Source organism: Hyla sarda, chromosome 5 (assembly GCF_029499605.1).
Source record: "Hyla sarda isolate aHylSar1 chromosome 5, aHylSar1.hap1, whole genome shotgun sequence".
Lineage (NCBI taxonomy): Eukaryota > Metazoa > Chordata > Amphibia > Anura > Hylidae > Hyla > Hyla sarda.
In genome coordinates this window covers 346,012,239-346,084,327 of record NC_079193.1, presented here as the reverse complement: position 1 = coordinate 346,084,327, position 72,089 = coordinate 346,012,239, and the positions used below count along the sequence as shown (strand labels likewise).

General features: G+C 43.0%; 1 protein-coding gene across 8 annotated transcripts; it reads left to right on the top strand.

Annotated features, from left to right (window-relative positions):
* The first annotated feature begins 13,077 nt into the window (after nt 1-13,077).
* On the top strand, nt 13,078-64,872 carry SYBU (syntabulin). Of its 8 annotated transcripts, none has more exons than XM_056522612.1 (10): nt 13,078-13,260; nt 13,595-13,645; nt 21,798-21,978; nt 31,197-31,394; nt 48,406-48,511; nt 53,440-53,493; nt 55,890-55,970; nt 57,510-57,710; nt 60,890-61,039; nt 62,453-64,872. In XM_056522612.1, exons 2-10 carry the CDS (start codon nt 13,622-13,624, stop codon nt 63,537-63,539), a joined length of 2,082 nt encoding a protein of 693 aa, XP_056378587.1. In that variant the 5' UTR covers nt 13,078-13,260; nt 13,595-13,621; the 3' UTR covers nt 63,540-64,872. The 8 variants fall into 8 exon arrangements, with proteins under 8 accessions (XP_056378587.1, XP_056378585.1, XP_056378592.1 ...); XM_056522610.1 differs by having other exon boundaries at nt 13,587-13,645; XM_056522611.1 differs by lacking the exon at nt 13,078-13,260 and adding an exon at nt 13,480-13,501 and having other exon boundaries at nt 13,587-13,645.
* Nucleotides 64,873-72,089: the final 7,217 nt, after the last annotated feature.

Here is a 72,089-nt window from a genome sequence, read left to right as displayed (position 1 = left end):
AATAATTAAGTACTGTTGCCTGTCTTCACCCCTTCTGGAAGGTAAAACACGTTCTAAAGCTCCAAATTTTAGTTTTTTGGGGTCCCCATTGTGGATCTCATTAACATGATTCATCAGTCTTGTAGCTCCTATGCCAGTAGAAATGGATCTAAAAGGTTCTCTAATGCGATGAAAAAGTGGTCTTATCGTTTTACTGATATAAAAAAATCCACAATTACAATAAAGGGCATAGACTACAAAATCTGATCGACATGTTAGATATTGGTCAATCAGGATCCTTTCTCCTCCAAGATGTAATACTTTGTTGTTGCAATTAAAAGTACAGAATGAACATGTTCCACATGAAAAGTTCCCAATATGTCTTTGTTCAGACAACCAATCCTTTTTTCGTTCCTGTTTCTTGTTTGCTAACATTCTAAGATGATCCTGTAAGGTTTTATTCTTTTTGTAAGTGACAATTGGTTTGTCTTTTGTAAAATCGGCTAGATCGGGGTCCTGCTGGAGCATATACCAATTCTGATGTAGCGCTTTTTTAACAAGGTCATTCATTGGTGTGTTCCTAAATGCAAAAATAAATCCATCCTGTTTTTGTTTTTTCGGTTTATTTTTCAAGAGGTTTGTCTAGGTACTAAAGCTGCTCTTTCCTTTGCTTGTTCCAGAATTTTAGGGGGGTAACCTCGTTGAACAAAACGGTCACATAACCCTTGTTAATATAAATATTTTCATCATTGTTAATCCTTTTTAATCTAATTATTTGGCTATAGGGAATGCTGTTTTTAGTGTGAACGGTGTGATGAAGAATAATGAAGATAAGCATTTTTAGATATTTCTTTCCTGTACTCGGAAGTAATGATGTTATTGTCAATAATTTCGATTTTAACATCTAAAAATTCCAGACTGGTGTCACCAAAGTGGCATGTGAATAACATGTTCACATTATTTGCGCGATTTAGGTATTGTATAAAATCATCAAACTGTTGCTTAGATCCATTCCATACCACAAATATGTCGTCAACAAATCTCCATGTAGTTTTAATAAACTTTTAGAACATGATGCATGCAAGTCTATTTTAGACGGAAATGCATTGGAAAATGCATTGGTGCTGAATTTATCAAAAGTGACTTTTCAGCGACATGTCGCATTGGCTAAAAGGACGCCGAAATGTCAGGCCATGCTGGAGCAGGTTTAAATACAGTCTAAAGCATATATCACAAAGTCTGTGAGCAGAATTTATCAAGAGCCTTGCGCCTTTTGATAAATTAGGCACACAATAGACCGGCCTAAAACCCTCTATGGTTTGGTCTATATTGATGCGGGACATAGACAGCTTTGATAAATATCCCCCAATGACTTTGATGGCCAACCTCTTGAAGGCAGGGAAAGCCATATCGGGTTTCTGAGCTGCCAGCATCCTGAGTTGGGCCTTATCCCACTTATTCTGGGCCCCATCTATGAACCTGTCCATCAACACCCTGTTACCCTGATCGGGCGTGATACCATCTAGCTTTTGTACCGCTTCTAATGCGTTCTTCAGGGCTACAGCATAGGCACGAAGAGTCTCACCTGGTTTCTGACGTCACTCATACAGTCTCAGACGTACCTCAGAGGGGGAGTGAGACTCGAACACTTGATAGAGCCCCTCAAAGGGTTTCTCCACTGTAGCCTTGTCGGCCGGTGGCCATGTGCGTACCTCCTCTAATGCAGGTCCAGTAAGTAACTGCATCTGTAGATGAGGGGAGAAAGCATAAAAAGCGAAGAGGCTGGATATCTTCTCCTTGAAGTCCCTCAGTGTAAACGGATCACCGCTATAATGTGGGAGAACAGGATTCCCCAGAAAGACAGGTGCGGCAGCAGGTGTCCTGGAGGTCAGTGCAGCAGCTGGAGATGAATGGGGTTGGACCTGTCCTGCCGGCTGTGCTGGTTCTGCTGAAGAAACCACCGGAGCACCACCATCTTGCAGACTGGGGGGTGCAGGTGGCGCTGGAGCAGGTACTGGAGCAGGACCTGCAGGTGGAGCAGGTCCTGGAAGCGGTATCGCTATTGCTGGATCCGACATTTTGGCGAACGGAATTGTCCCTTTAAATGAAGCTTGGGAACGTCGGTCCTTTTAAGAGACGTAGCTGTTCTTTAATCTGGAACTTGAGTGCGTACATCTCGAACTTGAGAGCGTTGATCTGGAAATTGAGTGCGTAGATCTTGAACTTGAGAGCGCTGGTCTGGAAATTGAGTGCGTTGAGCTGGAACTTGAGCGTGACGATCGGGAGTTGAGTAGAATTCAGCCAAGATCTTAATTTAGCGACCTGGCACTTCAGGGTTTCACACCATGCTGGCTCTTTAAAGCTTTTGGTCTTCTGCCACGCTCTGGATTTCCTTGTTGTACTAGCTATGCTTTTCCAAAGGTCTTCTGTCCGAGGCCCCACCAAGATGGCTGTAGGCACACACCCGTATCCTGTTCGTAGGACGCCAAAAAGCTATGTGATAGCCTGGGGGAGTAGGGTATGGGGAGTGTAGCTGTGCGGTGATTAAAGGGTGCTTGTTAACCCTTGCTATTCGTGACCCCAGGGTGTGGGCTTCTCAGTAATGCTTGTCCTATTGCCACCCTTCCCAAGAGCGATAGGGAGGAAGATAATAATAGAATGTCCACAACCGGAGAGTTTTCTGAAACAGGTATAACTTTTACTGAAGATTTTCTGCAAGCTTCATAAACGGAACAGTCTCTATGCGTACAACTGCTTTCTTTGGAGATTGACAAAGGTTGGGACTTTAGCAATTTAGAGTCTTTAAGGTATTATGCGCTGTTCAAGTTGCAAGTTGCGCAGATCCGCCCTGCTAGTCCGGCATCCACGAGAACAGCAACCCAAGAGAGCGATAATTGGCTACAGCTCCCTTATGTGGGCAGGGGCTGGACAAGTGCTAATTGGTCCATACTTGTGTCAATCACCATTACAAAGGATTGTGGGCAACATGTGACCCAAGGACCTCCAAAGGTCCCCAAACATACCATAGAGGATATTAACATGGTCACATGACCGAAGGTCCTGCGACGCTAAACAAGGTAAGTACTATACATTATATTAAATATACATTATTATCAAATATATACAGGTATTAACATTAGAGAATTAGAGTAGAGGAGAGGCGACTAGGGGCTGTCCCACCTGGGGGGCCCTACCTGAGCGCAGTTACTCTGACTTTGGGGACCTCTACACTAGGTACAGTATGCAATACGGTACCGGGACACCACAGTGGAGCTGCTGGCTGAGCTGGTTGAGCGAGTGTTTCGGATGCTGGCTGTCTAATTTTCTTGTGGTGGGAAGACTGGTGCCCCCATCAAGAGGCTGCTTATTTTGCCAATAGGCAGAGCCGGCCCTGAGCACAGGGCCCTGGGGTCTGTAATATGGGAGCCTGGGGACCCTGGAGGTCTGTAATATTGAAGCATAGGCCCTGGAGGTCTGTAATATGGAAGCACAGGGACCCTGAGGGTCTGTAATATGGAACACAGGGACCCTGGGGTATGTAATATAGAAGCACATGGACCCTTGGGTCTGTAATATGGAAGCACAGGGACCCTTGGGTCTGTAATATAGAAGCACAGGGACCCTGAGGGTCTGTAATATGGAAGCACAGGGACCCTTGGGTCTGTAATATAGAAGCACAGGGACCCTGGGGTCTGTAATATGGAATCGCAGGGACCCTGGGGTCTGTAATATAGAGGCAGCACTATGTCTTATTTGCGGAGGTGTTTATTGGTGTTGTGCTCATAGGGAAACACCATACAGTGAGCAGATTTCATCAGGCATTTATAGGTACCCACACGTAAGGGGTTAACAGCACATTTAATGCCTCTTTCTCTCTCTTTTTTTCCCTCTAAATCCATAACATACTGAAAGAATAAATGGACCGTAGAAGGAAATGAGACTACGATGTGTTCTCAGCATCTGCAGCGTCCTACGTGTACAAAAAAAGGGTAGAATTCAGCAACCAATTGAAAGAGGGCGATATCTCTGCTGGTTGCTATGGATTACATCATCCTTCTATACTGCCGAAATCTGCTGCTGAGAAACATAATTGTAACTTCCCAGCATGCTCTGCTGTAATCACATAATAAAACCAGTAAAGTCTTATCAAGATGTCTGATGGGCTCTAAGTCCATGTGCACACCGCAGAATTTCTGAGCTTAATCCACTTAAAAAATTCTGCTTGAAAATTCTATGCAACAGAGTCCTATTGTTTTCAATGGGATTCTGCTGCACCGTGCATATGGCGCAATTTCTGTGGGGAAACATCTGCTGCGGAAATTCCAATTCGTGACAATTCTTTCTGAGGAATCCGCACGGAAATACATTGCCTATTGTCTATGGAGACGACGCATTGCCAAGCAGTCCTAATTTTTCATGTGGCTTCTTTGCTGGTAGTTGTAGTTTTGCAACAGCTGGAGGCACCCTTGTTGGGAAACACTGTCTAAGGCCATGTTCACACACTGTAAGAATTATTTTTTCTTTTTTAAAGCCATATTTTATTTATGGCCTGCTTTTCAGACGTATACAGAAAATAATGGCCAATTTTTTTGCTCTCATTATTTTATGGCTGGAAAACCATCTGTACATAAAATACTGTGTTTTTTACAGTGTGTGATCATGGCCTTATAGTGCAAATTACCGATAGCAGTGTTTTCAAACAGTGTGTCTCCAGCTGTTGTAAAACTACATCTCTCAGCATGCCAAAGGCGGTTCGGGCATGCTGTGAATCATAGTTTTGTGACAGCTGGAGGCACACTAATTGGCAAACACTGACTTAAAGGTGTACTCCGCCCCTAGACATTTTATCCCCTATCCAAAGGATAGGGGATAAGATGTCAGATCGTTGCGGTCCCGCTGCTGGCGACCCCCGGGATTGCCGCTGCGGCACTGCGCTATCATTACTGCACAGAGCGAGTTCCCTCTGTGCGTAATGACGGGCGATACAGGGGAAGGAGCAGCGTGACGTCATGGCCCCGCCCCTCGTGACATCACGGCCCGTCCCCTTAATGCAAGTCTATGGCAGGGGGCGTGACGACCACCACGCCCCCTCCCATAGACTTGTATTAAAAGGGGCGGACCGTGACATCATGAGGGGCGGAGCCATGACTTAACAATGCTCCGGCCCCTGTATTGCCCGTCATTACGTGCAGAGCGAACTCGCTCTGTGCAGTAATGACAGCGGGGTGCCGCAGCGGCGATCCCAGCGGTGGCCAACAGCGGGACCGCGGCGATCTGACATCTTATCCCCTGTCCATATGCTCTGGACAGTTCCTGACATGGACAGAGGTGTCAGAAGAAAGCACTGTGGTCAGACAGAAAGGAAATAAAAAAAGAAAATAACTTCCTGTGGAGTATTCAGCAGCTGATAAGTACTGGAAGGATTAAGATTATTAAATAGAAGTAATTTACAAATCTGTTTAACTTTCTGGTACCAGGTGATTTTTCCAGCGGAGTACCCCTTTAAAGGCTCCTGGCTAATATTACCCACTTATACCTACTATAAATACTTATAGGGTGGACCCAAGTTATGGGGGAAAGTACCCATAGGGAATAAAGGGGGAAAACACGCAAAAGGGGCGCTAACCTAATGGGAAAAAGAAACCACCCACAACGAATAGCCTAGCATAACATGCCAGCACTAAGACCGCATAGGAAATCTCATAGACGGCAATGCATTTCGTGCAGAGTCCACTGAAAGAATGGATAGGTTCATTCATTCTGCAGACACAGAAAATGAAATTTCCATACCAGAAACACCTGGCGCGGAAATTCTGCTGTGTGCACAGCGCAGCAGAATCCCATTAAATTCAATGAGACTTCACTGCAGCGGAATTTCTCCGCAAAATTCCAGTGCGGATTGCCGCACAAAAATTCTGACATGTGAACATGGCCTAATACTTCTTCCTGCTGGATTCACTTCTGGCTTTAGCATTAAAAAAAATTCTGCGACTGAAAATCAAAGCCATTTGGCTGAAAAGGAAAATTTCAGAATAATAAGACAATTGCAGAAATTTCGGCAACAAATCTGCCCGGTGTAAATTGTGATGATTTATGCCTCGAAGAATGTTCAAAATATTGCATGGTTTGCAGATGGGCTGAATTTATCATTTGCTGGCAAATACTTGTGTGCAAATCTTTTGCCCAAACACACTCCAGTGCCCGACTGGCGTGTCAATGTGTGTGAGCTTTTCAGCATATTTTTATTTTATTTTTTGCAAAAAAAAAAAAGGGCTTCCTGTCATTTGCACGAATTAATGAAGAGATAGGGGCCGCAAAATAAGTTTTGCACAGAAACTGTGAAAACATGCTCGTGCAACAAGTTTCGCATTGCGTATAAGCATGCTGAGAAGCCTTGAGAAAGGCTCTATTGGTGAGCCGAAATGTCACGTGTATTACAGATGTGTGAATAAACACCTACTTTTTCACTTTACCCTTGGAGTGTCTCTTCTGCCTACTTTTTGGATACTTCGTTTTCAGGATAGGAGGTCGAGATAGGAGGTCGAGATCCCTACCAGGGTTACCTGAGGTTACCAAGGTGGGCGAGGACCATTGTGCCATGGTTTACACTATTTACATCAGTTTTATAAAAGGGGGATGTCCACGTATATTGTCTGCTTTACATTATATTTTTGAAGGGGTGAAAGTCCAGTTTACATCAAAAATTTCACAACAGCTTTTTGAGTTAGTGTAGAAATCACAGAAATTGTTGTAGTTTTATTGTTTTTGTTTTCTTCTCATTTTAGATACATGAATGCGGAGGACTACGTTAGATTCGGTGGACTGCGACAATGACCAGTGTTTTTTTAAATGTCAATAAAAGGGTTAACGAGGGCTGTGGGGGAGTGTTTTTTTTTTTTTAAATAAAACATTTTTTCAATGTGTTGTGTTTTTCATAATTGAATTTTCAGGCTTAGTAGTGGAAGCCATCTTGTAGACAGAATCTATAACTAAGCTGGGGCTTAGCGTTAGCTAAATCAGCTAGTGCTAACCCCCAATTATTTCTCCCTGGTACCCGCCGCCAAAGGGGTGCCGGGAACAGCCGGTACCAACAGGCCTGGAGCGTCAAAATAGCTGGGGAGGGCCAGTAACAATAGTCCTGGCCAACCCTGGTAACGTCAGGCTGTTGCTGCTTGGTTGGTATCTGACTCATAATGAAAAAATGGGGAAACCATACACGTTTTTTTAATTTTTTTAATATTTTTTTTTAAACACATAGGGTTCCCCCTATTTTCAGTATCAGCCAGATACCAACCAAGCAGAAACAGCCTGACGTTACTAGGGTGGGCGAGGACTATTGCTACTGGCCCTCCCCAGCCTAAATAACACCAGCCTGTTACCGCCTAGGCCCAGGAGCGCCATATTTGAAACTCCGGGCCTGTTGGTACCGGCTCTTACAGGAACCCTAGGGGCAGTGGGTACCGGGGTAATAATTGGGGGGTTAGCACTAGCTGTTTTTGAGGCTAAGGCTAAGCCCCAGCTTAGTTATGGATTCTGTCTATTAGACAGCTTCCACTACTAAGCCTAATAATTCAATTATAAAAAAAAGCACTCCCCCACAACCCTCATTAACCCTTTTATTAAAATAAAATAAAAACGCTGGTCATCGTTGCAATCCACTGAATTTGACGTAGTCCTCTGCATTCACGTATCTGAAATGAGAAGAAAAGAAAAAAAAAAAGGTTAGTACATTTTTGGCGCTCTCCCTTGCAGAGAGCGTACATAATGCTGTGTGTTCCTAAACAGGGAGCCTCCAATTGTTTCTAAACTACAACTCATATCATGGGGGGCTGTAGTTAAACAACAGCTGGAGTCTCCCTGTTTGGGAACACACTGGCAGAAAGGCTCTGATCCCATTATGCAAAACGCATAATGAGAACATAGTCAGGTCTGGACTCTGTAGCTTTACCCCCTAATTACGTTATCACTAGGGGGCGGAGGTGTAAAGGTTGCAGGAGTAAGCCCCCCTTTCGATCTGCCCATCATCCCCTGGACTATAACTCCCATCATGGTGTAGTAGTCCAAGGGCAGAGGGACAGATCGAAAGGGGGTCTCACTCCTGAGACCCCCCTGCGACCTTTACTGCTCAGCCTCCTAATGATGACGTCATCAGGGGGCGGTGCTACACAGTCCAGGCCTGACTATGTTCTCATTATGCGTTTTGTATAATGGGTCACAGCAGGTCATTCTCCAGAGACCCGCTGTGATCCGCATTTATTAACTTTGCAAGCCGGCGGCACATGCGGCTCCACTGCGCTGCCCGACGGCTCCAGGCCACTGTATATAACTTTTATCAGCACCTGTGCCACATTTATCCCCCCCCTCTGATCCCCTGTGTGCCTCCTTTGCCCTGTGATTCCACCTGCTCATAAATTCCCCCCCAATGCATCACCCCCCCCCGCTCATCATTTCCCCCTGCTCATAATCCCCCTGCACATTATTTCCCCCCTTGCTCATAATCCCCCCTGGTCATCATTACCCCCCTGCTCTTCATTACCCCCCTCTGCCTCATAATCCCCCCTGCTCATCTTTCCCCGCTTGCTCATTGTCCCCCCCTTGCTCATTGTTTCCCCCTTGCTCATTGTTTCCCCCCCTTGCTCATTGTACCCCCCCTTGCTTATTGCCCCCCCCCTTCTCCCCCTACCTTTTCTATTTTTCAGATTTCCTTACCTGGCCGCTCTCCGGCAGGTTCAGGTAATGCGGCAGGTCTTGGTCTTCAGGCAGGCAGGTCTTGCAGCTGCCATGCAGGTCTGTACGGCAGCTGCAGTAAATGAGGAGTAACGTCCCTGACGCTGTTCAGAGGAGCTGGCAGGAGACGTCACTCGTCATAGTATCCACACAGCCCACAAGACCCGCCACATTACCTGAGCCTGCCGAAGCGTGGCCAGGTATGGAAATATAAAAAGAATAAAATCAGGAGGAGAAGTGTCTGGGCCTTCAAGAGCCACCGCTAGTCACTGTTTTAAAATGACCGTGGCCGGGCTGCTGATCTTTAACAAGCAGCCGGCGCTGCGGCCACTTTAAATCAGTGACCAGAACATTTATCAGCAATTCATAATCCCCACCGCCGGGAGACAGGAGCTCTGATTGGTGAATAGCTATGCACCAATCAGAGCTCCCGTCTTACGGCGGAGGTGATTATGAATTATGAGAGATGTATATAGGAGCCGGGAGTCGGCAGGCAGCGCAGTGTAATCGCATGTGCCGCCGGCTTTTACAGTTAATAAATGCAGATCTCAGCGGGTCTCTGGAGAATGACCCAGTGCGATCTGCACCTCAGCCCCTTGACTACAACTCCCATCATGGGCAGAGTCTGTCCATGATGGGAGTAGTAGTCCTAACTGTCCCAAAATAGTTAATATAATTCTCAGATGCTTTAGAACTCTTTGGTACGTGCCCTCCGAGGGGGTGCATATTTGCGCAAGAAAAGTGCATTTGCGCATGTTTTTGCATTAAAAAAAAAAACACGCAGTTAATAAATTGGATTCTACAGTAGAAAGTGCTCTATGGTAAACTTAAAGGGGTTCTCCACCATAATGTGATTTTAGTACGTACCTGGCAGGCAATAATGGACATGCTTAGGAAGGATCTGTGCTTGTCTTGGGGCTAAATGGCTATATTGTGACATTACCGTAACACTGTGGCTAACTTTTTTGTGAACTAGTATTTCCTGTTTGACTTTTCTTTTTTTGACTACAAATCCCCTAATTCCATTTTCCTCCCTCCCACACATCAGCCACCCCACCCATTGAAACATAATTGAGCTGCATCCATTCAAAAGACCTGTGGTTTTTAATCAGGGTGCCTACAGCTGTTGCATTAGTTGCAGATTGATCTCCCTCCCACCAAGCAATCGCTCCACCCATTGAAGCAGACAGGCTTCCTGTCATCAGCTGACTAGGCTTCCTGTCATCAGCTGATTGCAACCTGGTAAAAATCTGAGACAAAAGTCATTTTGCATGCTGTTAAAACTAAATATTGGAGTGAAAATCACTGAAGAATTCCATCAGAATTCCATGAGAAGATCATCACACACAGGTACAGACACTATATTATGAACTACACTAACTTTACAGCCCCTGTAGCATAGTCAAATAAAATTAAAAATCCTGGAATACCCCTTTAACCGTAGACATGGCTATGAAGAATTATATCAGATTTTGCGCCAAAAAAAAGACGCAAAAAAACTCTTGTGCAAATAAAAAAAAAAAAAAATAAGCTATATATACAATGATAAATTCCCCCCAATGTGTGTGTGTGTTTATGTGTGTGTGCATGTGTGTGTGTGTATGTATGTATGTATGTATGTATGTATGTATGTTCCAGCATCATGTCCAAACGGCTTAAGATATTAACATGAAACTTGGCCCACATGTTACTTATATGTCAACAACAAACATAGGATTGGTAATTTAACCCTTACTCACCCCCATTTGCCAGGGTCGGGGTTTTTGTTTAAAGTCCCCTACAAGTCTATGGGAAATATATGTTTCTGCATAACTTCCAAACAACTGGAGATATTTAGTTAATACTTGGTCACATGTTACTTATATGTCCACTTAAAATATAGGATAGTTAATTTAACCCTTAACTGCCCCCATTTGTGAGGGTTGGCGTTTTTGTTTAACGTCCCATGCAAATTAATGGTAAATGTATATTCCCATATAATTTCCGTACAGCTGGAGATATTTCAATACCTAGTATGAAGATGGGATATGAGGACGGGATAGGAGGTCGGGAAAGGAGGCCGGGACAGGAGGTCGGGACAGGAGGTCGGGATAGGATGTTGAGATAAAAGGTCAAGATAGGAGGTTGAGATATGAGGAAGGGATATGAGGACGGGATAGGAGGTCGGGATAGGAGGTCGAGATAGGACGTCGGGATAGGAGGTTAAGATAGGAAGTCGATATAAAAGGTCAAGATAGGAGGTCGAGATATGAGGAAGGGATATGAGGACGGGATAGGAGGTCGAGATAGGAGGACGGGATAGGAGGACGGGATAGGAGGACGGGATAGGAGGTCGGGATAGGAGGTCGAGATAGGAGGTCAAGATAGAAGGACGGGATAGGAGGTCAAGATAGGAGGACGGGATAGGAGGTCGGGATAGGAGGTCGAGATAAAAGGACGGGATAGGAGGTCGGGATAGGATTTCGGGATAGGAGGTCGAGATAGGAGGTCGAGATAGGAGGTCGAGATAGGAGGACGGGATAGGAGGACAGGATAGGAGGTCGGGATAGGAGGTCGAGATAGGAGGATGGGACAGGAGGATGGGATAGGAGGTCGGGATAGGAGGATGGGATATAAGGTTGGGATATGACAGCAATATATGAGGACAGGATATGAAGTCAAAAGCTTCCTCCTTTGTTTATTTTCCTCCCCAACAAGGATTAGGAAGGAAAAACAGGGCAACGCCAGGTACTCAGCTAGTACAATGGTAAATTTCCCCCTTTAACCGTAGACATGGCTATGAAGAATTATATCAGATTTTGTGCAAAAAAAAAGACGCAAAAAAACTCTTGTGCAAATAAAAAATAAAAAAAAAGCTATATATACAATGATAAATTCCCCCCAATGTGTGTGTGTATGTGTGTATATGTGTGTGTGTGTATGTTCCAGCATCACGTCTAAACGGCTGAAGATATTAACATGAAACTTGGCACACATGTTACTTATATGTCAACAACAAACATAGGAGAGGTAATTTAACCCTTAACTACCCCCATTTGTGAGGGTCGGGGTTTTTGTTTAAAGTCCCATGCAAATCAATGGGAAATGTATGTTCCCACATTACTTCCGTACGGCTGGAGATATTTCAATAATACCTGGTCACATGTTACTTATATGTCAAATAAAAATAGTTAAATTAACCCTTACCTACACCCTTAAATAAAAGATGGGTTTTTGTTTCAAGTTCCATGCAAGTATATGGGACTTCCAGTACCTTACTCCACAAGCTCCGCTCTGCATCTTCTGGTGAATATGTGAATCCGACTTGCAAGCCACACCCCATCTCACAAAGACATGCACACAGTTTAAGCTCCACCCCTTTTATTATCTACCTTTTTGTGCATCGGTCTGGCTTGCAAATCACGCCCAGTCCCACAAAGCCACGTCCCCTTCTATTTTCAGCTTACAGTATCTTCATCACAAATCAGTCCCACATGAGGACAGGATATGAGGAGAGGACATAAGGACAGGATATGAGGTCGGGATATGACAATGGGATATAAGGATGTTATATGAGGTCAGGATGTAAAGACGAGATGTGAGTATGGGATATGAGGTCGGGATAGAAAGTCAGGATAGGAGGTCGATATATGAGGTCGGGTTATGAGGACAGGATATGAGGTCAAGATAGGAGGATGCGATAGGAGGTCAGGATATGAGGACGGGATATGAGGTCAAGATAGGAGGTCGGGATATGAGGCCGGGATAGGAGGACAGGATATGAGGTCGAGATATGAGGACGGGATAGGAGGTCAGGATATGAGGTCGAGATATGATGATGGGATATGAGGATGGGATATGAGGACGGGATAGGAGGTCGGGATATGAGGTTGAGAAATGAGGACGGGATATGGGGTTGGGATATGACAACAATATATGAGGATGGGATATGAAGTCAAAAGCTTCCTTTGTTTATTTTCCACCCCAACAGGGCTTAGGAAGGAAAAACCGGGCAATGCCGGGCAATCAGCTAGTGTAAGATATATATATATATATATATATATATATATATATATATTTATTATAAAGCTTTTTTAGTCTGGCCAGTGTTTTTCAAACAGTGCCCCTCCAGCTGTTGCAAAACCACAACACCCTGGTTGGCTGTCCGGGCATGCTGGGAGTTGCAGTTTTGCAACAGCTGAAGACACCCTGGTTGGGAAACACTGCTTTAGGTATTAGCACTGTCCTTAAGCTACTGGATATTTGTTTTCTACCCCGCCTGTCGTAACCGCTTTGTGTTTGCACTACTAAACCCATCCAGCTCTGCTGTGTCATCCCCCAGTGACACCCAGCATCGTGTGCGCAGCAGTAGTGTGACGACCTGTTCTGCAGCCAGGGGGAGGCAGCTCTGCAGCATGCTCAGCCCTGACAGCTCAGCCCTGTCTCTGGGAAGACAGCAGCTCTGCAGCCAGTAAGACAGTGAGGTGTGTACTGGAGAAGGAGGAGGAGGAGGACTACAGACAGCATTGTGTCAGCTGCAGTGCACCACTGTCTGGAGAACAGCCAGCAGCCCAGGTGAGAGGGATGGGACACCGTCAGGTAACTGATACCATAGGGACATCCGGCTACAAGGTGGAGACTGATGTCCTTCTATGGAGCCTATAGACTCTTCCATTCCTAATTGACATAATTGATCAAGGCAGGAATTAATTGATACAATTATATAGGGGAAGGGGGCTGGGCGGTCAGTGGACAGGTTGATGTTCACACTTGTTAGGATAGTCTGTTCATAGAAGACGTGAACATACAAAACCAGGTAAATGGAGATTCAACAAGTGCCAGTGAGGATGTGAAAAAGAATTGAATTATTGATACGTTGTATTTTCTGTCTCAATCCACAGGGTGTAAGGGTGTAAGGGTGAGCACCGCTGAAACCATGGGACCCCTAAAAGACAGCAAGGTAAGGATCACGCCTGAGCCTCCTAATGCTGTGTACAGAGGATTGCATCAGATTCATCATCACATAATAAGGGAGGATGGATCCCAGGATGACTTGTAGCAATTTACTCTTTAGATTGTGATTATTGTATTTCTGATCATTTTCTGCTTAGTCTTATCTGGCTTTGTGTCTTATAGTGTGTGTGTGTGTGTGTGTGTGTGACGTTCGCTTGTGCTCTTGGGTGAGGCATTAATCCATAACTAACCTGAGAGGCTCCGATTTCCAAGTGTCATTGGAATAATTTTAATTTTATGGCTTCTGTATTTTTAATTTATTATGGTAATACATCAATGCAATATGAATATATATTAATAATAAAAATATTTACATAATGACTTAAACCACAGTAATTGCAGACGAGCAGAGATGACATTATTTGCTCTGTAGAATCCATCTAGGCTATGTGGTGTATGTGCTGCATTGATGGCTGTGCTTTCATAGTAAATAAGTGAACACGAAAATCAATGCTGGTGGTCACATGCGACTTAGGGGGAGTGTCGTGTTGCAGCTGAAGCTGCAACACGACACTCCCCCTAAGTCGCATGTGACCGCCCGCATTGATTTTCGTGTAAGGCTCCTTTCACACTGCTGTTATGACACGGTAGTGTGACGCGCGTCAGGGGAGTTGGGAAGAATAGCAGTAGAAAAAAAATACTGCTTGCACCTTCTTTCACCTGGTCACTATTCCCATAAAAAAAAAAAAACAATGGCGCCCTGACCCCATCATAGTAAATGGGAGCCTTCGGGACCTGTTGTTGCACATTTCTACCCATCCCGAGAACGGCCGTTTTAAAGTCCCACGCAAAAGGGAAAAAAAAAAACTTTTAATGGCCGTTCTTGACTGGGAGCAATGCATTGTGAAAGGGGCCGAAGCTGTATGCAACCGGCTTGCAATTTTTTGGGTGATTTCATGTGTGTTTATAGTCAAATCGCAAGTCACTCAAATATTTTGGTTGAGTAGCTTAGGTGGGATTTATTGTCACACAACGCATGTTGTCCTAGACTAAGGTTGGTGGTTTTTTTATGCCATTTTTTTTTTTTCTTTCTGCAAACAGGTGTCTCTTTTAAAGGGGTACCCTGCTGCTCAGCATCTGGAACAAACTGTTCGCAACACTGGAGCCGGCCTCGGGAGACACTTTGTTCCAAACACTGAGCAGCGGAGTACCCCTTTTTAAGTGGAATCTTTTGATGCTATATAAAATGTGTTAATTATTATTCTGGTGGATATTGGCTGTTTTAGAAACGCAGCTACAAAAAAAAAAAATTTTTTTGCAAAACTGCAATATTAATTTTCCAAAGATACTGCTGTGTGTGATTCTGGCTTTGAAAGGGTTATCCAGGAATAGAAAAAAAAACAGAGCTGATTTGTTTCAAAGAACAGCACCACCCCTGGTATTACAACTTTGCTCAATTTACTTCAGTAAAACTGAGCTGCAATACCACACACAACCTGAGGACAGGGGTGGTGCTGTTTTTGGAAGAAATTGGCTGTTTTTCTAATCCAGAATAACCCCTTTCAGGGAGTTCAGCCTATGTGATTACACGTGTGTGTGAGATATATAAGTCCATGTACATTTCTAATGGGATCCTGTATGAGATTGCAGCGATAGGTCACTGTGGAGCCCCTGCCTCATGTGGACTGATGGTAATATATATTTTCCATCCATGTTGGGTGAGAGTCAGTGTTTGGATGTGGCTTTTAACATGATCTATCAGCCTCCTGTAATAATTCTCACATGGCTGTCGTTCTCCGGCATTGATGGCTGCGTCATGTTTCCTCGGAATGTCTTATGACTTCTGTGTTTCCGAGGGGCCCATACACACACACGGGGAGCCTAGGAAATAACAGCAATGCTATAAAATGCTGACTATGGCAAACACAGCATTTTCTTATTAAGAAGACAGTAGTAGAAATGTTCTTGTATGTTCCATATTTCCTTTCTTCTTTTAAAGGGTTATTGAGGGCTCTAGAATCTTATTGAATGGGGGTAGGCCACATCACGTCATATGTGCTACTTTTTGGCTGCTGTTAAAGGGGTACTCCTGTGAAAAACTATTTATTTTTCTTTAAACAGATTTGTAAATTACTTCTATTTAAAAATCTTCACCCTACCAGTACTTCTCAGCTGCTGTATGCTCCACAGGAAGTTCTTTTCTTTTTGAATATGTCTGACCACAGTGCTCTTTGCTGACACCTCTGTCCATGTCAGGAACTGTCCAGAGTGGAAGCAAATCCTCATAGCAAACCTCTCCTGCTCTGGAAAGTCCCTGATATGGACAGAGGTGTCAGCAGAGAGCACTGTGGTCAGAAAGAAAAAGAACTTCCTCTAGAGCATACAGCAGCTAAGTACCAGAAGGATAAAGATTTTTAAATAGAAGTAATTTACAAATCTGTTAACTTTCTGGCATCAGTTGAGATATATATATTTCAACTGTCTCCAGAAAGTTAAACAGATTTGTAAAAGACTTCTATTAAAAAATATTAATCCTTTCAGTACTTATGAGCTGCTGAAGTTGAGTTGTTCTTTTCTGTCTAAGTGCTCTCTGATGACACGTGTTTCGGGAACCGCCCAGTTTAGAAGCAAATCCCCATAGCAAACCTCTTCTACTCTGGGCAGTTCCCGAGACAAGCAAAGGTGTCAGCAGAGAGCACTGTTGCCAGACAGAAAACAACAACTCAACGTCAGCAGCTGATAATTATTGAAAGGATTAAGATTTTTTTTAAATTAGAATCAATTTACAAATCTGTTTAACTTTCTGGAGCCAGTTGATATGATTTTTTTTTTTTCCCCCATCGGAGTACCCCTTTAACACCTTAAGGACTCAGCCCATTTTGGCCTTAAGGACTCAGACAATTAAATTTTTACGTTTTCATTTTTTCCTCCTCGCCTTCTAAAAATCATATCTCTTTTATATTTTCATCCACAGACTAGTATGAGGGCTTGTTTTTTGCGCGACCAGTTGTCCTTTGTATTGACATCACTCATTATATCATAAAATGTATGGCGCAAGCAAAAAACACTATTTTTGTGGGGAAATTAAAACGAAAAACGCAATTTTGCTAATTTTGGAAGGTTTCGTTTTCACGCCGTACAATTTATGGTAAAAATGACATGTGTTCTTTATTCTGAGGGTCAATACGATTAAAATGATACCCATTATTACTTACTTTAATATTGTTGCGCTTAAAAAAAATCACAAACTTTTTAACCAAATTAGTACGTTTATAATCCCTTTATTTTGATGACCTCTAACTTTTTTATTTTTCCATATAAGCGGCGGTATGGGGGCTCATTTTTTGCGCTATGATCTTTTTTTTTATACCACATTTGCATATAAAAAACATTTAATACATTTTTTTATAATTTTTTTTTAATAAAATGTATTAAAAAAGTAGGAATTTTGGACTTTTTTTTTTCCGTTCACGCCTTTCACCGTACGGGATCATTAACATTTTATTTTAATAGTTTGGACATTTACGCACGCGGCGATACCAAATATGTCTCTAAAAAAAAATTTACGCTTTTTGGGGGTAAAATAGGAAAAAACGGACGTTTTACTTTTTTATTGGGGGAGGGGATTTTTCACTCTTTTTTTACTTTTACTTTTACATTTTTTTTTACACTTGAATAGTCCCCATAGGGGACTATTCATAGCAATACCATGATTGCTAATACTGATCTGTTCTATGTATAGGACATAGAACAGATCAGTGTTTTCGGTGATCTTCTGCTCTGGTCTGCTCGATCACAGACCAGAGCAGGAGACGCCGGGAGTCGCACGGAGGAAGGAGAGGGGACCTCCGTGCGGCGTTATGAATGATCGGATCCCCGCAGCAGCGCTGCGGGCGATCCGATCATTCATTCAAATCGCGCACTGCCGCAGATGCCGGGATTTGTATTGATCCCGGCACCTTAGGGGTTAATGGCGGACACCCACGAGATCTCGGGCGTCGGCCATTGCCGGTGGGTCCCTGGCTGCGATCAGCAGCCGGGATTAGTCGCGCATGACACGGGCATCGCTCCGATGCCCACGGTTATGCACAGGACGTAAATGTACGTCCTGGTGCGTTAAGTACCACCTCACCAGGACGTACATTTGCGTCCTTAAGGGGTTAAAGGGCCTGTGAATAATTTATCATGTTGTTGTTCGGTTTTTTTTTTTTTTTTATATATAACTTCTGTGTAATGCTGTCTAAGAATTGAGAGCGAGAGAGACACACACAACCAAAAACCAACGGTATTTCCATAAAAGATTCCACATCCAGATTCTGAGAGGAAATTATAGGCATACCATTATAATAGTAATTTGGCAGAGATCCTGTCCTGTTTTTATAGTCAAAGTAAATGGCTGCATATACGGTGTGTAGCTTCTGTGCAAGTAATCGCCTTTCCTTTTCTTGGTGCCAATGGAGTTTTTCCAAGAATTATTGTCCTAGAAGCAGAGAAGACAATGAGGTGTAAAGTCTTCATAGTTGTATATAGGGGTCTGGAGAAGCATGGTTGTGGGGGGGGGGGGGGGGGGTACTAAAATAGTCTTGGCAGGTACAGAACCCATTATACTGTGCACTAGACTGTGATGGGGAAGAAGCAGTTGCAACTTGGCCCTGATGTCTTTGGAGGATCAAATGCCCTTCAAACATACAAGATGGATTTGGGGGGGGGGGCTACTGATTTTACTTTCAGGGACAGAAGATTCCATTTACACCACTGGGCACCAGAATGGGAATGTTAAATAGTTATGAGCGGCATTGCTCATATTCGAATTCACAATATTTTGCGAATATATATAGATGAATATTCGTCCTATATTCGCATTTCGCATATTCTCATATTCGCGTATTTGAGGAAGAAAACAGTGAGGGGGTGGGCACCTTTACTATTGGTTGCTAGGGATGTTGTTGATAACCTCTGACAAGTGTATTTGCATTATTCTAATTGGCCCACAAGTGAAAAGAAGGAATATGCGGTAAATTTCGTAATTTCAAATATATAGCGAATATATTAGCAAAATTCACGATACAAATTTGCAGTGTATTTCACGCTGCGGATGCGCCGACAGCAGTCACAGTCGCAAAGTGAGCTCCCTGCTGCAGCCGGGCAGATATGTGTGTCCGCTCTTAGAGATGGATTTCTACAGCGGGAGCCGTCGGTGCAGCGGATGCGGTTCGTGTGACTCTGCCTTTAAGCTGGATCTTTGGGGCACATTATTGTGTCAAAGCCTGGGCTCACCTTAGGGATGGTTCACAAATAAGGGATTAGACGTTATTGCTCATTTCTCCAGGGTATGTAGAGATGCAATGCAGTTGTAAGTGGGCCTGCACATGTTCTGTATACATAGGGGATGGCTCTCAGAATCCTCTTCAATGGAAGGCACAAACTCTAGTCTGAAGGTGTAAGAATATTTCTGCCAGCACTTTAGTTGGGTGTTTCCAAGGACAACCAGCAGAATTATAAATGCAGCTCTGGAGTAAACTCCCATTCGTAACGTAAGGAGTACAAGATAAATAATGCAATGTCTGTACAAAGTTACACAACTTATAATATAAGCTAATTGTTAGACATAGAAACGCAATGTGTCGGCAGATGAGAACCACTTGGCCCCTCTAGTCTGCCCAATATTGTTGCGAGATTAACTTTTTTGGGACTGGTATGCTGGTTTAATTAAATTTTTCATTATATGTAGTAGCTTTAGAGCAAAAGCATCTTCTAACCTGGATTTTAGGGAATAATGTTACACTGAACACTAATTATTGATGACTTTTATAAATGAATGGACTGTTGGTGCGTCCCTGTCTCCGCCTAAGGCAAGGTTGTTCAATTATTGTTTCCTGTATTCATAGATCTTAATTAAGAGCATTGTGTAGCTTATTGGATTTTCCATAGACTAGAAGCACATCTATAGGTTGCTCTTTTTCTATTGGTTGTAGTGTGTGTGTGCAAAACAAGAAGCTGTTTTACATATGTCCTCTACAAATTTTGGTACCACAGGGTTTCATTGTGTGGTAGCCACGAGGCTGCTAAGAGAGAGAACTCATCACTTCTTGACGCCAGGGCACTGTTAGCCTATACACGGTCCAAGATTGGAGACGGCTTCTCCTGGGCCAGACACGGGGCGTAAAACAACACACCGAGGTCAGGTTACGGATAACTGTCTTTTACTGAGTAGGGTGCAGATAGTATTACACATACAGCCTGGTGCAGAGTGAGAGGATGCAAATTTGATCTGGGCCTTCCCTTGAGGCTTCTACACACAACACATTTACCACACTGTGGCTCAGTAACAACCGTTCAGGGGTGACCTCCCCCCTTTTACACTACATGGGGAAGAATTTAGGGCTTCCCATTGACAGATAGGGTCACATGGGGGTACACTACTCCTCTGCTTAAAGGCACAGTAACATATATAAATAACATACATGAGGATAACAACAAAATAATTATAAAAATATATACATTTTTACTAAAGTGCTAACACCAATCAATGTGGTGAGAAGTCTGTGGGCCCAACACCCTATGCTGCTGGGCTGCCCAAAGCCACAGGACAGCCATTGGTACTGGGACACCACAATTGCAACAACCTGTACAGTGTAAGGGCAGATTATAATGCAAACAGAAGGGGCCTCCAACACCTACTGGCCCTCACCACCCAGTTCTTTTAAGCATTTCCCAGATACTCCCATGGAAGTCTCAAAAAATGAGCTGGAATAGGAGGTTATTGTAGAATGGCTACTACCAAATGTGAACCATAGTGTGGTCCCCATAAAATTATTTGCAAATTGTCTACTACAAAACTCAGGTTAGCACCAGTTTTTGTCAGCAAAGACCATAGAAGATATAGGACCCCCTTTGATGTGTATTATGGGGTAACATCACCTAGTTTCGACCCCCAGCTGCCCTCCACCCCAGAAGAGAATTTCTTGGAACTGTTGGTTATACACTTGACTATAGTATTTGGGCACTATATGGTACACTATATACATAAAAGTGTTTAGGGGTTCTGCAGTGGGCACTAGCTGACCTAAGTTCATCCCTGTAAGTGATGTAATATATGGACTTCTCCCACGGAAATTGGTGCCAACCATGTCAGATGAAGAAACCCCAAAAATTTGAAAGTAGGGGCATGAAACTGGCAAAAAGAGCATTTGCACTATAGAAGGAACCACTGTCTTGTCTCCTTAAATCAATGGCCTCATACTGTGGCCCTTCAGATGTTGCAAAATTTTGACTCCCAGCATGCCCAGATAGCCGTTGGTGGTTTGAAACCACTGCCTTTTAAAGAGTACCTGTTACCAAACTGCACTTTTAAAATATTGTTTATTGTGTTATAAGACACTTTGCTGTTTACTTGCTGTTAAAATTCTTAACCTTTTTATGTTTTTAATGTGATTGTAAAAAAAACGGCCACTAGGTGGCTCTGCTCTGGTCCCTGCCGTAAGTCAAACAGCTAGTTTGGTCTCCTACCGGCCTGGCAGGAGACCAAACTGTGCGTGCGGGGCATGGCAAGGCACAGCTCTCACAGGCTTCAGTGACGTTGCCCCTGCTGGGAACGCCCACTTTCTCCTGCTGGGATCTCGCACAATGTGAGCAAGGGAAAGGTATAATACACAGCTTTTTAAAGCTCAGAATTATTTTATTTTTTCTTAGGGCAGCAGAGGGGTGTTAGTAGTTGGGGAATATAATCTGAGTTAGTTTAGAAAATGTTTTGATGACAGGTACTCTTTAAATGGTAGAAACCTGACCAGAGGAAGGTGGGGTGCAGTAAAATGCAGGACCCCTCTTTCTGGGACTGTATTGGTGTGAACACGTATGCCCCTGACTGATTGATTGTTACAACCCACCTATTCTAACAAAGTAACCTTACTATATTTGTTTTTATCCTTTGTGTTTATGGTAATGAGAGGCTTCTATTTTACATTCTGTGATGCCTGATGATAAATGCTTTGCCAGACGTTCCGACGGCTTTCGAAACTGTTGTCATGGAAACACCATCAATATGTGAAAATGCCTCCATTATGTTGTTTACGTTAAGATTTTCATTTCCTTTTAGTGTTTGCCACAAATGACCTTAAAAAAATAAAAATATTACATTTTATTTTGGTCTTTATCAACAGAAAATGCAAGACAAAGAGATCGCCCGCAGCCGCATTCCCCGCTTGGTTCTGCGACCTTACTTGCCAAAGCAGAAAGTTTCGCCATCTTCTGAATCCCCTTTCTCTGAAGAGGAAAGCAAAGACTTTAACCTGACCTCAAGTCGATCTGCAAGGACCATAAGTAGCAACAGTTTCTGCTCAGGTAATAATCGTAGTCGTGGTCTGGGTGTAGGGGGTTGGCAAACTAGGTCATCGCCCAGGACCCCCTGTTTCGAGGTGCACCCAAAGACTGGTCCCTCACTTCTCCTGGAGCAGTGTAAGTCTTCACTGCCCTAGAAGGACGTTACTATTAGGGAGGTTATCCAAAAGTAGAAAAACAGAGCTGATTTCTTAAAGAGAAAAGAAGGGGGAAAAAACACAACAGCACCATACCTGTCCTCAGGTTGTGTGTGGCATTACAACTTGGCTCAATTCCCTTCAATCCTTCAATTAAACTGAGCTGCAATACTACACACAACCTGAGGACCTGTGTGGTGCTTTTTTTTTTTTTTCTAATCCTGGCGGTATTAAGTCAGTTTCACAGTGCGTTAGCAGTGTCCTTTAGATGTATATGGAGGAGATGCCCTGTCAACAGCTACAGCAACAGCTGGAGGCAACCTGCTGGGGAAACACTGCCTTATCTCCTAAGCGTCTATTCACACGGTGGAATTTCAGACAAATAGAACAGTCACAGAACATTCTGCATCAAATCTGCCTTGTGTGAATAGCCAGATTCTCTAAATGTATTGCGTCAAGTACAATAGATGCTTTACCATTAGTATCTGGGGCGACCAAAGGACAATGGGGGAATTTCTAATTTTCTCATTGGTCCTTGTGTGTATGTGTTTGTTTGTTTTTATATATATATTTTTTTTATAATATCATGAAGTTGAGGGGCAATTAAGTTTCACGATGGTACATTTCATGCAGGTACACTAAAGAAGGCTGTGAGATTTAAAACGGTGGGGGGGGGGTGAGATTTATTTATTTATTTTTTATTTATGCGTTTGCCATCTGTGTTTTTATGCGAATGTTGCACATGATAAATGTATTACCTAGGACAGTGTTTCCCAACCAGGGTGTCTACAGCTGTTACAAAACTACAACTCCCAGCATGTGTGGTATCCTGGTACCGTATTGCATACCGTACCTAGTTACATAGTTAGTATGGTTGAAAAAAGACATACGTCCAACCAGGGAATTTAAGGGAAGGGTGTAAGGGGATAAGGGGAAGGGATGTAGTTTTATAATTCTGCATAAGCATTAATGTTGTTTTGTTCCAGGAATGTATCTAACCCTGTTTTAAAGCTATACATTTTTCCTTCTGTGACCAGTTCCTGAGGTAGACTGTTCCATAAGTTCACAGTTCTCATGGTAAAGAAGGCGTGTCGCCCCTTGAGACTAAACTTTTTCTTCTCCAGACGGAGGGAGTGCCCCCTCGTCCTTTGGGGGGGGGTTTAACCTGGAACAGTTTTTCTCCATATTTTTTGTATGGGCCATTTATATACTTATATACGTTTATCATATCCCCCCTTAAACGTCTCTTCTCAAGACTAAACAATTGTAACTCCTTTAATCGCTCCTCATAGCTAAGATGTTCCATGCCCCATATTAGTTTAGTCGCGTGTCTCTGCACCCTTTCCAGCTCCACAGTGTCCCTTTTATGTACAGGCGACCAAAACTGAACAGCATATTCCAGGTGAGGCCGTACCAATGCTTTATAAAGGGGGAGTATTATGTCCCTGTCCCTTGAGTCCATGCCTCTTTTGATACATGACAATATCCTGCTGGCTTTGGAAGCAGCAGCCTGACATTGCATGCTATTCTGTAGTCTGTGATCTACAAGTACACCCAGATCCTTCTCTACCAGTGACTCTGCCAGTTTAATCCCCCCTAAGACATACGACGCATGCAGGTTATTAGTACCCAGATGCATAACTTTACATTTATCCACATTGAACCTCATTTGCAAAGTGGATGCCCAGACACTTAGTCTATCCAAGTCATCTTGTAACCTATACACATCCTCTATAGACTGTACTGTGCTACAAATCTTGGTGTCATCTGCAAAGATAGAAACAGAGCTGTTAATACCATCCTCTATATCATTGATAAATAAATTAAACAGCGGGCCCAGTACTGAACCTTGGGGTACACCACTAATAACCGGGGACCAATCAGAGTACAAATCATTGACCACCACTCTCTGGGTACGATCCATGAGCCAGTGTTCAATCCAGTTACAAACTAAAGTTTCCAAACCCAAAGACCTTAACTTACCTGTCAGACGTCTGAGGGACAGTAATGTAGTGTAGAGGTCCCCAAAGCCAGAGTAACTACGTTCAGGTAGGGTTCCTCAGGTGGGACAGCCTCTTGTCGCCTCTCCTAAAGTCTATCTCTAATGTTAATATATGTATATATTCAATACATATATATATTCTATAGTAATGTATAGTATTTACCTTGTTCAACGTCGCAGGACCTTCGGTCATGTGACCATGCTAGTAACCTCTATGGTATGTTGCAGGACCTTAGGAGGTCCTTGGGTCATGTGTTACCCACAAATCTCTGTAATGGTGATTGACATCAGTATGGACTAATTAGCGTTAGTCCAGCCCCTGTCCATATAAGGGAGCTGCGTCCAATTATCGCTCTCTTGGGTTGCTGCTCTCATGGATGCCGAACTAACAGGACGGTGCTACGCAACTTTCAAAGACACACTAGGCCTCAAAACCTATGGCCTCAGCAGAACCAAAACCGTGAGTTCAAATCTAAATCCCCGCTAATGCTAGCGTGACTACTGGACTGCAACTAACCCCTAAATCCAGAGGAACAACGCATAGTACTAAAAGACTCTTAATGCTAAAGTCCCAACCTTTGTCAATCTCCAAGGGAAGCTATTATGCTGAGAGACTGTTATGTTATTGAAGCTTGCAGAAAACCTTCAGTGAAAGTTAATGGCTGTTTCAGAAACTCTCCGGTTGTGAACAATCTATTCTTATTATCTACCTCCCTATCGCTCTTGGGAAGGGTGGCGATAGAAAAAGCGTTATTGAGGAACCCTCACCCTGGCATCACGAATAGCAAGGGTTAACAAGCACCCTTTAATTACTGCACAGCTACACTCCCCATACCCTACACCCCCCAGGCTATCACACATGCTAGGGAAAGTAACCTAGGGCCCTTTAGTGCTGGCCGTAAAAGCACATATGGGATAAGGCTTAAAATGTGTTTATTTGATATGGCCATGTGTACAGCCCTATAGATTAACTCTGTATTAGGGACCACAATAGATGCTCCTGTTAAAAGAGCCTTACACTAAAGAAGGCTGTGAGATTAAAAATGGCGGGGGTGGGGGAGGGGTGGTTGGGTCTTAGATTTGCTTTTAAAAAATATATATATTTTTCTTTGAGTTTGCCATGTGTGTTTTTATGCAAACTTTGCACATGATAAATGTATTACCTGGGGCAGTGTTTCCCAACCAAGGTGCCTGCAGCTGTTGCAAAACTACAACTTCCAGCATGCCCGGACAGCTAAAGGCTTGTCCGGCCATGCTGGGAGTTGTAGTTTTGCAACAGCTGGAGGCACCCTGATTGGGAAACGCTGATCCTAGGAAGACTAATAGTCTCTTTTTTGTTGAAAACACGGTGCTAAAAATTGGCACAAAAAAAGTTAATCAATAGGTGCAAAAATGTATGCTCCCAGGTGTCGCACAAACTCCCCCAAATATTTTGGGCTTCCAAAACTTCTACCAGGGATATTTGGTTGGGATCTGTGAGAGCGGCTCCATCTGTTCTGTTCTTTGAGCAATGCAAATATTAGGAGTGAACTCCCTCCAGACTGAACAGTTGTCCTCTGTATCGCTCCAGCACACCCCTGGCGGACGGCGCTGCCAGCGTGTATGTTCAGCAAGTATCATGGGAGACGGTGTTTACCACATGACACCAGAACCACCTCCTTTTTTCCCCTTCCTCCTCGTGCTTGGATAAAGGCCACCGGGCTCAGATGTCAGGCTGTGGAAAACATTCTGCCCGCCGCATCTGGCTGTACAGTCAGCAGCTAAATACATGGCTCCTGCTGGAAACTCCCAAGATGCATTTTATTCATTAGGACTTAGGAAAGAAAAATTGGCTGCAGAGCTTGCACAAAAAAAAAAAAAAAACTCTATTTTGGAGGTTTATTTATCTTCCAATTTTTTCAAGAAATTACATTTTAACATTTTTAATTTGGAAAGTTGGATGGGTCTGTCTCTTGGTGCGGAGTGTTATGAGTGTTTCCATAGACGCATAATATTAAGTGGAAGAGCGGCGTGCCGAGTTGTCATAAAAACAGTCCAGATTGTTATACAGAGTTATGTAGCTGGGGAGGAAATGCTTCAATGGGTACTGTCATCTGCAACATTTTTATGTAATGTAGATGATATATGTGTATTTTCAATATACATTGTTAAAAAAAAAAAATAATAATTTTGGGGGGCAGTAAAAAAAAAAAAGTTATCCCTGCAGCTATCACCTGTGTCTCTCAGGACAAGCAGGGCTCTGTGCAGGCTTCTGGGTTGTCAGCCTGCTGTGTGAGCAAGGGGCATGTCACAGTCTTGCTGCGCAGGGCCCCGCTTGTCCCACCAACACTTCCTGTATTTTCTCTTTGTTATAATGTATTGTAGATAATAAAATATGTTTGTACTCAGGGCTGCAAACTCGTGCTCGTGGCTGCAATGTTGCATACCTACTTGTATGAAATACAATAACCTTAGCAAAGCGGTCAGGGGTGTGCCATTAAACTGCGTCCGAGGGTACGCCTTTAGTGGGCATACCTGTAGATAAATTAATGAGGGAGGGATGGGCAGGTTCTGCAAAAACGTTACGTATGTTATATGCCCACTGCCCTGACACCTGTAACCCCACCTAGAGGTGTGGAATACTCACACCCCTTATACAAATACAGCCTTAACAGGCTTAATACTTGTACTCAGGGCTACAAACTCATGGCTGCAATGTTGCATACCTTAGAAAAGCTGTCAGAGGTGTGCCATAAATCTTGTCCAAGGTCACGCCTTTTAGAGCGCAAAAGTCAACCTAGTGTAAAATATTAATAATTATCATCCATTAATCCACACATGCTAGCCACCGCAACCCTTCCATACCCTAACACTGGAATCTTGCAGGACAGAATTGCAGCTGCCAACTAGTAACCACATAGGACAATTCCTGGTACTGAGAAGCTGTGGTAATCGTGCCCACTCTGATATAAACGAATCGTCACCTGAACCGGACCAAGCTGACATACTAGCTGTAGTACATATTAACCAACTTACCTTTGTAACACGACAAGAGGGGAAAACTGTTAGATGCTTGGTATCTAGTATAAACCTAGTGCTTTCCCAAGTCCCTGCTAAAATGAGGTAAAATAACTTGTTAGCCAAATGATAAAACCTTACAACACAAGCCTATGAAGATGACCTTGCAACACAAGTTCAACTGTAGTCTAAACAAGACTTTTGTAACTACCTTACCTGCAGACGTGATCGGACTAACAGTCAGTCACCCCCTCAGCTGTGGGATGTATCTACCCACAGCTTCTGAGACCGTGACAGTAACCCCTGACTAAAGCAGCGCCACCCCATGAAGGATACAAGCATCTACACAACAAGACATTTCAGTAACCTATGTGGTGAATCCCCCTGCAGACGTGGCAGGTACTAAGAATATAACATCCCTATTACTGAACCGTTATAGCTCTAAACTTTTTATGTCTGGAACAATAGCCTGTGTGATGCATTCCCCAGCAAACATGGCAGGTATAACGGGTATCCCACCAACTATGTATCGTAAAGTTATTGCTCTGAAGACGTGACAATGACTTATGAGGTGACTCCCTCTGCATATGTGGCAGGCATAACTGATAAACAACCACCTAAATGTTATGCTGTTGCTCTGAAAGACTAGTCAGTACCAATAACCAATAAGTATGTGGTTCCTCCCCCCCCCCCCCCGCAGACATGGTAGGCATAATGAGTAAACAACCACCTATGTGTCCGTAACAATAACCCATGTGGTGCATCCTCCTGCCTATGTAGCAGGCTTGACTGGTAAACCACCACCTATATGTCAGGACGTTTTTGTTGTGAAAAAAGTGTCAGAGGCAAGGAACTACGTGGTACCTCCCCCTGTGGACATGGCAGACACAACAGGTAACAACCACCTATATGTCGTGAGGTCATTGCTCTGTCAATCACAAGAACATGTGCAGTGCATCCCCTGCAGATGAGGCAGACAAAGCGAGTATACAACCCTTGATGGTGTGAGTTCTGATGCTAAAAGCATGACAAGAACACTATGGAAACATATGCCTGGCAGACGCTATGAACAACTGCCCCGTATTACAGCTGTAATGAACCTATGGTAAACTACAACATACCGCCAGAAAATACTAACATGAATGATTGCTATGAACAATGGCCCAAATACATGCTATGAACGTATGCACAGAACACCTCCTACAAGCATGAGCACGGACCAACTACAACAGTGTGTACAGACATAAGTTGTAATGTAAGCCCATCATACCAACCTTATGGTCAGCCTAAATGCCCAGATACTACTAAACGGTGACCAATGAATAAATGTTATCACGTATGTAGAGACTACATATTGAAACTGTTTGCCCAAAAGCTTATGTACCGCCAAAGTGCTTGCTATAAGCGCATGCAGACGAAGTGCTGTAACCGTACACATGTAACAAATGCCAACCGTATGCACTAAACGATAAATTGGACACATACAGACGAACACTAAATTGTATGTACCGAAAATGCTATAACCATGACCTTAATGACTACCATAACATTTAACATGCTAACTGTATACACCAAAAAAAAAAAAAACTACCATAGTATGCACTGACCAAGGCTACGATTGTATTCGCCAAAATATGTGCAAAGATATTCCCTTTACGAATGTACAAAAATGGGTTAACCTGATGTAACTTACTACACATTATAAACAGGAGCCGCAAATAAGCACTTTGAATGTATGCTAGGTATGGGTGACACTATGAACCTAACCTACTGTGAAATTATGCATGTATGCACAAAGAACAAGCTATGAACAAATGCACGCATAAACTATGACCATATGTCTAACATCAATGCTAAGGCTTAGTGCATATACAGTATGTGTTATGAGCCTATATGCAGTATGAATCAGAAGCATGCAATATAAATGCTGTTGTGGTGGACCACCGATGTATGGCAGGACCACGGGTGTAGCAGTGTAGGTGGTGGGGTCAGATGGTATTAACCCCTTGGACAAGACGTTGTTAACCCCTAGTGTTCGTGACTCCAGAGTGGTTTTCGGGTACAGGAACCACGCGGACAATATCTCTGCTATTCAAATGGCTAGTTAGGGGAAAGGAGAGTCCACAACCAGTTATGGTTTAACGGAGGCTTTACTAAGTTCAGACAGATGGTATTATCTTCACAGCTAGGCCAGATTCCCAGAGAGGTGGCCAGGAACACAAAAGCTCCTAGCAGCTTGCTGGAACCAATTGTACTTGTAATAGACTTGAGACAATTATCTTGAGGCTTGACTATGTGCAGCACATGACTATTTGTAGTGACAGCAGACAGACTTTTGACTTACTGGAATGACTGTAGCTCTTTGGTCTTCCAGATGCTGGTCACTAGCACTGAGATCTCTGGTGTTTGCTGTGCTCAGTAGCAGATGGAATCTGATAGAAGTTGTAATGGCCACCCCTTTTTATATAGTGGGGGGCTGGACTAGGGACCATTGGTCAAGCTGCGGGTCATAGGTTAAGCTGGGGCTCTCTGGGAGAACATGTGACAACAAATCATGTGACTGCATAACATAACATGTGACAGACTTACAGGTCCTTGAGACAACCTCACAGGTTCTCTGCTCTATCTTATACATTAGGGTCCTGTCTATACATTAAAGCAGTATACACAACAATCTGGAAACGGGGAGATCCTGCAGGTCACGGAGGGTCTGAATTTGACAGGGCCCAAGGGTAGTGCAGGACAATGTCCTGTACTGGGAAATTACACTGTGGGCATATGTATAGCATAAAACTATGTACAGTAAATTTCCAAGTACAGGAAAACTATGATACACAAAAAACAAGTGTACATACCGTAAAATGCTACGAACACAGGTTCAGTATAAATGACACAAGCGTATGTACGATATAATGGAACAAGCGTATGTACAGTATCTTTAATGTACAGTATGCAGCTATAAACTTATGTACAGTATGAAAGCTACAAGCGTATGTACAGTATAAAGCTATGAGCGTATGTACAGAATGAATGAATGGTACAAGCGTGTACGTGTGGGATATATGCCATGAAGGCATGCACAGTGCAGTAAAATACAAAATTTAACGAAGAGGACCAATGGCCACTGTATCTAGCGTGAAATACGTTTTCCAGAGAATATTTCTGAATGAAGGCTACTAGTTCTATTAAATTATAATCTAAGGCCTGAATATTGTATATTTCTTTTGTTCACTGCCATGCTCTGATTCATGAACCACATTGAACACGTGATTACTAATATATAATGCGTAGCTAGAAACAAGGGGACCATGTGAGGGATCTCCATAGTGGTTATGTCCTTGCGCCCCACCAGACTCACCGCCACAGGCCCCAAGCCTGCCGCAGAACACAGGCGCCAATGAAACCCAAAGTGCACGGCAGGCAAATGTGTCCCCAGCCCGTAACACTGCAGCACCCGGCTGCATACCTTAATGCCGGAGACCGGCTCTTACCCCCTGGATGACCCAATCCCCACGTGGACCAGCACTACTTCCTGGTTCTTCAAATGCCTACCGCAGAACAACTTCCTGCTTCTGCAAAAAAGTTACGTACGGCCCACCTTAGGGTACAAGGGGTGTTATATACTCACGCACCCCTGCCCTGACTCCTGTAACCCCGCCTAGAGGTGTGGAATACTCACGCCCCTCGCATAAATACAGCCTTAACTGGCTTAATACATATTAAATTAGTAAATCTGCAACTTTTTGGAAGAATAATTATGGCCCTTATTAAAAGTTGTCTCATTGCTTTAAAGAGATCTGGAGAACCTGCTCCATTGAAGACCCAAGATATAGAGCAGTGTTTCCCAACCAGGGTGTCTCCAGCTGTGGCAAAACTACAACTCCCAGCATGCCCGGACAGCCTTTGGCTGTCCGGGCATGCTGGGAGTTTTGCAATAGCTGGAGGCACCCTGGTTGGGAAACGCTGAAATAGGGTCTCTCAAAACGCTAATATAAAAATAAACCAATTGCATTTACTGTCTGCGAGTAATGTGGTATGATGAGAATTATTATAATTTTTATATATTTTCATTTATTTTTGTCTAGATGATACCGGGTGCCCCAGTAGCCAGTCTGTGTCCCCAGTCAAGACTCCTTCTGATGCCGGTATGAGCCCCATGGGATTCTGCACGGGAAGTGAGGATGACTACAGTCGTAAGAGAGTCAGTGTCGGCACTTTTGCAAATGGCAACGTTCAGCCGGCCCGATACAAGAAAGACCTGAAGAGCGGCCTTCTGAAGACGGGTAAACCACTTCTATTATCATTGTCTGTGTCGATGTATTGCATGCGGTAGAGATAATGCAGTGTTGTGGCTGGAACAAACTTTGGTTTGCAACGTCACAGATTCATATCAATCCATAGAAAACATAAAAATAAATATTTTGTTCCATAAATTTAATGATTATGATCCAAAGCGGTGGACAGTAGGACTTTAGGTGGTCACTCCAAGTTCTTAAATCTTAAAAACCCCAGACCAGGCATAGGCAACCTTCGGCAATGTGTGTGTGTGTTCCACTACGGCAACCTGTTTGACCAATCCTGCTCCAGCTAACACTTACTCAGCTAGGGCTACTGCAGTTAAAGTGTTGATGTGTTGTTGTAAGCAGTCAGCAGCACAGACTACATGTCTTTTCTTTTAAACTATTCTTCCCCCCCCCCCCCCCGCAGCAATAAATCATGCTATGCTCTGAATGGCAGCAGTCAGTGATTAGATCTACAACAGGAAAAGAGCAGTGTTATGTGCTGAGTTGTGATTGAGAATCTTCACTGGGCTTCTCTGCTGCAAGGCCCTCACACAGGGAGGGGAGGGGGAGGTGTGCCTGTGAAGCCAGAAATCAGTCTGGCACCGGGTATGCTCAGCTGGGACTCGGGAGAGAGAAACGTATAACTGATAGAGGCTGGGTCTGTCATGATCACCCGCTCCCACTTGCAATTACCTCATTAACACCCGCAAGGTGTGTGGGGTGTTTTTTTTTTTTTTTTTCTACTGGGACCCACGGGATCCCATTCCCGATGCAGGGCTCTACCCCTTACCTGTTGCCAACTGTACAACTTTCTGTCTCTAACAGGCTTTACTGGGTTGCACAATGAACACCTTTTAGCCTGACAGTCTACAACAAATACAGATGTGACTAGGTCTGGACAAACCAAATTAATTTGAGCATGTTTATATTAAGGTAAAATCAGAGCTGCAGTTACCATAGCAACACTGAATTCTGATTATGAGAATAGGATTTGCATATAGAACAATCACCCCCATCATCACTGATCAGGAACATAGCACAGTACAAGGGTAATGTAGTTACAGTAATCTCAATAGTTTATAGATACAAGTGAGATGGTCACATTGCTCTGATATGTAGAAAGCTTTTTAACACTACTCAGGGAATTCTAAGGCAGTGTTTTCCAACCAGGGCACCTCCAACTATTGCAAAACTACAACTCCCAGCATGCCTGGACAGCCTTTGGCCAGGGAGGCACCCTGGGTGGGAAACACTGGTGTAAACAAAGGGTCCTTTTTTTTTGTTTTGTCTTTCTTTCTTTCTTTCTTTCTTTTTTTTTTTTTTTTCTTTCTTTTTCTTTCCAGATGTTTCCAAACTGCAACTCTGAGTGCCTGGACAACCAATGGTTGTGCTGGGAGTTGTAGTTTTGTAACACCTGAAGGTCCACAATTTGGAGGCCACTGGCCTAGATCAATGGTTTCAAACCTGTGGCTCTGACTATTGCTAAAGTACTTCTCCTGGCAGCCAAAGGATTCTGGGGACTAGAAAATACAGTATGAAGAATAAAGAAAGGCATATGGGGAGATTTATCAAAACCTGTGCAAAGGAAAAGTGGTGCAGTTGCCCAGAGCAACCAATCAGATCGCTTCTTTCATTTTTCACAGGGCTCTTCAAAAGTGAAAGAAGTAATCTGATTGGTTGCTATGGGCAACTTTTCCTTTGCACAGGTTTTGATAAATCTCCCCCATAGACTGCACTCGCCATCCAACACGTTGTTTATTCATTCATGTGTATGTGTTCGGCGAAGGAGGCAGGGGCACTCCGGGATACCCACATCCACCATCTAAAAAGCACAACAGCGCCACCTTTGTCTGTGTGGGCTGGGTCTGGTATTAGTTTAGCTATCGTTCTCGCTCTCGTTCTTTTTCTCCTCTCGCTCTTTCTTTTTCTCCTCTTTCTTTTTCATTTTTTTTTTTTTCTCTATTATTTTCTTTTTTTTTTTTAATTTTTTTTTTTTTTGTGCTGAGTTGCAGTACCAAATACAACTTTAGGTATTGGGACCTTCTAGAACCATTATGTTTGCATTTGTTTTTATGTGTCGCTGATGCAGATGTTGGCCGTGTGGGGAATCTGTCGGGTATTAGTTTTAGTTTGTCATGGCTGTGGAAATATTTTGTTTTAGAAACAGTCTCTTGTTTAAACAAGTCACAGGGAGATAGATGTACAGCTCTGTAACAACGTTCTGTATTCACCCTCGGCACATGTCTGACTGTCATTCCCTTCGGTCCGCACATTCCTGGTGTTTTCGGTGTCAGCTCTTTCTGTTTTCCTATAGATGATGCCAGATTTGTGCCGGTTACAGTCAAATTTGTGTCACTTGTTATCGCTCGGTGCCATTAGAGGATTTCCCCATTCCATAAAAATAGTAAAAGTATTCATCTTAAGGGTGTATTCCAGTTCACTGAAATACCCGTTCTTTTATAGTGAAGTTACATAATCGTCTGATATATTTTTATATAAATTTCTCCCAAACAGTGTGTGTGTGTAGATAGATAGATAGAGATATATATATATATGTGTGTGTATATAATATATATATATATATATATATATATATATATATATATATATATATATATATATATATATATATATATATATATATTATATCTATGTGTGTGTGTGTATATAATATATATATATATATGTATATATATATGTATATGTATATGTGTGTGTGTGTGTGTGTGTGTGTGTGTGTATATATATATATAATATATATTGTATATGTGCGCAAACTTACACCAAGAAAAAATTAAACAGTAGATACAACAATAGAAGGTAGAACATTCAAACACTGACCAACCAAAGTGTTACAAATGTTTACATCAAAATATTTTGTTTCCTCCAAAAAATAATGTAGCAGTTACACAAAGCCAATTTTTTGTTTACTTAAAATGTTTTACAGTTTTTTATTATATTTTTTTTTTTTTTTTTTTTGGGGGGGAGGGGTTTAATATGCTTTAGGAACGTCCTAAACAGATAATTATTATTATTTTTTTTTTTTTATGCATTTTTAAACCTACAAAAAGGACCTAGCTACGTAAGATTTGCGAACCTGGCAACATTCAAATGTCAGAATTAACACTTTTCAGCTGCTGCCTTACAGCCAGAAATTTTTGCCTGGAATTCTGGGGCAGGAGCCTGCACCCTTTTGTAGGGCAACAGTTGATAATTTTGGTACAACTACGCTCCATTTGACGCAAAAAAAAAAAAAACATAAAATCACACACTGTAACACCATTATTGATACATGCCCCCCAATGTATGTATGTGAGTATATTCCAGCATCACATCCAAATGGCTAAAGATGTTAACATGAAACTTGACATATAAGTAACATGTGACCAACAACAAACATAGGATAGGTAATTTAACCATTACTCACCCCCATTTACCAGGATCGGGGTTTTTGTTTAAAGCCCAATACAAGTCTATGGGAAATAAATGTTACTGCATAACTTCCAAATGGCTGGAGATATTTCGATAATACTTGGTCACATGTTACACTTAAGTCCACTTAAAAAATAGGATAGTTAATTTAACCCTAACCTACCCCCCATTTGTGAGGGTCAGGGTTTTTGTTTAACCTGTTGGGGATGAAGGGCGTTCCTGTACACCCTTCGCCCACTCCCCTTCTAAAACGTGGTGCCATGCCGTGACCCATGCCGTCATAGTGGGTCGGGCCTGGCCGATGGCTAATAGCGCTCAGCACTGATCACGGTGCCGCGAGCTATTAACCCTTTTTAGACATAACTTTCAAAGTTAAACGCAGTGTCTAAAATGAAAGTAAAGTAATGCCGGTTAGCCCAGGGGGCTGTCCGGGACCACTGCGGTGAAATCGCGGCATCCCAAATAGCAGTAGGGCACGAGGAGGGTCCCTTACCTGCCTCCTGGTGTCTGATCGCCGAATGACTGCTCAGTGCCTGAGATCCAGGCATGAGCAGTCAAGCGGCAGAATAATCGATCAATAGTTTCCTATTGGAAACCATTGATCAATGTAAAAGATCAGTGTGTGTGCAGTTTTATAGCCCCCTATGGGAGCTATAACATTGAAGAAAAAAAAGTTAATTTAACCCCTTCCCTAATAAAAGTTTGAATCACCCCCCTTTTCCCGTTTAAAAAAAAAAAAGGGTAAATAAAGATAAAAATAAACCTTTATGTGGTAGCGCTGCGTGCAGAAATGTCCAAATTATAAAAACAGATCATTAATTAAACTGCATGGTCATTGGCGTACGTGCAAAAAAATTCCAAAATGGGGCATTTTTGGTCTTTTTAAATCATGAAAAAATTAATAAAAAGCTATCAAGGTCCGATCAATACAAAATGGTACAGCTAAAAACTTCAGATCAAGGCACAAAAAATGAGCCCTCATACCGCTCCATACGTGGAAAAATTAAAGTTATAGGGGTCAGAAGATGTTAATGTTAAACGTATAAATTTTCCTGCATGTAGTTTGATTAATTTTATTTTTTCCCCCAGAAGTACGACAAAATAAAACCTAATAAGTAGGGTATCATTTTAATTTTATGGACCTACAGAATAAAGAGAAGGGGTAATTTTTACCGAAACGTGTACTGCGTAGAAACGGAAGCCCCCCAAAAGTAAAAAAATGTCTTATTTTTTTTATTTATTTTCTTCAATTTTGTTGCACAATGATTTTTTTATAATTTTTTCGTTCCGCCATAGATTTTTGAGTAAAATGACTAATGTCTTTACAAAGTAGAATTGGTTGCGCAAAAAATAAGCCATCATATGGATTTTTAGGTGCAAAATTGAAAGTTATGATTTTTAAAAAGTAAGGAGGAAAAAGGAGTGGAGAAACCCTCCGTCCCCGAGGGTTTAAAGTCCCATGCAAATCTACAGGATATACGTTACCACATAACTTCCATACGGCTGGAAATATTTCAATACCTGGCACACCCATATTTTTATTTGACATAAGTAATGTAAGTCCCACCTGGGGTTGGGATATTAAGTCAAAAGCTTCCTACTTTTGTTGATTTTCCTAACAAGGATTAGGAAGGCAAAACCGGGCAACGCCGGGTACTCGGCTTGTATATACAGCGGTCCCTCAACATACGATGGTAATCCGTTCCAAACGGACCATCGTTTGTTGAAACCATCGCATGTTGAGGGATCCGTGCAATGTAAAGTATAGGACAGTGGTCTTCAACCTGCGGACCTCCAGATGTTGCAAAACTACAACACCCAGCATGCCCGGACAGCCAACGGCATGCTGGGTGTTGTAGCTTTGCAACATCTGGAGGTCTGCAGGTTGAAGACCACTGGTATTGGAGGTTATACTCACGTGTCCCCGCCGCTCCGGACCGTCACCGCTGCCCGGGATGTCGCCGTCCATCGCTGTCACCGCATCCCCGGGGTGTCCCCAACGCTCCGGTAAGGCCTCTGCTTCCCCGGCATCCACGCTCTCCGACACCTCAATCACGTCGCTACGCACGCCGCTACTAATGGATGACAGGACGGTGTGCGCAGCGACGTGATGACGTCGATGGAGAGCGCCGCCGATGCAGGGGATCTCGAAGAGGACGCGCTGGAGCCCCGAGGACAGGTAAGAGACATCACCGGAGCACACGGGGCACTGTAAACGGCTATCCGGCGGCAGATGAAGCAGTCAGTGCTGCCTGATAACGTTTATGGGATGGCGCCGACATAAAAAAGCATCGTATGTTGATGCTGCCTTCAACATGCGATGGCCTCTGAGAGGCCATCGCATGTTGAAATTATCGTATGTCGTGGCCATCGTAGGTCGAGGGGTCACTGTATTCACAAATTTTCTCAAAAGCTGTCATGCCATAGACCAGTACTTCCCAACCAGGGTGCCTCCCAAATGTTACAAAACTACAACTACCAGCATGCCCGGACAGCCAAGGCTGCACTGTTCACACGGTAAAATTTCTGCGGCAGATGTCTCAATTGCGCAAATCTCGATTATGGCATCTGCAGAGAGAATAGACTTTCTGCGTATTCTGCTCGGAAGTACATTGCCATCTAGGAAACTGCAAAGGCTCCACTTTTCGAGTGGTCCTAGCGCCCGTCAGATTATTCAAATGTGCACCCGTGTTTTCCGGTCAGATATTCCATACATTTTCAGCAATGTGAACCAGGGCTATGTTCACACGGCAGAATGTCCACACTGAAAAGACATTCTGCAGACTGCTGGACTGCTCAGAAATGCGCTCTCTCATGGACTGCAATGCATTTCTGTGCAGACTCAGCAGAATCATTGAACCTGTTCAATGTCTTTCCATACCCCGGAATCAGGATTTCCGCACCAGAAACATCTGGCGTGGAAATTCTGTTGTCGGCGCAGTGCAGCGGGATCCCATTGAAAACAATGGGACTCTGCTGCTGCCTTATTTCTGTGCAGAAGTTCTGCAGTGTGAACATACCCTTGGAGTCAAAAGTTTAGGCCGTATGCACACGTCCATGCAAAAATCTGTGATCATGTGATGGACACACCGATACAGCTCTGAAAACTGTCCTGGAACAAGCAATGTACCTGTGTGTCTGTCCCATGACACAGATTTATATCCACTGAAACTTAACACTGAATGGTTTTCTGATCTGATTTAAAGGGGTACTCCACTGCTAGACATCTAATGCCCTATCCAAAGGCTAGGGGATAAGATGTCTGACTGCAGGGGTCCCTCCACTGGGACCCCCACAATCTCCGTTCTGAACAAACGTAGTGTCCATCGGCAGTGGTCGTGAGGTCCCAGCTCGCCCCCTCCATTCCGGTCAATGGGACACTCCCTCACGCCCGCTCCCATAGACATTAATAGAGGAGGCGTGGCATGACGTGACGACCACTGTTGCCGGCGCTTGTTCAGAACACCGGGTGCTGCGCGGAGATTGTGGGGGTCCCAGCCAGCGTGATCAGACATCTTATCCCTGATCCTTTTAGATGGGGGATAAGATGCCTAGCAGTGGAGTACCCCTTTAAATGCTGAATTGAATGACAGCAAGCAGAGATCTTGAAAACCTGTGGAGGATTTGATTATAATATTTTATATTGGAACAGTGTAACTTTTCACAGTACAATAAATCTGATGTGCTGGAACCAAAATATCCCTTTTGAATTTGTGGAATCTGACGATTCTGTTAAAATTTAAAAAGAAAAGTAAATATTGTGTTTATTCCCAAAGAAAGGGACGAGGAAAGGGTGAGGTTCACTATCCACCTAGCAGGCACTCGCATGCAAGTAAGGAACAAAAGTAAAGGAAGGGTGGATTAGATCTACCAAAATAGACATTCCTGTTTCAGGAAGGAGATTCATTTTCTTGATTTTTATATGTTGTAATAAAAGTGTTTAGAAAGTCCCCGAGCAACAAACCACAACTGTAGTCACTGGATACTCATTGGACATTAAGGGAGATTCATCAAAGCTTGTGCAGAGGGGAAAGTCGACCAGTTGCCCATAGCAACCAATCAGATCGCTTCTTTCATTTTTGAAAAGGCCTCTGAAAAACGAAAGGAGCCATCTGGTTGCTATGGGCAACTGATCAACTTTTCCTCAGCACAAGTCTTGATAAATCTCCCCCCTTGAGTGTAAATATAGTGTAAGAAGTTATGGTGTAAGCTGAAGCAATTACACAATTTTAAGTACCGTATATACTCGAGTATAAGCAGAGTTTTTCAGCACGATTTTTTTGTGCTGAAAACGCCCCCCCTTGGCTTCTACTCGAGTGAACTCTCCGCCTGTCAATCACTTCTCAGTGGTCTTCAACCTGCTGACCTCCAGATGTTGCAAAACTACGACTCCCAGCATGCCCGGACAGCCATCGGCTGTCCGGGCATGCTGGGATTTGTAGTTTTGAAACACCTGGAGGTCCGCAGGTTGAAGACGACACTGGCCTTCGTGGTCATCCAGACCCCGCCCCCTTTAGTTTTCTACTCCCCTCGGTGGGAAGGAAGGGTGAGCTGGTCCTGGCCATCTGTGCTGCAGGGACCGTCCGGTGGGGAGGGTTAGTCTTTCCGAGCTGTCCATTTTCACCGGGAGGCCCTCTTCTCCGCTCCGGGCCCGGCCCCGGACTAGTGAAGTTGCCTTGACGACAACGCTCAGGGATGTCCGTCCCTGCTCATGAATGTCCCAGTGCGTCGTCGTCAAGGCAACGTCACTAGGCCGGGGCCGGGCCCAGAGTGGAGAAGAGGGCCTCCAAGTGCCCGGAATGACTAACCCTCCCCACCGGACGGTCCCTGCAGCATAGATGGCCCTGACCAGCTCTCCCTTCCTTCCCACCGAGGGGAGGTGATTAGAAAACTAAAGGGGGGGGGGGGGTTAGATGATCACTAAGGCCGCAGTGGTCTTCAACCTGCGGACCTCCAGGTGTTTCAGAACTACAACTCCCAGCATGCCCGGAGAGCCGCAGGTTGAAGACCACTGATGAAGGGATTGACAGACGGTGATGATGAAGGGGGAGTGAATGATGACAGTGGGTAATGACGGGGGGGGGGGGGATGATGCATTTCCCACCCTAGGCTTATAGTCGAGTCAATAACTTTTCCTGGGTTTTTGGGGTGAAATTTGGGGCCTTGGCTTATATTCGGGTCGGCTTATTCTCGGGTATATATGGTATATCATACATAGGTATGCTTTAACCCTGCATGCAATGTCATATCTCAGAAGAAAAAAAATAATAATGCTTATGTGTTACTCACTAGATCATGAAGATGCTTTACATGTGTTTTTTTTATGTGTTTAGCTTCTGTATTTGGCTCACAAATCCCTCTGTTCTGCTGCTCACTTATTCTGACATCAACTACTCAGGAAGGGGTATGTTCGAGGCAAGCACTGAGCCTGTCTTCACTCACCATACATTCACTTCCACCCTGAGTCTGTTGTGCTTTGCTGGGTCTCTTCATCCAATTCCTGCAGGCTGTTCTGTAACCCCACCCCCTCTCTATTTTCATGCTTCAGTCTGATAGGACAGGAAAGGGCACAGAGTAGTGCTAGTCCTTACTGTACTTTGTCTCAGCATGTGCTTCAGCTTGTACAAACATGATGCTGCAGGTGGACAGGATTATGTTCTGGATGGTAAGGGGACACCTAGTGGTCTGTTTTTAGAAGCCATAAAAAAGTTCTTATTTTTATAAATAACATGAAGTCTATTAGAAATCTTAATATTTTGCCAAGATGTACTGTAATGTCCCAGTACAGGACATGGTCCTGCACCACACTTAGGCCCTGTCAGGTTGAGACACTCAGTGACCTGGGGTCTCCCCTGCAGGGTCTCCCCTACTGTTTCTATAATGTTCTTTATCCTACCTTATGTGTAGTCAGTGTCCTAATGTATAGATAGTCTAAAGGACCTGTGAGATTGTCTTATGTTATGTTGTCACATGATGTTACCCACAGAGAGCACTAGCTTGACCAATGGGCCTTAGTCCAGCCCCCCATTATATAAAGGGGCAGCCATTACAATTCACTCTAATATCTTATCTCTTACCACCTGCTACTGAGCACAGCAACCACCAGAGATCTCAGTGCTAGTGACCAGCATCTGGAAGACCCCAAAGCTACAGTCATTCCAGGAAGTCAAGTCTATGTCTTCTGTCACTACAACTAGTCAAATCTCTAAAGTGTAATTGGTCCCAGCAGGCTGCGAGGTCCTTCTGGGTTCCTGGCCACCTCTCTGGGAATCTGGCCTAGCTGGAAAGTTAAAACAATCTGTCTGAACTCAGTAAAGCCTCCATTAAACCATAACTGGTTGTGGACTCTCCTTTCTTTAACCCCTTAACGACGCAGGACGTATATATCCCGCATCATATCGCGTGGGTCCCGGCGCTAATCGACGGCCGGGACCCGCGGCTAATACCACACATCGCCGATCGCGGCAATGAGCGGTATTAACCCTTTAGAAGCGGCGGTCAAAGCTGACCGCCGCTTCTAAAGTGAAACTGAAAGTATCCCGGCTGCTCAGTCGGGCTGTTCGGGACCGCCGCGGTGAACAGCTGATCGGACACCGGGAGGGCTCTTACCTGCCTCCTCGGTGTCCGATCGACGAATGACTGCTCCGTGCCTGAGATCCAGGCAGGAGCAGTCAAGCGCCGATAATGCTGATCACAGGCGTGTTAATACACGCTTGTGATCAGGATGAGAGATCAGTGTGTGCAGTGTTATAGGTCCCTATGGGACCTATAACACTGCAAATAAAAAGTAAAAAAAAAGTGTTAATAAAGGTCATTTAACCTCTTCCCTAATAAGTTTGAATCACCCCCCTTTTCCCATAAAAAAATAAAACAGTGTAAAAAAAATAAACATATGTGGTATCGCCGCGTGCGTAAATGTCCGAACTATAAAAATATATCATTAATTAAGCCGTACGGTCAATGGCGTACGCGCAAAAAAATTCCAAAGTCCAAAAAAGCGTATTTTGGTAACTTTTTATAACATTAAAAAATGAATAAAAAGTGATCAAAAAGTCAGATCAAAACAAAAATCATACCAATAAATACTTCAGATCACGGCGCAAAAAATGAGCCCTCATACCGCCCCGTACGTGGAAAATAAAAAAGTTATAGGGGTCAGAAGATGACATTTTTAAACGTATAAATTTTCCTGCATGTAGTTATGATTTTTTCCAGAAGTGCGACAAAATCAAACCTATATAAGTAGGGTATCATTTTAACCGTATGGACCTACAGAATAATAAGGTGTAATTTTTACCGAAATATGCACTGCGTAGAAGTGAACGGAAGCCCCCAAAAGTTACAAAATGGCGTTTTTTTTTTCGATTTTGTCGCACAATGATTTTTTTTTTTTCCGTTTCGCCGTGCATTTTTTGGGTAAAATTACTAATGTCACTGCAAAGTAGAATTGGCGACGCAAAAATAAGCCATAATATGGATTTTTAGGTGGAAAATTGAAAGGGTTATGATTTTTAAAAGGTAAGGAGGAAAAAACGAAAGTGCAAAAATGGAAAAACCCTTAGTCCTTAAGGGGTTAACTAACTAGCTATTGGAAGAGTGGAGATACCGTTTGTGTGGTTCCGGTACCAAAAACCACTCTGGTGTCACGAACAGTAGGAGTTGTTAATATCTTGCCCCAGGGGTTAATACCATCTGGCCCCACCACCTACACCCCGTGGTCCTGCCATACACAGTGGGTCACCACGGTACAAAATATAAAAAGTTATTCATTCTGGCAGAGTCCATTTTAAAGCATAATTTTACTTTATACATACTCTAAGTAGAGAGGCACTTACCATTCCTTGCACACAGTCCTTATTTTATTTTTTATTTTTTTTTGTGGTAGAAGAAATAGAAGTGGGAGCGGCTATAGGCTACAGCGCGTATTATGGTGCTTGGTCCCTAATTTTACTTGTCCCCTTTTTTTGTGTCTTTCTCTGCAAAAAAAGATTATTTTGTCTATTGCCTATTCCAGATGTTGGTTGTATAAGGCTGCTGTAATCTGATTAGAAGGGACCCCCATTCTGTTCCGAACGCTGGGTGGTCGTGACATCACGGCCTTGCCTCCCGTGATGTCACACCATGCCCCCTCAATGCAAGTCTATGGGAGGGGCATAGCATCCACCACGCCCCTACCATAGACTTGCATTGAGGGGGCGTGGCATGACGTCACGAGAGGCATGGCCATGACATCACTACCCCCGCAGCCCAGAACCCATCATTCAGAACAAAATGTTCTGAACACTAGGGAAGCTGAGTAGCCCTTTAAGGTGTCCTATTGAGTGAAAAGATGTTTGGGGACATTCTAGTGTGCATCTATATAATAAGTTTGAGAGGGGTTAGAATAGAAGACTCCCACACCCCAGCATTTGTGTCTGTTCTTCATTGCCGTCATACTTTCGCTTTTTCCCTACAAAACGGCTCTAAATATTTGGAAGCACACAGACTATTAGGTTTAGATTCAAGGTTTAGGAGATCACAACCAAATATTTCATTGGAATACTTTAGATGTGTTATTCAGGATTGGAGAAGAATAGCTGTCTTATTCCCAAAACAGCATCACTGTTCTCAGGTTGTGTAGTATTGCAGCTTAGTTACATTTTGAAGTGAATGAAGCAGAGTTGTGATACCACACACAACCTAAGGACGGGTGAGGCGATGTTCTGGGAAGAGGACAGCCATGTGTGTGTTTTTTTTGTTCTCTATTCTTGGATGGCTCCTTTTTTTAACAACGATTACTCAATCTGGGGGAAAAAAAATAAGATCACCAGATAGTGTTTCATAGAATGGCTGCCTTAACATTTTGATAATTTTTTTTTTTTTTGTTGTTTGCTCATGGGGTCCAGAGGGTAACCCCCCCCCCCCCCCCCCCCCCCCCCAAAAAAAAAAAATCACCCCATTATCTCAGCGTGTCTTAATGGGCATCAGACATCTTGGTTTTGAAAGATACTGTGAAAATGGAACATATTAATGATTAAACCCTTTCCAGTGTACTTTAGGTGGATATTGTTACAGATTTGTTTTTACGACGTGTTTTGCAAATGTTTTCTTCTCATCAGTGTCTCATTGTCTTTTGCCATCGGTGAGGAGGCTGGAGGTGATATAAATTACCTTTCAGCTCAGCAGCTGTTGCTCGCTTCCTCGATGGCTGATAGGCTCGGCTCTGCCTTTTCTTCCTCTGTTGTCATGGCGTCCTCTCAATTTGCTTACATGACCTGCGAGCACAAGGATACATTAAAGTCTGTCTCCATGACTACACCAGCACAGAATGCTGCTCCTCCAGGAGACTAGACACACTGTGCATCTGGCATCCAGTGATAGCTGCCCAGGGCGTCCTTTGTTTTCAGTCCTTTTTATTGTTCAATTATTAATTTTTTTTTTATAGTACTTTTTATTTATTTATTTATTTTTATTCTGTTTCTCCATGTTTATGGATAATCTAAGACTCTCTTCACATCCTAGTCATTTTAATGGATCCTAAGAAACGAATGTAAAACGTTCACAAACCAAACGCTCTTCTGTATAATGTCGGTCCACATAGACTTAAATGTAAAGATTTGAATGGACATATTCATTCCGTTCAGAAAGTTAAACAGGTTTGTAAATTACTTCTATTTAATGCTTCCTGCTGCTGTATGCTCCAGAGGAAGTTGAGTAGTTGTTTTCTGTCTGAGCACAGTGCTCTCTGCTGCCACCTCTGTCCATGTCAGGAACTGTCCAGAGCAGGAGCAAATCCCCATAGCAAACATCTCCTGCTCTGGACAGTTCCTGACATGGACAGAGGCTTCAGCAGAGAGCACTGTGGTCAGACAGAAAAATTCAAAAAGAAAAGAATTTTCCTCTGGAGCATACAAAACTAAATATTTTTACCGGAGTACCCCTTTATTTAATTTTTTTCCCTTCCATTTAACCTACTTTTTGGCATGTCACAGAGACCTATAAAGTTTCTGATCGTTCCGGGTGTTCAGACACCCACCGATAGATAGAATGAGCTGGTATAAGCATGAGGCATAGCACTTCACTTGACTAAGGGGATAGCCTAGCTGCTATGAGCCTCTTTTAAACCTTAAACATATATTGAGGATGTGAACTGGCCTCAAATATCAGTTTTATCTGGGAGGGAAAAGAGGTTTGCCAAAACATTAGCATTAAAAATCTTACAAAAAATGCTCCAAACTGGCCAAATGGAAGAAAAAAATAAATAATAAAAATAAAATGATGATAATAATAATAATAATAATAATAATAATAATAATAATAATGAATAATAATTTGGTTTGATCCAAACTTATTTGCCGCAAATCTAGATTAAAATCTGCTATTTCTGGCCTACAGAGAGCCTCAATAGGGGTGAAGAACACTTTGCTGTGTTCAAACACTCATATGGAGTGTGCTGGGGTAGTGAAATAATACTGTTATTCAGTATGACATGTCAGATTACAGGCATCGCTTTTAGAATCACAGTGGCACAATGACAGAGCATGGCGGTGGCATTGGTAAGAGTAGACCATATAGTAGCTGAATGACTGCGTAGAGGTGTTGGCAGCATGAGGAGACCCTATAAGGTCTGCATGACACAGCCTGGAGTTGGTGGCAGATGAGACAATAGGGCCTCACAATCTCTAAGAATAAAAGATGATGAATTTTGAAATTTCCATTGAAGATGTATGGTACCTAGTGCTACCATAAACATATAGCAACAGAAGAATACAGCAGCACACTTCTAGCACAAAGATATAGATAAAACATGAGTATATAGATAAAACAGGAAAAGCTATACAGCTATGGTGCAATAAAGGGAAATATAAAATTATGAAGTCATGAAAAAGTGAGGTACTTGGCTTGCAATTTGGCGGCCAAATAGCTTGGACCGTCCCACCACGGTAAGGTGACCTCATTGGGACGGACCCTACACTAAGAGGTATATTCATAGTGTAGGGTCCGTCCCAATGAGGTCACCTTACCGTGGTGGGACGGTCCAAGCTATTTGGCCGCCAAATTGCAAGCTAAGTACCTCACTTTTTCATAACTTCATAATTTTATATTTCCATTTATTGCACCATAGCTGTATAGCTTTTCATGTTTTATCTATATACTCATGTTTTATCTATATCTCTGCGCTAGCAGTGTGCTGCTGTATTCTTCTGTTGCTGTATATTTAGCCCAGCAGCATGCACCTGTAAGCCAGGTCCATATAATAGTTTGAAATCAATAGTGCTGGCTAACTTATCGTGTGTGTGTGTGTGTGTGTGTGTGTGTGTGTGATGTCCTATGCTCAGCAGCATCACTAAACCATGTAGTTGCTAAATGACAGACAGGATCAGGCAGCTTCACGAGTACACAAGATGGGTTCACAACCCCTAACGTTAAAAGGTGAATGTTAAAATCTCCATTGAAGATGCATGTTAGCTAGTACTACATTCCAAAAATTTTAAGGCCCAAGCCCAACAGCATCCCTAAACCATGTAGTTGCTGAATGACAGACAGGGGCAGTAAGCAGCAGGAGTACACGAGGGTTTCATAACCCCTTACATTGAAAGATCAATGTTGAAATCTCTATTAAGCATGTATGTAAGCTAGTGCTCACATCCAAAAATTTAAGGATCAAGCCCAGCAGCATACGTAAGCCAAGTAGTTCCTGAAAGACAGACAGGAGCAGGCAGCAGCAGTACTCAAGAGGGTTTCATAACCGCTAAGATTAAAAGATCAATGTTGAAATCTCTATTGAAGAGATATGTTACCTCGTACTATCATGAAAGAATTTAAGGCCCAAGCCCAGCAGCATCACTAAGCAGAGTAGTTCCTGAAACACACAGCCTTGAGCAGGCATCAGCATGAGTTTACAAGAGGGCTTCTCACAACCCCAACATTAAAATGTTAATGTTGAAATCTGTATAGAAGATGTATGTTAGCTAGTGCTAACATCAAAAAATTTTAGGCACAGGCCCAGCAGCATCACTAAACCATAGAGTTGCTGAAACACACAGCCTGGATAAGGCAGCAGCAGAAGTACACAAGAGGGCTTAATAACCCCCTAACATTAAAAGGTGAATATTGAAATCTGTATAGGAGATGTATGTTAGCTAGTGCTAACATCAAAAGAAATTTAGGCACAGGCACAGCAGCATCAGTAAGCAAATTAGTTCCTGAAACACACAGCCTGGATCAGGCAGCAGGATGCATACAGAAGAGCGTTCCACAACCCCTAACATTAAAAGATCAATGTTGAAATCTCTATGGAGAATGTATGTTTGTTTGCTAGTGCTACTATAAAAAAAAAATTGTAGACAATATCCAACACAGTCCCAGCAGCATCAGAAAACAATATATTGGCTGAATGACACAGCCTGGAGGTGGGGAAAGCATAAGGAGCCATTATAGTGTCTGAATGGTACAGCCTGGAGGTGGCCGAAGCATGTAATCTCCAGCAATGGTGGAGTGGTGCTGGCAGTGAGCGGGTGGTTTGGATGCTGGTCGGCTAAGTTTCTGGCGGCTGGAAGAGTAGCGTGCCGCCCCCCGCGAGGGAGCTCTAGGCTGCTGCCTATTTTGCCTATAGGCAGAACCAGCCCTGACTTTTGGACTATGTTCGGCATATTCAAATGAGTAAGTCTGGTGGTGACATGCTGTGGAATAGGTTGGCGTCCCATGCTACTGGGTTGCCAACGTATGCTATAGCATTTAATGTCCGTGTAAAATGAGAAATTTACCTTTTTTAAAGGGTTTGTCCAGAATTGAGGGGGCGGGGGGCGAGAAATGCTGATTCTTTCTTGCACAAACAGCAACCCAGTGCGGCACAGTCCTATTCACTTCAATGGAGCTGAGCTGCAATACCACTCACAACCTATGGACAGGAGTGGTGCTGTTTTGAAAGAAAGGAGCAGCATTTTTCTCATCCTGGACAACCCATAGACATTTGACAGTCCCCCAGAAAGAAACATGTCTAGTAGCCCCTTTTTTTTTTTTTCTCTCTGTGGCCTAAATGATTGCGTGGCCAACAACTATCTGAGATCTATGGCCAGTTTGATGATTTTCGACCACAAAGAGATCCAATTGCATGATGGGCAGTTTAGTTCTTGAGGTTGCCATATGTTGGGTGCTCGCCAAGCGTCGGTAAGCTGTATCACCCAGCGCCCAGTTGGGACTCTCAAAGTCCAGTGGCAGATTGAGCATAGAGTATCCCTGAAGGTATGTTGTTTTGGTAAGTTCAGTCTCTCCTATTTATATCATGGTGGTCAAGCTCCACTGTCTTTTTGGAAGGGATATTGTGTAGCTATTGACCCAATGTACAGCACAGCATAGTACATAGTGTTCTAATACTAATAAATTAGTACAAGACTCTGCTCCGGTGCAGCAGGTGACAACTCGGGCAGAAGATAGAATTCCATCGCCTCACATAGTGGATTTCTTCCAGATAACTCCTGACCTCTAAAAAAAAATAAATAAATAAATAAAATACTTCAGCTTATCCTGTTCATGCTTCTATTGCAGGTGTTTGGCAGCATATTTAGGTTTTTTTTGTTCTGTTTTTGTCTGATTTTAGGAAGTGAAGCGGACTTCAGTTCATCTAGCAGCACCGGCAGCATATCTGCGCCAGAGGTTCATGTAAACGCTGTGTCAGGAGGCAAGAAGACATCATTCTCACGCAAGTAAGAATGTGCTGACAGGGTTGTTTCATAGTGCCAAATCCTGTGTTTTTTATCCATTGTTGGGAAAACCACAACTCCTAGCATGCCGAGACAGCCGAAGGACAGAATGCTCAAGTTAAAGCGACACAAGACATTAGCACAGTGTTTCCTAACCAATGTGCCTCCAGCTGTTGCAAAACTCCAACTCCCAGCATGCCTAGGCTGTCTGGGCATGCTGGAAGTTTAAGTTTTGCAACAGCTGGAGGCACATTGGTTAGGAAACACTGTGCTAATGTATTTGTCGTGTCCCGGTACAGAACATGGTTCTGTACAGTTCCTAAACTCCCTTCAGTTGGAGTCCCTCAAGTCCACAGGGCTCTCCTGCAGGATCCCACTAGGTCATTATTCTGATTTCTATTGTACATTAATTATGTACGTTTATTTTAGGTATTGTACAGTGAATTTAAGCTATGTGTAAAGGTTATTAGAATGTTTAAACTGTATAGGACCTTCCTAACGTCACTCATATATGTGATTGCCTGTGCCCCTGGAACTCTGGGTATCAGGTGACCAGCTACCAATGGGCTTTAGTCCAGACCCTTATATATATTTGCTCTTCTCTCTTGGTTCCTGGACAGTAAAGCAAGCACCAGTCCAGTCCAAAGCCTACAAGTCTGCAACCAAATCTAATCTGCAAGTCAAGTCTCTAAAAGTCCAAACCTGAGAGGTTCCCTGTGTCCCGGTCACCTCTGTGGAAGAAATGTTATACTGCCTTCTTCAGTAAAGTTTCAGTTGCATCAAAACCTGCTTTGGACTCTCATTTAATATACCGTATTTATCGGGGTATACCACGCACTGGCCTATAACACGCACCCTCATTTTACCAAGGATATTTGGGTAAAAAAAGTTTTTTACCCAAATATCCATGGTAAAATGAGGGTGCATGTGTGCACGTGTATACCCCGATACACCCCCAGAAAAGGCAGGGGGAGAGAGGCCGTCGCTGCCCGCTTCTCTCCCCCTGCCTTTCCTGGGGTCTAGAGCCCTGCTGCCGGCCCTTCTCTCCCCCTGACTATCGGTGCCGGCGCCCCATTGCTGGCGCCGCTGCCCGTTCTGTCCCCCTGACTATCGGTGCCGGCGCCCCATTGCCGGCGCCGACTGCCAGGGGGAGAGAAGGGGCAGCGGCACCCATTGCCGGCGCCGCTGCCCTGTTGCCTCCCCCCCCCCCCCCCCCCCCCATCCCCGGTGGCATAATTACCTGTTGCCGGGGTCGGGTCCGCGCTGCTGCAGGCCCTCGGCGTGCGTCCCTTGCGTTGTTGCTATGCGGTGCATGACATCAGTGCGCCGCGCAGTGCATAGCAACGACGCAGGGGACGCACGCCGGAGGCCTGCAGCAGCGCGGACCCGACCCCGGCAACAGGTAATTATGCCACCGGGGATGGGGGGAGGCAACGGGGCAGCGGCCCCGGCAATGGGTGCCGCTGCCCCTTCTCTCCCCCTGGCTGTCAGCGCCGGCAATGGGGCGGCGGCACCGATAGTCAGGGGGACAGAACGGGCAGCGGCGCCGATAGCCAGGGGGAGAGAAGGGCCGGCAGCAGGGCTCTAGACCCCAGGAAAGGCAGGGGGAGAGAAGCGGGCAGTGACGGCCTCTCTCCCCCTGCCTTTCCTGGGGGTGTATCGGCGTATAACACGCACATAGACTTTAGGCTAAAAATTTTTGCCTAAAAAGTGCGTGTTAGACGCCGATAAATACGGTATGCAGTTTCTGGGTTGGTTGTCGGCGGTGCCCTACACCATACAACCACATCCTACCATCTGTCCCTGGGCTATTACCACCTGCCCCTACTACTACCTGCACTACACCACCCGGGTACCACATCTTGTGTCGCTTTGCCTTGAGCATTCTGTCCTAAGAGTTCAGTTAGTGTTATAAAGAATTTGTTCAGCTCCTATAGTCCCTTTTGAAGCCCTAGGGTTAGACTGTACCAATAAATCATCCTAGTAATCCTAATGTTCTATGGTACTTCCTCCTTCATATATCTCGTGTAACTTAAAAATTTTACTCCCCTACACTCACCATGTGGTCTGCTTTATTTCCAAAACCACTAGATCCCTATCTGGGATCACAAATACCCTATTCAAACAGTCCCTGCTGCAAAACTGCCATGTTTCGCTCCTCAGAGCTTCATCAGAGGTCAGGGCTAATAAAGCTCTGAGGAGCAAAGCATGTCAGGGAAGCTAGTTGTGTCGAAGATTTTTATTTTTTATTTTTTGGCTTGTGTTGCCTTTGTGTGTATAGCTTGGTAGAACCAGAACCACAGCCACCAGCAAGAACACATCAAGTACAGGCCAGGGGTGCTGTGCAATAAATTGGTTACTGCCCGATTATATAATGCCTCTAATGGCTATTCCCTACAGTATATTTTTATAATACCCTATTCTAAGAGTCCACACTGTAATATATCGGTGATCCCAGGCTAGGGATCTGGTGGATTTGTTAGTTTATAACTTACCCTTATCGCCACTGGGGTATGTTGTAGGTTTTTGTGCTTTTATTTCCAGGAATAGTCTTACTTTGGCCCATTGGCTGTGTATGGTTGGTGCAGCTCGCCTATTTCCTCTATTATAGCATTTTTATTTCAAGTGGTACACTCATTTAAAAAAAATTGGTGTAAGTTTTCATAGGCATGTGTGTTGGTGCTCAGAACCAAACTGATTGCTGTAAATAGCAGAGACAAACACTCGGTTTCACTCTTTTCTCCTTGTCTCTCCACACAGCAGGAGATGGATTCTACATAATGTCTATGGAGTTCATCTCCTGTAGCGAGGAGAGAGACTGGTAGAGAAGTGTCAAAGGAAGTGCTGGTTCTAGTGGTCAATGAGGGTGTCTGCACCCAAATCATGACCGATCAAAATTTATAAAGTGTAAGAAAAAAAAAAAAAAAAATTCAAACATGGGATCCAGGAAAGCAGAAAAAAGGGAGGGAAATAAAAGTAGCATATACGTCAAACAAAGACCTTGCATATTCATAATAAAGACTAGTATGAAACATAAGATGTCGTAAAAGAAACACAACCATATAAGAAGTAATAAGAAAGACACTAACAAAATGTTAACTATTTATTTCAAATCAACAAAAAGAAACCCTATATATATCAAGAAGCAAGGAAACGGCTTGACTGAAGCATAGAAATTCCAGCTTCTTAAACGCTATAAAAGAAATAAAAAAAAATAAAATAATAAAATAAAATTGGGGGAATTTTATGAAACCAATAGAACCGTTCTCCCACTGTAGGTGGTAAGGGTATTATAAAAAAGGAAAAACAAATATAGTTGGTTTTAGTGAAAGCATAAATCAGATTAGTGATACTTGAGAAGATAGATAATGATGGGGTGTCCAGGGTGTCCATAGCATATATATATGCGTAAAAAAAAAAATTCATCTGAATTTATTAAACCTAAGCAAACCACACCCTACCATATCTGTTCCTGCACCTCTATGGATATGAACTACAGTACAGTGATTGTATTGCAGGCAGGCTCCTCTGATTGTATTTGTAATAGGTTTTTGCTCTTATCTTTTTTGATATGTTTAGTGTTTTATATCCAGGTTCATGACCGATAAGCCTTATATATTGTTGTAAAGGTAATGCGTACTTTACCTCAGACAAAACTAGCCATAAACTGAGCTCTAGTCCATAATTTTTTTTTTTTATTATTATTTTATTTATTTTTTTATTTTTTTATACCGTATATGGTAATAAAATATAATGTGGAGACGCATAGTTCTGCGCAGAAGCTGTAGACTCAAAACTAAATTTTAATTAAGATTATATGCAATTCCTTTTTCATGAATTTGAAAGATAATTTGGTTGTGGTGATTTACTTACACTTAAAAATCTTCTGAATGGACTCGGGGACAACCTGTTGCAAGTGATGTCCCCAGCCATGCTCAGTCCATTGCGCTTTTCATAGACTGTTGTACGAAGCATGGGCTTGTATTGAAAAGACCATAAAATACCTTTTTGGAGGTAACCTAGAATATGAAGGTCACAGGGACATTCATTTTCATAGATCCTATATTTGTATAGTTATACAGTAGCTTTAAAGGGAACTGGTCATTAGAACAGGTCAATTTTCCCTCTACTTAATTCCCCCAGAAACAGCCAAGTTGGGGGCCACAATACAGTGTGAAACTTCAGCTAATCGTCCCATATGGTGCCCCTCTACTGTAGGAGTACTCTTGGCCACTTACAGGGCTCATCTGTCTTCTACAAAAGTAAAATTTACTTTTTTATGTTAAAGGGGTACTCCACCCCTAGACATCTTATCCCCTATCCAAAGGATAGGGGATAAGATGTCTGATCGCGGGGGTCCCGCCACTGGGGACCCCCGCAATATAGCAGGTAGCACCCAACTGTTTCCCGGAAGCGCTGGAGGGTCTGGGTCCCGACCACCGGAACGGAAGTCCGTGACGTCACAACTCCGTCCCCTCAATGCAAGTCTATGGGAGGGGGCGTGATGGCCGTCACGTCCCCTCCCATAGACTTGCATTGAGGGAACGGGGAGTGGATAGGGGATAAGATGTCTAGGGGTGGGGTACCCCTTTAACATTAAAAAAAATAATAAAAAAAATTTGTTTGGCTTTTGTAGAAGACAAATGAGCCCTGTAAGTGGCCCAGAGTGCTCCTTTGTCTAGGGGTGGAGTACCCCTTTAAAGTAAACATAACAGGCCAACAAATTGCAAAGTGCTAAAACTTGTGTCAGTGGGAACAATTTTATTTATTTATTTATATAGCGCCTACAGATTCCGCAGCGCATAGCACCAACAATGATAAAACATGTAGATGCAAACTGGTTTGTACATTGAGGGGCGACTATATTGTACCTATATATACTGTACTAATTCTTGATGGCATGCATTTCTCCTCTTTCCTGCTATTGGAAGGCTGCCTTACCGTACAGAGCCTCAGAAACGTGTCTCCAGGATTACAACCGAGAGGTGACTGCATGTAGACCTCTGCCATATAAGTGTACATCATTTTGTGTAATTCTTGTATAGTTTTGGTGCACCCCTCCCATAGATGTGAATGAATTGTGCTACTTCATTGCCTCCATTAGTGCTGTCTCCATTGTGATCATACACTGTGGAATCACAAACAGTATTCTATGTTGCACTGTATTGTAGCCAGAGAAAACGCAATATTATCAGGTATGGTAATCTGCTCATACAGAAGCAGTAGAGCCAAGAAATACAGCTCATGGTGCAATCACCATATTAAAAAGGTATTCTGGTATCAGAAAATTAGTAATATAGTATTATCACAAATGGTACTGGCTTCTGCATGTCTTTGCTTGAATTTCTCCTGACAAGAAGTTATGTAGTCCTCTCATTGTGGTGTCTCAGCACCTCCCTCCTGAGACTATGCATCCTCCTCTGATGTTTCAGGAGGCGCTCGGCTGGATCATGTCTGAGCTTTAGCCCCACCCCTGAGTAATGCCATTACCTGTGACCCGCCTCTACAGCTACATCACCATTATATATTAGTTCCCTCCCCACTTTATCGCCGTGTGTGTGTGTAAAAATATATAATATAGTTCTCTCACTGTCTGGATAGAATATATAATGTGTGTGTGTGTGTGTGTGTGTGTGTGTGTGTATATGGATATAGATATAATATATCTATTCTATCCAGAAAGTGGGAGAGAACTATACAACCACAAAACAAATTGGATTTTTGGTAATTTCAGAACTGGCATAGACAGTTAGAAAAAATAAAAATGCTGCGGAAGCATATAGAATTGCTTACCTGACAGCTGAATACCCCTTTTAACTGTGTGGTGTGTTAAGGGACTGCAGGTGAATATACTGCGATATAGAATTGTCTGGCTAATTTAATATAGCAGCAACACTTAAAGGGGTATTCCAGCTTTACACATCTTATCCCCTATCCAAAGGACAGAGATTGTGGGGGTTCCCCAGCGGCGGGGCTCCTGCGATCATACAGCTTATCCCCTATTCTTTGTATAAAGCCGGAATACCCCTTTAACCCCTAATGCTGGTGGAGGCTGCATGGGAAGTGAAATCTTACATGGCCACTTTTAGAAGATGACTTGAATCCACCGCTCTTTTAGATATATAAATAGTTCCTTTATGCCTACCGATTACATTATGGGTGTGGTTCTCGAGAGCATCTACAATATGGCAAAACTAGCATCTGTATATTCACCTGAATAATCTCCATGAATACCACATGGGTAGGGGGGAATAATGATACAAGGGCATTAAGATGGATGGAGGGAGGGGGAAGGAAGGATGGCATAAAGGGATAAGAGGGAGGGGGGAATAATGGCACAAGGGGATTAATATGGGTGGGGTGAATATCCTCCCCTCCATCTTAATCCCCTTACGCCATTATTTCCCCCCCCCCCTCTGATCCCCTTATGCCATTATTCCTCTGCCCCCCCCCCCTTTCTGATTCCCCTTAGTTAACTTTTTTTTTTAACATTACCCGGCCTGTTCAAGTATACAGCGCGACCAATGTGGCGTATCCGGGTATACAGCGTGTCCTGTTTGGCGGGCCCGCACTGACATGACTTCCTCCTGCACTGTGCGGCACCTCCTCCGCAACTTCAGGGGAGGTCACGCAGCTCCCATACAGAGAGCTGCCGCGGCCATTCTCCACTGTGCGCTGACAAATACTGGCCAATGCATGGCCGGTATTTGTCAGCGCATTGGCGTACCACCGATTGAGAACACCTGACGTAGAGAGATGTACTCATGTGTGTATAGGGAGAGGTATTAGCAGTAGAGAGGGAGGTGCTCATACCGCTGTACAGAGCACTGGCACTTGGAGTATTGTGTGCAGTACTGGAGACCGGATCTCCAAAAATATATATACAGTACATTGGAGAGAGTTCAGACAAGAGTTACTAAACTAGTTCATTTTTTCCAGGGGGTTTATCCTGCAATCCATGTAAGACTCGATCTGTTTGACCAGTTGCCCATCAACCAACTTTTCCTCTGCATAGGTTTTGATAAATCTCCACCATCAGTCACTTCCAACACTTTGGGATCTCTTGGGAGTGACTGCTGTATTAGCATTGTTCTTGTTGACTCCAGCTTTTACTGTATATAGGTTCCCCACAGTAGTTCAATAGTGGGCTATTTTTTATGTGGTGTTGTGGGATTTTTTTTTTTCTATTCTTTTGGTGAATTCTTAACATATATTTACGTTTTAGGAACTTCAAGTTTCCTTCTACAATCATACCTTTTTTGTGACTTCTCCATTATATCATTGTCTACTGCCATTGCTCTCCATATATTGATTTTTTTTTTATTCCAAAATTTATCTTCCTCTGCATTTATCTTCCTCTGCTCTTCATACTTTCGTTAAGATGTACCGCGTGCATGTGCTATCATGTGTTTCGAGAAAACAGTGTGCGTAATTGGAAGGACCACTGTTCACAAAAAACACGGTGTGTACCTTTTTATGTAATTCAAAATAAATTCTGGATATTGAGTGGTATAAAGAAGGCTCTGTTCACATCTCAATGGAGCACACCCCCCTCCCACCCCACCCCAAAAAAACTAATAACTAAATTAAAATATATATAAATATTTCTTTAAAGGGTACCTCATCAAAAAAACTTTTTGATATATTATAGATTAATGTATGCAGAATAACTTCACAATTGCATGTTATTAAAAATATGCTTCTTTCTATTTAATTTTCCACTTTGAAGAAATGACCACTAGGGGTCTCCCTACCAGTCCTGGCAGCAAGCATTTCAGACTCGTGCTGGAGTCCTAAACACTACGAGCTGCCAGTCTGCTTTGTTCACAAAGGAGAACACTCTGAGCTGCCAGCCTGCTTTGTTCACAGCCTGTTTGGCTGTGAACAAAGCAAGCTGGCGGCTCTGAGTGTTTAGGACTCCAACATGAGTCAGAAATGCTTGCTGACAGGACTGATCAGGAAAAATACAATAGAAAGGAGCATATTTTTCATTAACATGCTATTGGAAAGTTATTCAACATTCATTAATCTAAAATATATCAAAAGTTTATTTGATGAGAGGTACCCTTTAAAAATGTCTGATCATGTAGAGTTAGAATTTGAGGAAAAATAATTATCTGTATTATATATTAATTTTTGCAAACTCTCTAGGGCACCAACCAAACGGTCATATTTGGGATCCTTGTCGCATCCTTTTCAATCTCAACAGTATTTCTGCAAAAGGATTTTAAAAAATCAAAGGCCCGCCAGGGCCCTTATAGTGCTGCAAACCCTTACATTCTTTTGACTTTTATTTATTTTTTTTTTTATGCAGAAAAACATTGCAGAACATAAAAATTCTCCATAAAACCACTACATTCCTAATACACCAATGTTCACAAAACTTACAGAAGGATGTGTATGTGTGTGTATATAAAAAAAAAAAAAAAAAACTGTATATAGGACTCCCAGGAAGCACTTCAGTCCTTGACTTATCACACATCTGTTGCACAAAGTGTTTTGCAGCTTTTCCAACCATTTCACAATCCAGAACATTCTGTTGCTGTCTCCTCTACAGGTGAACTTTGTCATCAGTATATATATATATTTCCTACTTTATTTTTGTCTTCTTAAGCAATACTATTGTTCATACTGTGCATGGATGATACTGACATTTTTTTCAACTTAATGTTTCATTTAATATTACCGTGAATTTTGTCGGTATTTAAATTTTTCAATCGTTCATCTTAGAAGGGTAGTTCTGGATTAGAAAAACATGGTCTCCTTTTTCTATAAAAAAAAAACAAAACCTTGTACCAGGCCATCTGTGGTATGTGTTCGATATTTCAGTTCTGCTCTATTGAGGTTTAGCAGGTGGTTCAGATACCACACACAAACCATGGGCAAGTCTGGTGTTTTGGCTTTGGAAATAAGCGGCTGTGGTTTTGTAATCTTGAGCCGCCCTTCTAATATAAAACTGATGCTCCGTTTTAAGATCTATTTAATTTTTTCCACCTTGTAGCCGTGTATCCCATGGACGAAGTCATACATGCTCCTCAAAGCCTGTGCACAGTCCCCCTGCCTCCCGCGAGAAGGATCTCTTTGCAGTGTTGTGTAGAAATCAGACCAGTCCCATAAATGTTCATGATGCCTATGGAGTCTCCTCTCCTAGCAGCAGTAACTCTGGATCCTACAAGGGCAGTGACACCAGCCCTACTCTACGGTAAATTTAGGTCTCTTACCATGATACCTCATATTTACAAAGAATGAAGCGCAAACTACTTTATGGCTGGACAGCTAGAGACCTCATTATGGAACCATAATCCATTCTCCATTGTGACATGTTGCCAGATCAAAGCAGTCTTACGGTCTATGGTTATACGCTGCTGTGGGTTACAGTTGTCCACTGAGGCCTGGCAATTTGTAAAACAGTATGAAGAACATGTCCACATTAAGCCAGAAATAATCATTAAAGGGGTACTCCACACCTAGACATCTTATCCCCTATTCAAAGGATAGAGGATAAAATGTCTGATCGCGAGGGTCCTGCCACTGGGGACCCCCGTGATCTCTGCTGCGGCACCTCAGACATCCGGTGCACAGAGCAAACTTCGCTCCGTGCTGGATGACTGGCGATGCAGGGCGGAGGCTCGTAACAACGCGGCCATGCCCTGCTTGTGACATCACGGCCACACACCCTCAATGCAAGTCTATGGATGGGGGCGTGATGGGCCGCAAAGTTACAGATTTGTAAATTACTTCTATGTATAAATCTTAATCCTTCCAGTATCAGCTGCTGCATACTACAGAAGTTGTATTTCTTTCTGGAGTTTTTCTGTCTGACCACACTGCTCTCTGCTGACACCTCTGTCCATGTCAGGAATTGTCCAGAGCAAGAGAGGTTTGCTATGGGGATTTTCTTGTACTCTGGACATTTCCTGATATGGACAGAGGTGTCAGCAGAGAGCACTGTGGTCAGACAGAAAGGAAATTCAAAAAGAATAGAACTTCTCTGGAGCATACAACAGCTGATAAGTACTGGAAGGATTAAGACTTTTAAATAGAAGTAATTTACAAATCTGCTTATCTTTCTGGCACCAGTTCATTTAACCAGTTAAGGACACACAGGTATGCCTCTGTTCCAGAGTCCTTAAGGACTCATGGCGTACCTGTACGTCCTCCGTCCGGCTAACTGGGTTTAAACTGTTCTCACGAGCGGAGAACTGGTTAAACCCCATAGGTCCCTGTTGCTACGGGCAGCCAGGACCCACGGCTAATGCCGGGCACCACCGATCGGGCAGGTGCCGAGCATTAACCTTTTTAGACTCTGCGATCAAAGTTGATTGCGGCTTCTAAAATGAGAGTAAAACTATCCCAGCAGCTCAGCGGAGCTGATCGGGACTATCGTGACAGAATCGCGATGTCCCGATCAGCTTACTGGACGATGGGAGGGTCCTCACCTGCCTCCTCGTTGTCCGATCGGCGATCTGCTCCATGCCTACTCAACAGGCTAGAGCAGCAGAGCGCTGGTTACACAGATCAATGCTATGGCACAGCATTGAACAGTGTGTGCCCCCTAAGGGGGCAAAAAAAAATAAAAAATAAAAATAAGTAAAAAGTGGTAAAAAAAAAGAGAATAAATGTGAATAAGCCCCCCCATAATTTTGAATCACCCCCCTTTGCCAATTAAAAAAAAATTAATAAAAAAATAATCATGAGGTACCTCCGCGTGCTTAAATGTCCGAACTATTAAAATATAAGGTTAGCTAGACCGCACAGTCGATGGCGTACACGTAAATAAATCCCAAAGTCCAAAATTGTGAATTTTTGGTCACTTCATATACCATAAAAATAATAAAAAGCGATCAAAAAGTCTGATTAAAACAAAAATGGTACACATGAAAACTACAGATCACAGCGCAAAAAAATTTAGATATTTAAAAAAAAATTTTTATAGTAGTAAAATAAATTAAATGAAACCTACATAATTTGAGTAACCCTGAAACCGTATGGACCTACGGAATAAAGATAAGGTGTTATTTTTGCCAAAAATTGCACTGCATAGAAACAGAAGCCCTAAAAATTAATTTTTTTCACTTCACCCCACAAATTATTTTTGTTTTTGCAGAAGATTGTTATAAAATAAGTAATGTCAATTAATGTAATGTCAAAAAGTATGATTGGTGCCACAAAAAACAAGCCCTTATATGGGTCTGTAGGTGCAAAATTAAATGTTATGATTTTTACAAGGTGAGGAGGAAAAACGAAAGTGCAAAAATGAAGATTGTTTTGAGTACTTAAGGTGAAAATGGGCTGAGTCCTTAAGGTGTTAAAAACAAAATGTTTTTTCCACTGGAGTACCCCTTTAATGGAAATCTGTCCATGGAACCCAGACTGGGAAATGCTGCTTTAGTGTCTCACATGACACCGATCTAAAATGATCACTCTTCCTCGCATTCTCAAGAATGGGACTACCGAAGTTCCTGTATGAATGGAGGGGAAGTGCGTAGACTCAACTCGCTTCATTCATTGTCGGTGTGCCAAAAAAATGGCCAATCAACTTCAGCACTCCCGTAGAAAGTAACTAGATCAGTGGTAGAGTACATGTACCATGCAGTAGTGGCATTCAGACTGGAGCTTCAGCAGTCCTCTTCTGTAGATTGGGGAAGCCTCATCTGTTGGACGCTGCCCGTCAATCATACACTTATTCTATGTGTCCATGATGTCAAAACCTGTTTAAAGGGGTACTTCGCCCTAGACATCTTATCCTCCTATCCAAAGGTTAGGGGACAAGATGTCTTATCACTGGGGTCCCACAGCTGGGATCTTTGCAATCTCTGTGTAGCACCCAGCGTTCGTTTAGAATGCTGGGTTCCAGCGGCAGGGGTCGTGACGTCACTACCACGCCCCATTGTGACGTCTCACCATGCCCACTCAATGCGAGTCTATAGGAGGGGGCGTGGTGACCACACCCCCTTCCATAGACTTGCATTGAGGGGGCTTAGTGGGGTGTCATGAGGGGCGTGGGTGTGACATCACGACCCCCGCCGCACACTCCAAGCTTTCGGAACAAAATGTTCACAACAATGGGGCATCTGAGTACCCCTTTGACATTTCATACACCAATCTTACTCTTTTGGAAATGTTCCCTCTATCTTGAACACCCACTACATAAGAGACATCTGAGTGACCTACAAAATCCTACATGCATTTGTGCTTCATACGGAGACCGTTACCATGATAAATAGATGGGATGTTCAGATTACTCTGGGATAATCTTCTTAAGGTCCGTAGTGTCCATAAAACTGGATATTGTAAGGAAAGCTGATTTCTTCTTTCAATGTAAGCTGTAAACCATGAAAGTCCACATGACACTGTATCCTTTATCCTTTATCTCCATAGACGTACTATGAGATATGCATCATGTGGTGATAACCACGGCATCAAGCCACCGTCTCCCGAACAATATCTGACCCCGCTTCAGCAGAAGGAAGTCTCCATACGACACCTGAAGGCAAAGTTAAAGGAGTCGCAGAGCACTTTGGAGGACAGGTATTTCTATTTAGGAGTATCCTATAGATGATGAATATAGCTTTCATTTATAGTAATTGTCCATCTCTGCTTTCGCTCATTCCTAATTCTTAGATGGCTGTAAAGGCCTCATTCAGATATGCAGCAGCGCTATTTTATGTCCAGTAAAACACTAGACACTATGGGGGGACATTTATCAATGGTTGCTTATGTATGTCTTTTTTTTTTTAGTAATTTTTTTTCTTACAATTTTTTTGCTTATGTGCGACTTATTTATCAACTTGTTTCTGCCTGTTGATAAATTTATTTCACGTAAGCAATTTATTTTTATTTTTATTTTTGCTTTGGTAGTGGCTTTTTCAGTTTCATGTCTGAGCTGGAGAAAACTTTGTACATTTTTTTTCATGCCATGCGACTTTTTTGCGACTTTCCCACTTGATAAATCTCTGACCACTGCAAGTCAAAAATCACTTCTTGCTTTGGTAAGCAAGATTTTTATTTTTTGCTTAGGACACCGCACAATCAAAGTCGCAGAAAAAAAGAATAGTCTCACTTGCGACTTTTTGGCAACAATTTTAAGCAAAAAAAATCTACTAAATGCTTTGATAAATGTCCCGCTATATGACTTAAACTCAATGGACACCATTGTATTCAGTGGGGTCCATTGGGTGCAATTGGTTTCTGGCATACAGCAGATCCGACACTGGAATAATTTTCATGGTATTGTTCTGCTCCTATGATAACCTACTGTTTGCTTCAAAGGGTAAAGACTAACTTTATATATTTATTTTTTCTTTAAATATGGTGACATTTCTTTAACATCACATTTAGATAATTCAGATAATCTGATAATTCTGTGGTATAGCAGCACATTTTGTGTGAAACTTTTTTGGCAGTTCTGGCAGCAGACCAACTGGCTGCAGGGGCTTTGGAGTAGGAGGAAATGGTCTATTCACACGGCAGAATTTCCACTTGCGGAACTCCGCCTCTAATTAAAGCTCATAGACTTCTCTGGGATTCCCCGCTCCCATTCACACTTCTGAATTTCCGCTTGCGGAATTCCGCAAGTGGAAATTCAGAAGTGTGAATGGGAGTGTGGAATCCCAGAGAAGTCTATGGGCTTCAACTAGAGGCGGCATTCCGCAAGCGGAAATTATGCCGTGTGACTAGACCCTTAGTCTGTTATACTTGGTGGCAAGAAGGACTTTATTGATAGGAGTGGGAATTGACCTGAGGGTCATAGAGAAGGCATGGAAAGAAGGCCCTTCTGTCCTTGGGAGATGCAAAACATCACAGGCCAACTCTCGAATAGCTGCAGCATGACATACTTGTCGGCAGATGTGGCGCTGCTTCTAGCAGCCAAGTTTTTCTAAAACTTTGGAGGCTATGGTTCCTTATGTGGCTCTTGATGTACAGTTTTTTTTCTAATTTTAGGGAATCAGAAATAGAAGACTTGAAATCTCAGCTTGCTCGTATGAGAGAAGACTGGATTGAAGAGGAATGTCATCGTGTGGAGGCCCAGCTTGCTTTAAAAGAAGCCCGAAAGGAAATCCGGCAACTAAAGCAGTTCATTGAGACCATGAAAAACAGTCTGGCTGAGAAGGATAAAGGAATTCAGAAATATTTTATAGACATTAATATTCAGAACCGGAAGCTGGAGACCCTGCTACACAGCATGGAGTTGGCTCAAGATGGGGCGTTTAGAGAGGAGTCATGTTTGGAATACATATGTAACTCACCAGGGGTGTCTCTTACAGAAAGCGCCATTTACGATAAAATTTCAGATGGACTTCTCATGGAAGACCAAGCAATGGAAGAATTGGTAGATTGTGAACTTCTTCTAAATGATGATCTGGCAAACAGAGACTCTTTGTATGATGATGGCATCATGGACACCATAAGTGATGGTGGAAGTCTGACAAACTTGAATCCCACATTACAGGGCACGGTCGGCTTGGAAAAGGAGATTGAAAAGTTTAATTCCAAATGGGCTCAAGGTTCACATTGGATGGAGCAGGCAATCCAGACCGATGTGGTTCCTTACAGCCTTGATCTTGAAAATCTTTTCCTGAAGATCTTCAAATCTCATAATGACAATCTGATTGGTCGATCTTCCTCTGTTTTGCAGGGTCTCCAACTCGGATGTCCTACTAATGTAATAGACCTTACCCCCGATGATCCAAATTCTGCCATCCTTCTATCCCCAGATTCCCATCATGTTGATGCCCTTCCATTTTCCATGTCAAACCGTGCCATGAAAGAACTTGACTTTGATGGACCTTACGTTCAGCTGCCAAGTACAGACACAACGCAGACTTGTGTAGCCAAGAAACACTGGAGTGACCATCTTTTGACCGACCTCTTGGCTGTGGCGGTGCCTGTAATTCCTTCTGTTTTATGGGCATTCACTACCCAAAGAGGGAACCCTGACCCAGTGTATAACTTTGGTACAATGATGAGGGGTTGTTGCTTGATGGCTTTACATTCTCTTCGGAGAACATCCACCAATGCTTATATTTAGATCTTGACGTTTTCTAGAACTTTGACTTCTTCTACTGTTGACTGGACACAGTCCTGTCCTACATGCTTAAAGGGGAAACTGTATATGATCTCCCATTTTTTTTCTACTCTTATAAAATGACCCACTCTGTTCCTTCATTAATGTTATCCAGTGCTTTTGTTTGGAACACTGTTACTTTTTTTTTTGAATTACTCAGAACAAACAGACCATTTTTTAAATAAGCCAAATATCTAGCACTAGGATTTCAAAAATATTGAAGGAACATTGTAAGGCCTTACTCAAATGAGTGTATTGTATCAGGGTTTTGGCTGTTTTTGTATTCTGGATGTAAACCTGAATCCGTTTTGGTTCTGTTAAACTGAGCTTACAGCAGCATAGGCTCCTAGTTCTTTTCTGTAGGGGATCTGGGTGCTACATACTGTTTACATTTTGTACGATACGCTCATGTGAATAAGGGCCTACTACTTGGTTGCCATTTCATACGCAGCACTGCCAGATTATAATCTTCTAGTGTATCACTTCCCCTTTAATGTCCCTTGTGATAATACATAAAGCACTTACTGAATTGAATGAATTCAATTTGGCACTATTGCACCTAAAATTCTTTTCATTTGCACTTTACCACTTAATTCACTTTTTGTTTCCTATTAAATGCAAGTTAAAAAAAAAAAGAGAAAAATTATAAGTAAAATAATGAATGGCTTTCCCCCTTCATAAATTGCACTAAAATTGTAAAGGGAAAAAAAAAGTTCTTGAATGTTACATTTTCAGATGTTGCACTTGTACAATTGACTCTTGCTGCTCCTTATTGCTGTGCTTTATTGTGTGATTTATTTATTTTTTCTTCTTGTCCTGCACTAGTTTAACAGCACCTGAGACATTCACTGACCTTGCCCGTACCCTTGTGCTATGTAACCAACTTGCTGGTGTATTTGTATATGAAATGTTTACTATTCTTTGCATTCCAGATATTCCTAGCTGCTTCGTTCTCAGATCCATTTCATAGAGCCCCGGTTTCTGCTGTAGGTACGCTTGGCTATCTGTGAAGTATTTTATTGTTACCTATGGTAATGTAAGTTTTCTTGGTAACTGCATTGTGTCAGAGCATGTTGTACTGAGAGTTGTGCCTGTATTTAAAAGAGGTTATTGCAAAGTGTTTACAGCGTAACATAGTATGACCAGATTTATGTATAGATCGTGTATAGTAACTAAGAAATTCTATAAGTGGACCATTCCCATATTTATTTAGTGTATATATTAGGTGTTGTTGTACGCCAACACAGCTTGCCAGATGTCTGTATGTACAGATTCAATAAAAAAGACCTTCTCTACATCTTGTCTGGAATATTGACTCATGCTTTATACGTGTGGTACTATGGGTGGTGTAGGAAAATACCTTATCACTTTGTGACGCCAGGGGACCATTAACCTATACACGGTCCGAGGTTGGAGACAGCGTCTCCTGGGCCAGACACGAGGAGTAAAGGAACACACTGTCAGGTTACAGATAACTGTCTTTGCTGAGCAGGGTGCCGATGGTATTACAGACAGTATGGTGCAGAGTGAGAGGATGCAGCATAACCCCTTGGGAGCCCTGTTGCCTTGCTGGGACTTCTGGTGCTTTCACCCAATAAATTGATGCTGAAGATTGATCCTGGTAGCTTAGGTTCTGTCAAGGTCTTGTAGCTTCCTCCGCCAGGGCATGATTTTGCACCATGCAGAGTGACCGGATAAAGTAGATTTGATTTGGGCCTTAGAATACACAACACACTTTACACCTTTACCACACACTAGCTCAGACACAATTGAAGATGAACTACCCCCACTACACTATATGGGCTAGAATTTAGGCTTTCCCATTGGCAGGCAGGGTCACATGGGGGTACACTGCTCCTCTGCTTAAGGGTACAGTAACACATAAATAACATAAGAATAACAAAATAATTAAAAATATATTAACTCTTGGTACAGTGCTGAAATATAATGTAGCAGTAAGTATTTCAGTGGGCCCAACACCGGTGCTGCAGGTCTGCCCGAAGCAGTCCAATTCCACAGTACAGCATTTGGTGCTGGGGCGGGGGAGACATTCTGAAGACATACCGTTGCTTTCTCCTGTCTTCTGGATTGCTTTTAGTTTACAAGACCTGCTGTCTCTGAAATGCTTACTTGTGGAGCTGCAAGTTCAGAGCTTGAAGACTGTTCCTTGTGCTTTACCCATGGTATGATTGGTGTTACTACGCCAAACTAGCCTGCAGTATAAGAATGTTATCTAGCAAGGTGGTGTAACTAACCTGGTGTTCTCCTTTTAAGCCCAGCATCTTTTTGTCAAATAAGCTGACCGTGTAGTGCAAAAGTGCAGGGAAAAAACAAACTTCTGGACACAAAGATTCTGTGAAAAGCTGCCACGCCCTCTCCCATAGGCTTGCATTGAGGGGGCGGAGCCTGATGTCACACGGGGGGGAGGGGCAGAGCCGTGACGTTACAATACTCTGGCCCCATGATAGGCAGTCATCAGAACCGGAGCGAACATCCTCTGTGGGCTGATGGTAACGGGGTGATGCGTGAAAGATCACTGGGTCCCCAGCGGCGGGACCCCCTCGATCAGGCATCTTAGCCCCTATCCTTTGGATAGGGCATAAGATGTCTTAGCACCGGAGTACCCCTTTAACAGACAGAAACAACAGATCTGTTATTCAAACTTGGGGCATGCCACGATTAAGCAGGGCCAACTCTGAGGGTAAATAGACAGAAAAGGACCTGCAACATACAAATAGTTGAGAAAATTTAAATAAAAAAATAAGACTGGCAGAAACACTTTTTAACATTAAATACTTCCAATTTGGCAGCTCACAGCCCTTTGTGAGGTGAAATAAAATGTGCGCAATATTAAAGTCCTTGCGCCTTTTTGATAAATCCACAGCACAAAATAAAACCACACAGACTTTACACAGCAAAACAATGATAAATCTCCCACTTAGGCTAGGTTCACACTACGTAATTTCCGCCTGCAATTCCGCTTTACATTTTAGTAAGCGGAATTTCTGCCTGTAATTTCACTGTATAGTCAATGGGTTTCCGTTCATAAATTCACATTTCGGAATTTGTGATTGGAAAATCCACAGAAAAATTTCCGCTTGAAGAATGGTGTTGCTCATTCTTCAGGCGGAAATACTCGAACATATTGCAGTCTATTGGAGACTGCAGTGTTGGCGCGGTCCTAGCGCCGACTGACTCACTTGGCGCTGGCCAAACGCTGAATCTCCGGGCCAGAGATTCCTCCCAGAGATTCTGCAGTGTGAACCTAGGCTAAGGGTCTATTCACATGGCAGAATTTCCACCTGTGGAATTCTGCCTCAAATTAAAGCCCATAGACTTCTATGGGATTCCACACTCCCATTCACACTTCGGAATTTTCCCTTTTTTTTTTTTTTTTTTGTTTTTTTTGGGGGGGGGGGGGGGGGAGGGGGGACTGAGATATTTGCAGTGAACCTATGAACACACATGGCATTTTTGATGGAGTGAATGCCATGTGTGTTAGACCAAACAGATTCATGTAGCCACCCAACTATTTTCTTTAGGGATGGTATCTGGGACACAGAGACACTACACTTCTTGTCTTTCCTTCATTCCTTGTCCTGCTCTCAATGTTTTAGTTCAAGAAAAGGCAATTTTGGCGAGACTGCCAACTACTACAATAACAATGATACAAGAAATTTGTGGACAATGCAAGAAACTATGCAAACTTCTTGTATCATCTTACTCAGAAACACACGGTAGGACTAAGAGGCTGTTCACATCATGTTTGACCTCCATTGGATGTGATCATGTTTTTCCCTCCTCCACTCTTTACAGCTGGAACAATGGAGTCAGGCAGGTAACATTCTGTGTCTCACCAAACCCAGACTCCTCCATCAGATCCCAGATAGTAAAGTGTGATCCATAAACTTACTAAAACAAGAGCTCTGCCATATTACACTTCTCAAAAAAATAAATAAATAAAGGGAACACAACTCCTTGGGGACAGAGCCCATTATAACCCTAAGGACGGGAGCATTTTTTGCAATTCTGACCACTGTCACTTTAAGCATTAATAACATTCTGATTCCGAGATTTTTTTTTCGTGACATATTCTACTTTATGTTAGTGGTAAATTTTTGTCGATACTTGCATCATTTCTTGGTGAAAAATTCCAAAATTTTATGAAAAAATTGAAAATGTTGCATTTTTCTAACTTTGAAGCTCTCTGCTTGTAAGGAAAATAAACATTCTAAATAAATAATATTTTGATTCACATATACAATATGTCTACTTTATGTTTGCATCATAAAGTTGACATGTTTTTACTTTTGGAAGACATCAGGGGGCTTAAAAGTTCAGAAGCAATTTTCGAATTTTTCACAATTTTCAAAATCGGAATTTTTCAGGAGCCAGTTCAGTTTTGAAGTGGATTTGAAGGGCTTTCATATTAGAAATTCCCCATAAATTACCCCATTATAAAAACTGCACCCCTCAAAGTATTCAAAATGACATTCAGTAAGTTTGTTAACCCTTTAGGTGTTTCACAGGAATAGCAACAAGTGAAGAACATTCAAAATCTTAATTTTTTACACTCTCATGTTCTTGTAGACCCAGTTTTTTGAAATTTTACAAGGGGTAAAAGAAGAAAAAGCCCCCCAAAATGTGTAACCCATTTCTCTCGAGTATGGAAATACCTCATATCTGTATGTCAAGTGTTCGGCGGGCGCAGTAGAGGGCTCAGAAGGGAAGGAGCAACAATGGGATTTTGGAGAGTGAGTTTTGCTGAAATGGTTTTTGGGGGCATGTCGCATTTAGGAAGCCCCTATGGTGCCAGAACAGCAAAAAAAAAAAAAAAAAAAAACACAAGGCATACTATTTTGGAAACTACACCCCTCAAGGTACGTAACAAGGGGTCCGGTGAGCCTTAACACCCCACAGGTGTTTGACGACTTTTCGTTAAATTCGGATGTGTAAATGAAAAAAAAAAAAATTTCACTAAAGTCCAGGTTTTTTCCCCAAATTTACCATTTCTACAAAGGGTAATGGGAGAAAAATACCCCCAAAATTTGTAACGCAATTTCTCCCGAGTACGGAGATACCCCATATGTGGCCCTAAACTGTTGCCTTGAAATACGACAGGGCTCTGAAGTGAGAGAGCGCCATGCGCATTTGAGGCCTGAATAAGGAATTTACAGTAGGGGTGGACCCGGTTACAAGGATGGGGCTTGTCTCCACCAAAACCCTACAGCAGTGTCTCCCACAGGGTGCCTCCAGCTGTTGCAAGACTCCCAGCCTGCCAGGACAGTCTATGGCTAGGAAACACTGCCGTATGAGACGTTTTCATTTTAATTGGGGGGGGCGACGACGACGTGTAAGGGGGTGTATGTGTAGTGTTTTACTTTTTATTATTTGTTAGTGTAGTGTTTTTAGGGTACATTCCCACAGGCAGGGGTTCGCAGTAAGTTTCCTTGAAGGAAATCCACTGTAAACCCGCCCGTGTGAATGTACCCTGTACATTCACATGGGGGGGGGGTGCGCCCCAAACCTTCAGCTGTGGCAAAATGACAACTCCCAGAATGCACTGACAGACCGTACATGCTGGGAGTTGTAGTTTTACAACAGCTGTAGGCACACTGGTGGGGAACCACTGAGTTAGAAAAGACTCTAGCTCAGTGATTCCAACACATGTGCCTCCAGCTGTTGCAAGACAACTCCCAGCATGTACGGTCTGTCAGATCACTCTGGGAGTTGTAGTTTTGCAACAGCTGGAGGCACACGGGTTGGAATCACTGAGTTAGCAAACAGACTCTAGCTCAGTGTTTCCCAACCAGTGTGCCTACAGCTGTTGCAAAACTACAATTCCCAGCATGCCCATACAGTCAGGGATGCTAGGCGTGTAGTTCTGCAATATCTGGCCCTTCAGATGTTGCAGAACTACAACTCCCAGCATGCCTGGACAGTCTGGGCATGCTAGGAGTTGTAGTTATGCAACAACTGGGGAAGAACAGTGGCCTCCAAACTGTAGCCCTCCAGATGTTGCAAAACTACAACTCCAAGCATGCCCAGACTGTCCAGGCATGCTGGGAGTTGTAGTTCTGCAACATCTGAAGGGCCAGATATTGCAGAACTACACGCCCAGCATCCCTGACTGTCTGGGCATGCTGGGAGTTGTAGTTTTGCAACATCTGGAGGGCTACAGTTTGGAGGCCACCATATAGTGGTCTCCAAACTGTGTCACTTCAGATGTTGCAAAACTACAACTCCCAGCATGCCCAGACAGTCAGTGCATGCTGGGAGTTGTAGTTTTGCAACACCTGGAGGACCACAGTTTAGAGACCACTACACAGTGGTCTCCAAACTGTGACCCTCCAGATGTTGCAAAACTACAACTCCCAGCATGCCCAGAAAGCCTTTGGCAAACTCCCATAATCCTTTAGATAGGGGATAAGATGTCTAGGAGCAGAGTACCCTTTTTAGTCTTTCCAGCTTAGTTTTTCTTTAGTTTTGACTTCTGGTTTCGGCTTTAAAATACGGAGCACAATACAGCTGACAGCGGCCTTCATGTCAGTTATAGTGAACGCTGACCCTATAGAATACATTGCTCGGCCAAACGTGCCAGCAGTATCCACCCCCATCTCTCCATCTTGTTCGCTGTGCCATCTGACACGGTTCTATTATGGCCCAGGCACCTTCCTGTCATATAAACACACAGCAGCCTCTTCCAATCTCCAATATTACGAGTGCACAGAGGACGCAAAGATAGAGGTAAGGGATAGGGAGAGCAGAGACTGCAGTGTGGGGGATAAGCAGCAGAGGACACCACTCACTACATACAGAGTCCTATGTCTGAGAGGAGCGGCTTTATGACAGGACATTCAGGATGTTGGGCACAGGGGGTGGGGATGTATCGGAGTGGTTAAACCAGCCAACGGCTGTCCGGGCATGCTGGGAGTTGTAGTTTTGCAACAGCTGGAGGCACCCTGGTTGGGAAACATTGGTTTAGACAGTGCCGTGAAGAAGTGAGCAACTAAAGTTTATCGCCTCTTAACCCCTTAAGGACCCAGCCAATTTTCAGTGTAGGACACAGCCATTTTTTGCACATCTGACCACTGTCACTTTAAGAATAAATAACTCTGGGATGTTTTTACCTTTCATTCTGATTCAGAGATTGTTTTTTCGTGACATATTCTACTTTATGTTAGTGGTAAAATTTTGTCGATACTTGCATCATCTCCAAAATTTGATGAAAAAATTGAAAATTTTGCATTTTTTTTTTTACTTTGAAGCTCTCTGCTTATAAGGAAAATTAATATTCCAAATAAATTTTATATTGAATCACATATACAATATGTCTACTTTATATTTTCATCATAAAGTTGACATGTTTTTACTTTTGGAAGACACCAGAGGGCTTCAAAGTATAGCAGCAATTTTCCAATTTTTCACAAAATTTTCAAAATCGAAATTTTTCAGGGACCAGTTCTGTTTTGAAGTGGATTTGAAGAGTCTTCATATTAGAAATACCCCATAAATTACCCAATTATAAAAACTGCACCCCTCAAAGTATTCAAAATGACATTCAAAAGGTTTAACCCTTTAGGTGTTTCACAGGAATAGCAGCAAAGTGAAGGAGAAAATTCTAAATCTTCATTTTTTAAACTGGCATGTTCTTGTAGACCCAGTTTTTGAATTTTTCAAGGGGTAAAAGGAGAGAAATCTTCCTAAAATGTGTAACCCAATTTCTCTCTAGTAAGGAAATAGCTCATATGTGTATGTCAAGTGTTCGGGCGCAGTAGAGGGCTCAGAAGGGAAGGAGCGACAATGGGATTTTGGAGAGTGAGTTTTTCTGAAATGGTTTTTGGGGGGCATGTCACATTTTTTTCACTAAAATGCTAGTTTTCCCCCAAATGTTACATTTTTACAAGGGTTAATAGGAAAGAATGCACCCCAAAGTTTACCCCATCTCTTATGAGTATGGAAATACCTCATATGTGCACGTCAAGTGCTCTGCTGGTGCACTACAATGCTCAGAAGAGGAGTCACATTTGGCTTTTGAAAAGTAAATTTTGCTGCAATGGTTTTTGGGGGGCATGTCCAATTTAGGAAGCCCCTATGGTGCCAGGACAGCAAAAAAAAAAAAACCCACATGGCATACTATTTTGGAAAGTACACCCCTCAAGGAACGTAACAAGGGGTACAGTGAGCCTTAACACCCCACAGATGTTTTATGACTTTGGATGTGTAAATGATTTTTTTTTTCACTAAAATGCTGGTTTCCCCCCAAATTTTACATTTTTACAAGGGGTAATAGGAGAAAATGACCCCCAAAATTTGTTACCCCATCTCTTATGAGTATGGAAATACCTCATGTGCATTTCAAGTGCTCTGTTGGCGCACTACAATGCTCAGAAGAGAAGGAGTCACATTTGGCTTTTGCAAAGTAAATTTTGCTGAAATGTTTTTTTGGGGGGGCATGTCCCATTTAGGAAGTCCCTATGGTGCCAGGACAGAAAAAAAAAACAAAACACATGG

Bases quoted from the DNA above. Each gene is read 5' to 3' on its own strand.
- SYBU (XM_056522612.1), top strand. From the start codon at position 13,622: ATGGGACCCCTAAAAGACAGCAAG. The intron at 13,646-21,797 runs GTAAGGATCACG...CTTTATCAACAG, and splicing joins GACCCCTAAAAGACAGCAAG to AAAATGCAAGACAAAGAGAT. The intron at 55,971-57,509 runs GTGTGTACCTTT...TCCACCTTGTAG, and splicing joins CACTGTTCACAAAAAACACG to CCGTGTATCCCATGGACGAA.